Source organism: Anastrepha ludens, chromosome 5, assembly GCF_028408465.1.
Source record: "Anastrepha ludens isolate Willacy chromosome 5, idAnaLude1.1, whole genome shotgun sequence".
NCBI classification, from domain to species: domain Eukaryota; kingdom Metazoa; phylum Arthropoda; class Insecta; order Diptera; family Tephritidae; genus Anastrepha; species Anastrepha ludens.
The window spans coordinates 47,215,780-47,287,868 of NC_071501.1; the positions used below are offsets into that span (position 1 = coordinate 47,215,780).

Consider the following 72,089-nt stretch of genomic DNA (forward strand, 5'->3'; position numbering starts at 1 on the left):
CATCAATTGTCGTCGGTAGACATCCCCCGTAATCGTTTCATTCGGTTTCAGTAGCTCATAATACACAACACCCAGCTGGTCCCACCAGATACACAGCATAACCTTCAGGCCATGAATATTCTGCGCCGACGTCGATGTTGAAGCATGGCCAGGGTATCCATACGTTGCCCGACGTTTTGGATTGTCGTAATGGACCCACTTTTCACCGCCAGTCACAATTCGATGCAAAAAACCCTTTCTTTTGTGCCGTTGAAGCAGTTGTTCGCATGCCATAAAACGGCGTTCAACGTCTCTTGGCTTCAATTCATACGGCACCCAATGGCCTACCTTTCGGATCATTCCCATGGCTTTTAAACGTTTGGAAATGGTTGATTGATCAACTCCCAAAGTTTTTGCAACCTCTTCTTGCGTTTGAGCCGGATCTTGATCGAGCAATTCCTCCAATTCGGTATCCATGAACTTTGGCGGCGCCCCCTCGCGTTCTTCGTCTTCCAAGCCAAAATCACCACTTTTAAAGCGTGCAAACCACTTCTGGCACGTTCGCTCAGATAGAGCATGCTCACCATAAACTTCCACCAAGATACGATGACTTTCGGCTGCTTTTTTCTTCATATTAAAATAATGAAGAAGAATTCCCCGCAAAAACACATTATTTGGCACGAAATTCGACATTTTCAAGTGTGGTAAAAATATTGTTGTTTACGCTTCAAATAAAAAACTTATACTGACGTTTGTGCCTTACGACAGTAGCTCTCCAATGAATGTTTGGAAATGTGGATCGATGGAATAATAATCAAGTTACGCCATCTGTTGTAAAACCGCACGAACTTATAAATAGACCTATTAACACAAAGCGATTGTTTATTAACAAATGTTAAATTAATAAATAATTATTAATTTTGAGCCACTCTAAATTATCTTGGGTTACGAATTCAAATTCCATTTCATAGCCTCGAGATGGAAGAATATCCAATGCTTTTTTAAAAGAAAAACACATTCAATGAAAATGCTGAAAAAAAATTACCATGACTCCAACTATACTTTTTGGCGAGGTATATTTCTCTATTCATTTTATATCCGAGGTGGCCTTTTTTAGGTAACTTTCAAGAGTCCTTTGCTGTAGGTCTGTTAATTTTTTGCTTGATAAGCCTACTTTCACAAAATAATACAATAATTAAATAGTTATCCACTGTCATAAATGATAAATCTTCACGTTTGGGAATATAAATTATGCTTGCATAAATTAAATTTCACCCTTCAGTAGGCATAAGTAGAATTAAACCACAACCAATTTTGCGGCTAGAAAACGAGAAAAGAAAAAAAAGAGAACTAAAAAAATAAATATTTATCAAGGAGAAATTGTAATCTAATATGGGTTTCGAGTTAGTTCCTTTCCGTTTGTTGTTGCTGTTGTTGTGTTTGCCGGTGTTGACGTTGCTCGCTCATCAGACAGCTGCTGCTTCTTGCAATTTTCATGCAGTTGCTTGCTCTTCTGGTGCTTTGGTTATCCTTTGCTTTTGACACCAGAGAACTCTTGAGTATTAATTGCTTATCATTTTAAGCTCAACCAGTTTCTGCTGCTGATTCAAGAAAATGCAAACTATAACTTCGATTGGCAGTAAAATGCCCGCAAGGGGTATGACACTGTTTGTATGTATTTGCTATTGGAATAGGCAGTGAAAAGCTGCAAGTTTTTAATGTTCAGCGCTGCGAAAAACGAGGAATTGGAAAAATTATTCAATTTTATCCATATAAATTCCAAAATTATTAAGCTTAAATATTTATATGACGAAATGAAAACTGGTATAAATAAAGATGGATTTTTGACATTCGCTTTAAGACTTTTGCTGGGATTTTTTTTGATCGCTGAACGATAAAAGGAGCTCAAGGCTAAGTATACAAAAGTACTCAAACTTAATTTAGGTCATTATACTTCTTCAAATACACATTTTTTTAACTACAGAAATGTATTTGATTGAAATAAAAAGTAAATAAGTAAAAGATATTATAGATCGTCAACAGTGACGACTCTATTTTTTGCATTGGAGCGCTGGGGGAGGTATTTTCACACATCTTTTTTATTACTTTCTATGTAAATTTACAAGTTTTCGAAAATTTTTCGAAAAAATAATTTCTTCGAAGCAAAACTAGTAGGAAAATTTGCTCCAAAATTCTTCTTTTTTTTAAGCATTTTAATCCGCGAATTTTTTTCCATTTTTTTTAGTTCATATAGAAATTATGACATTAATAAACAAAAAAAATTTTTGGTTTTTTGTATGCAGGTCACTGACGCCGATGGTACAATGCTCGCCGATTGAGAAGCCCCGCTGCGACCTTCCTGGTAGAATTCAGTGTACATCCGCCATTTGAAATAATTAAAATAAAAACAACATTTTTTATATTATTTTAATGTATAAATGATCTGTATGCCAATTTAAAAAAAAATATATTGACTTCTTCATTTTAAACAATTTGAATGAAAATCAGGGAAAATATGGCCCTTTACAGGTAAAGCCCTTAGGAAACTTTTGGCGAAAACTTAGGTCAAGGAAGAAAAACGTTTATATGTACATACGAGATGTGTCCAAAAAATAAGGTGATTTTCATTTTTTTTCAAAACATATTTATTTACTCATCAATTGCTGTTTTATCTCCTTCAAAGTAGTGCCCCTCAGATATAATACACTTGTGCCAGCGTTTTCTCCGGTCCTCGAAGCAGTTCTGATATACACTTTTTGGAATGCCCTTGAGCTGTCTTAACGATCCGGTTTTTATCTACTCAATCGTCGCAAAACGCCGTCCTTTCATGGGTCTCTTCAAATTTGGAAACAGAAAAAAGTCACAAGAGGTCAAATCTGGTGAATACGGTGGCTGAGGCGTGATAACGGTGTTATGTTTGGCCAAATAATCTCTCACAAGCAAAGATGAGTGAGCAGGTGCAATATCATGATGCAAAAGCCATGATGCTTCACGCAAACGGCGCATAACTTCAAGGTAATGATCTTTATTTACCGTACGACTTTGTGGTAAGAACTCCTTATGCACTACGCTGTGGTAATCGATGAAAACAGTGAGCAAAATCTTGACATTTGATCGAGCTTGGCGAGTTTTTTTTGTTCTTGGCTCTCCTCTCATTGAAACGATTGGGCTTTGGTTTCGATGTCATAACTATATACCCATGATTCGTCACCAGATATGACCCTTTAAAGAAAATCAGGATATCGTTGATGACATTCAACAACTCCTGCAATTAAGGAACGTTCAAGTTTCAGCAATTTCGGAACGAACTTCTCTGCCACACGTTTCATGCCCAAAAATTGCGAAAAGATTGCATTGCATGAGTCAACCAATATGTCGATATGCCGATATCCTCACAACCTCTCTAATTGGGATTCGACGATTCTCCATAACAATTTTCTTCACTTTCTCAACATGGCTCGATAACCAACACAGCGGGTGATCCTTCCTCAAACATTTTTTTTTTTTGGATTTCCAAAAAACGTTTTCACAATTTGGAAGCCTTGTTCTGGCTATAGATGATTCATGAATTCTTTCCACAACGTACTTAAAGCTGTTAGACCATAGTTATCGATATCGATAATTCTCATGCGGCTTAAAAACACCCGATATTATTATACCCATGCACTTGTGCCCATAATTTAATTAATAGCGGTCGCCCTTCGGCAGAAACTGGCCAACCTCCGAGTGTATTTCTGCCATGAAAAGCATCCTCATAAAAAGATCCATTTTCCTTTCGGAAACAGCCTAATACTGTAGGTTTGTGGGATAATGTCAAAACGCACGCCAAGAAAAGAAGAGGAGCTCGGCCAAACACATAAAGTGTTAGAGGTAGTCAGAGGCCCGAAAAAGTTATGATTTTCAATAATTTTTTTTTACTAGTCAAGTGCTAGTCAAAATTAAAAAAAAAAAATTAAAATATAGCATTAATACATCATGTTTCCACTTGACTTTAGCAAAATTTCAAAAAAAAAAAATGTATAAACTGTAAAAGTTAGCGCTGTTTGTGTGGGCTCCAGTATTTGTGTGGGTTGTGTTTTTTCCCAGGAGTCCCTTGCGGTGATCATCACAAGTCCTTGGAGACTCATTTAAAATCAATCGGACAAAAGAAATTAGTTTTATCAATAGATAATCTTGTGCCTGATCGAAGCTGTTTTTGTTTAAAAATTAATAGGCAGAAACATAATTATTGTTTTTACAGATCACTTAGATCTAATATGAGCTTAAATTACTACTATATTACTATAATTATTAAATAAATTAGAAAAAAGAGTTTACACATTTATAAAATTCATTCTTTGCAACCGAAAAGTCAAGCGGAATAGAACTCGAGATCTCATTGAATTCTCTTAAAGCGCGGGCAATGGGAGCATTACGCGCATAATTCGTGTTCAGAAATTTAAGATGAAATGGATAAGTATTGCGTAACGATCTAGTAGGAATATGAAAGTAAATGCAAAGTAATAGGGATGAACAGTCCACTTCTCCTTTAATTACACTGAAAACAAAAGACAATGAGAGTATAGACCTTCTACTCTCTAGAGACTTTAAGTTAATTAAAATCAAACGCGAATGATACGAAGGGATAGGATTTGAGAATTCAACGACCTGAGAACATATTAAAGGAACACTTTCTGTACACGTTCAATTCTCTCAATAGCGAATTGGTGGCAAGGCCTCCAGATAAAGGTTGCATATTCTCATCTAGAGCGAACAAAGGAAGTAAAAAGTAATTTGTGAGTGTAAGGGTCCGAGAACATCGGGCTATTACGCCGTATAAAACCTAAGATTAAGTAAGAAGTGGACGCAATAAAGTTAATGTGACTGTTGAAAGAAAAATGTGAGTCAAGGACCACCCCTAGATCTTTAAATTCATGAACAGACTGAAGTAATGTACTATCAGTGCTGTAAGATGCCTGGAAAACCTTTTGAGTTTTAGCGAAGGTCATATGAAAACATTTCTTAATATTTAGAGAGTTTCCAGAGTTACTGCACCAGCGAACGAGCGCATTAATTTCCGTTTGCAACATAGGCACATCCTCATTTTTTTCGAATGTCCGAATATAATTTCAAATCATCAGCATACAAAAGAAAGTTGACAAATGAAAAACAGGTACAAATATCATTAATAAATAGAATGAAGAGAAGAGGCCCTAAAATACCTACTTGTGGCACCCCTGAAGATGCAATGAAAGGTTCCGAACATTCACCCTCAATCGTTACCACACATCGTCTATCGGATAGATAAGATTTCAACCAATGAAAGAAAACAGAATGGAAACCAAGCGAGGCTAATTTACGTAATACAAACTCTATCAAATGCTTTAGAAAAGTCCGTGTAAACACAATCGAGTTGAAAACCTTCAGCAAAAGTTCCAAAGCAGTAATCACCAAAAGCAGCCAGGTTGGAAACTATAGAGCTACCCGAGATAAATCCATGGTGATTGGGCGAGATTAGGCTCTAAGTTGCAAAGTATATTTTTTCTTTTACAATTCCTTCGAAAAGTTTAGAAATAATAGAAAGCTTCGAGATCAGCCTATAGTTGCACACATCATTCTTTTTGCCACTCTTGAAAGTAAGGGTGATAGTTGTAGGGGTGATAGTTGTAATTTTCCAATCGTTGATAAAAACTCCCGAAGATAGAGATTTATTAAAAACTAATTTGAGAGCAATGACAGTAGCCGCGCAGTTTTTAAGAAAAATTACGGACAGCCCATCCCTATCAGTCTGCGAAGAAAGGGTGTCCATTTAATCTGATAGCTACTAAAACACCCTATACATAACAAGTACTTGTCGCACACATTTTTGTGAGATATGCGTCTTGAAGTTGCCTTACTGGAAGACGCTACATTTACGTGACTTTTACAACAGCTTTTAACAGTAAAAATACTCGCGAAAGTTTGAGCTCGGGAGTCAATCACGTTTAGGTTAGGTTCGGTTGAAGCGGTTGGCCTGTGGGACACACTCAGGCTCATAGCCCATTGTGATGCCGCGTGGGGAGCTTGTCACTATCTCTCCTAAAACAAGTGTGTGCTTGTCAAAAATATTAATTAAAATATCTCTGATTTCTGTAGAACTGAGATCTTCCAACTCATCAAAAAATTGTTCACCCAGAATAGTAAACCTGCGTCTGGATAGAGCAGGACAGTGGCACAGTAGGTGCGAGATTGTCTCTTCCTCGTCCTCGTCTAGAAAACTTCTACAGAAGTCGTGTGTTTGCACACCCATCCTTTGGGCGTGTCTACCTATTAGGCAGTGCCCCGTTATGACTGAGATCAATGTGCTAAGACTATGTTTATTTTGGCTTAGCAGAGATTCTGTGCGTTAAGCACTTAAAGTCGGCAGTCACGTTTAGCAAACACTTTCTCCTCATTTGCATACTTCATAACTGCTCTAAGTCTTCAGAAATCGATTTTCGTATATGCAAATGATGAAGTGTGCAAGTGTAATGTAAATGGCAAAATCAATTTAAGGAATAATCAGAAAATGTCAAGCGTTCGTCAAAAGCAGGGAAACGGTGAACTCGTTTCGATACGCTAATCCAATGCACTCGGCCGTTCTCAATCATAATCGCCTTTCACACAGCAAATTACTAAACAACTTCATTACCGGCGAAGCGCACTCCTACTCCAAAAAAAAAAAACAGAAAACAAGAACGAAAGAGAAATAAACACCTGAATAATTTCGAGCGGAGCGCTTTAAATGTGGCTCGTTTTTTATTTCTTAATTTGAACCGACAAAGAAGTTTGTCAGTTTTTAATTTAATTTGACACAAAGTAGTGGCAAGCGAGCGAACATATTCGTGCAACACATACAAATAATAATAAGATAAATGAATACTTACCTGCCTTTCGAAAGAGAAAAGGTTAGTTGCTTGGATTGGTGAAAAAAAATATGGCAAGAATTAAAATTAAGCGCAGCAAATGCGCTGAGTCGAGTAGCGCAACGAATTGAAGATGTTGAATTCCAGTCGATTTGGGGTGACTAAGCTGCAGGAAAGGTATGTACATATGTATGTACATATAAATATGGTTATGGCTATGAGTTGCCGCACTCGCCCATTGCCTTTCAGCTCCATTCTCATCGGTCAAGATGATGTTGCGGTTGTCATCGTCAGGCCGCGGCCAAATGCAGGCAATTCCCCTTTCCAAAGTCGGTATGCAGTTGGAGAAACAGCACAAACATCGCAACATTCTACCGACCAATCACCAGCGGATGTCGTCTTATAATGAGAAATGAGTTATAATAATCGCACTTAAATTGGATTGTCATGCGGCTTGACAGTAATGGTTGAAAAATGAAAAACTCATTACGACTGACAATCGGACATTTGCTGGCTGGCTTATTGCTACGGCTGTAGGTCTAAAGCCCCTTCTCATTCAATACGTCAGAAGCACACATTTTGTTGTGTCAGTCAAGCCTGCATATTTATACATACATATACATATTCTCATTTTGTAGTTGATAATTTTTACGGGCCGTATAACTGACAGTCACTATGTGAGTCATTGACATAATAAAAAATATTTTTTTTTGCTTTTTTAAGTATTTTCATAATCAATTTTAATTAAACAGTAATAATACGTCAGTAAGCTGTAGCGGAAGAGTGGCAGCAGCGTGTCGGAAGTTTGAATGCATTAAGTCAGTAACTTAGCCAGGTCACACAGTGAGCCAATTATTTATTCTATGTAGTCCGCCACGGCAGTCGGCCACTCAGCTGTTTTATTATGGTGAGTTAGCAACCGAAAATTGCTTCGCGTTCGTTTGACTGTCAGTTATTAATTTTACTTTTCTCAAAAAAACAAAAAAGGAATTCGTTAGTTACATACACACATATGCATATAGATATGTACATATGCATGCATGATACAAAATAAGTACGAGATGAGTGCGCAAAGTGGCCGCCGTAGCCTTATGCATGCGCTTCTGCGTGATTACTATTCGCCTAAGCCGGGGTTCGATACCCACTGGGCATCAAATAATAGAAGAATAAAAGCAGTTGCCCACAGGCAGTGTTCATCTGCCATGACACTAAAACTTTGCATGGAAATCGTCTGCCGCTCGAAGGTGGGCTGTTGTTGGGTGCCAGAAGCCTAATAAAGTATTTAAGAGTCAAGCATATATAATATATATTAGGATTTATATCAGATCAAGGTGTAGCTTATATTTAAGTAGAGATTTAGAGGTATTTAAAGTGATATTCAAATGGATTCAAATTTTGCCATGCGGCAGCTAAAAGGAGTATCCGCGCGTTTCCAACATCGCCAACAAAACTTCTTGCAGAAGCCGGCGTACCGGATATATCCACAGAGTCAAGCGCAACACACTAATGCTCTTACCGAAACTTCTTCGCTACAGAAATAAAATATTACTTGGACTGGTAAAGTCAGCGAAGCAACAATATAAAAATAATATTAAATGCAATCCCGAAAGTATACGTCAAGTGTTGCGAAAGAATAATTACAATGGAAGAGTTGCACGAAAAAAATCTTTCATCAACGAGATTAACCTACATAAGAGAGCAAAATTAGCAAATCGTCAAGTTTAACATATTTAGGTCAGATGGAGAATCATATGTGCGGAGAAGGCCTAATGAGGAGTTGCTGGGAAAAAAACTTGCGTCCGACAGTTAAACATGGGCGAGGGTCGGTAGTGGTGTTGGGTTGTATATCCGCTGCTAGTTCTAACAATTGGGGCTTCATTAAAGGCAGTATGAACCACAAACAATACCTAACAATTATGAAAGACAATTTTTGGACCAAATTTGCTGAATTCAGCTGAAAAGTTGGGAATTAATTTCCAATACTATCGAGACAACGATCCCAAGCATAATACACTTGATGTCCGTATGTGGCTTACGCGCAACTGCCCTCAAGTGATTTAAACACCTCCACAATCTCCAGACATCAATGTAATTGAACATCTGTGGCCTCATTTGGAAAACCAACTGAAAAACCTTGTTATTAGAAACAAGAAAGACCTAGAAAATGCTATTAAAGAAGAGTGGGGGAAAATAGATCATTTAACATGCAAGAAACTGGTCGAATCCATACCAAGAAAATTGAATGCTGTGAAAAAAAGGCTTGCCGACTAAATATTAATTATATTGTTTTTTCTCAAATATTATTCGCCTAACTTTACTTTATATAAATGTCCGAGTTCGTTTTTGTGTGCTAGGTTTTTATGAATTTTGTTTATGTTTTTTGTAGTTTTGAAAAATATATTTGCATTTTAAAATATATTTTTTTATTTAAAACCATATCACTTGGATGTCCGAGTTCTTTATTGAGCCACTGTATATACAAGTACTAGCAGAGCCGGCCACGTCTTGCGGTGGCTAATGTTTTTGTTATATTACATAGTAGTAAACTATTCAAGGCAAACGGTAGGAGAGCACCAGTCATGGGGACCACCATACTTTTTTAAACAGATGCCATTTGTAAAAAAACTTGATTGATTTTCTACCACGGTTGATATTGAGCAAAAATCAATACAAAAGAAATAATTAAAAAATTTTATTTTTTGTATTCAAGTTAGTAACAAATAAGTATATTACAAAGTTGTTAGTAAGTAACACGTAATACTTAAACTTATAAATAAGGTAGGTAGGGCAGATAGTTTTAAATCTTTATCAATAATTGTTATTATTTTGAAAATTCCTGATGCGCAGCACATGCCAGGTGATTCATTCTTAAATTTCATTGCCTGACAATATTGACATACTTTATCTATTGCACCGATAGCAATTTTTGAATGCGCAGAGTAGTTAATTTCTGGTGCATATTCGAAAGCAATACGAACAAATGATGCACGTGTTAATGAGCGGCTGGTCCGCTGTCTCTGTCGTTCTTGTACTCGTGCTGCAGCTATGTTTCGTTCTCGTGCCGCTCTGGTTCTTGTAATAGTCTGTCGCAGACGTTCGTCATGCTGTTCTTGAGATTCCTGTGCACGACCCTGTGCTGTCCTGATACTTTGAGCTGCATTTCTTGTTGCGATTTGTTCTGCCGATTGATGAGCTCTTTCAGCACATTTGCGTCGTACTTCTCTGCTCAGCGCGTTGTTGAGGTTAAATTTTTTCGGTGGCATTAGACTGCAAATGATAATTAAAATATTAAAATATCAAAAAAGAAAAAACTAAAAAGCGTGCTATTGTAGCACATTGAATAATTTTCAATAGAGGTTCAATAAAAATAATATAATACAAAAAAAAATTATTCAAAAAGTTTGAGGAGCTTTGTACGAATTTTTCATATATATGTATATCAATTAACTTTTCGAGATGGCACTGTTATTAATATATAAATCTCCGTTAAATTATCTGCGGAATGGTGAATAAATTTTTGTCAATCGATTTACCATTAACAATATAATAAATCAATAATATGAGAAGCAAGCCGATAATACAGGGTGGCTGATGAAAGCCGCTACCAAAAAAAAATTGAATAACTTTTTTTCTTTTTAAGTTATCTGTTCCATTTTTGTTTTAATTTGCAGATTGATCTTTAAAATTTATTAAAATGGATAACTGGGACACGCAAACAAGAATTTGGATAGTCCGCCGCTATCACGCACTGGAGTCTGTAGTTTTGGTACAGAGAGAGTACAGGCGGATGTTTGGCGGCGATCCCCCGAGCAGATGGACCATAATGAGACTGGTGAATAATTTTGCTGAGCAAGGAACAGTCGCAAGAAGGCCTTATCATCGAAACCCACCAGTTCGGACGGAGGAAACGATCGCTGCTGTAGCTGCAGCTATACAAAGCAATCCAAGGGTTTCAACAAGAAGCTTATCTGCTCAACTTGGTGTCAGCCGACAGTCTTTGCAAACAATAATGCACAAAGATTTAGACTTATTTCCCTACAAAATTCAAATGGTTAACAAACTGAATGCAGCAGACTTGTCGATTCGCTTGGAATTTTGCCAGAAGATCCTGCAAATGGTGGAAGAAGACCAAAACATGTTAAACTGCCTTTTCATGTCTGATGAGGCCCATTTCGATTTAAACGGCAATGTGAACAAACAAAATTGTCGAATATGGAGTACTTCTAACCCACAGATACTCCACGAGACGGAATTGCATCCTCTTCGCGTGACAGTGTGGTGTGCGGTTTCTTCGCGCTGTATTGTCGGGCCTTATTTTTTTGAAGAAAATGGTCACACCGTTACGGTTACTGGAGACCGTTATTTGAAAATGCTGAAAGAATTTTTCTATCCAGAACTACGCCGAAAGAGAATTCCTTTCAACTCTGTGTGGTTTCAACAAGATGGGGCAACGTCTCACATAGCCCAGACTGTTATGACAGAGTTGCGACGAAAATTTCCCAATAAACTGATTTCAAGCAACTCCGAATTGCGTTGGCCCCCCAGGTCGCCTGACCTTACTGCACCTGAATTTTTCTTGTGGGGTTTATGTAAACAAGAAGTTTATAAAACAAAGCCAACAAATTTGGATGAACTAAAACAATACATTCGGGCAACAATTGCGGCTATTCCTGTCGCAACTCTCAAAGCAGCAATGAACAACTTTTTACTAAGATGCCGCACTTGAGTCAACGAGCATGGGGGGCATTTAAATTCAATTATTTTTAAAACTAGTTAAGCTACATTTAATAAAATTTAATGACCTTCAACTTGAAAAAAAAAAATGAATTCCATACACTAAAAAAAAAGTTATTTGAGTTTCTTAATGTAGCAAAATTCATCAGCCACCCTGTAGATAGATAGATAACCAGATTCATTCAGATCCTCGAGCCTTTGTACCTCAGGACATACATACAATGTGATTTGATTCACAGCAAATATAACAATATAACTATGTGATAATACTTACATGTACAATATATAATTTAAGTAAAGACTTTTGAACATTGAAGCACTAACCATAGAAAAGCAATAATAATTCCACTGTATTATTTTTACTATTATATGAATTTAATTTATACTCAGTCTAAACAACACGTGGCCGGCTATGCTAACACCAAAAATTGAAAAAGTTATAACGGAATTTCACTGATTGCGTTCACTACGAAATAGATTTGATTTATACTTTAGCCTCAGCAACACGTGGTGGCAATGCCATTGAATTGTAGTTTATGTGAAACGTTTGTATTTTTAATTCAGCGCCATCTATTAAATACTTACTCAATCCAGTCAACAGATGCCGCCATCTGTTAGAATCGTTTAGAGCTAACAGATAAATGTGACTATTAAATAATAAAAATGTATTTTGCAATAAAATAATATTGCGACTATAAATTAAGGTAAACGCTATCCTATCTTTCAAGTTGGATCAAACTGCACACAGTGTGCAAATTTGATTAAAATCGGTTAAATAGTTTAGGAGTCCATCGCGGACAAACAACGTGACACGTAATTTTCAATTTGTGGCAAACAGTTCGCTTTCAGTTGCCGAATTGGATCGCGGCTAGACTACAAGCAGGATATCACCAGGGCTGGAGACACTCAACCCTTTCTATAGGAAAGTATCACTGTGGATTCTATGAAAAAAGTATCACTGAGTTTGAATAACTAAGTCTCAAATTTGGAATTCGTAGAGTAGCAGCACTGAATGCACTCGTAGTGCCATTTCGCAGAATTTTCAAGAATTTGTTGCGATGTGTTTTGGTCTTCGGAAAATATGTTAAAATAAAATTCAGAAGGTATATTTTATTTTACCAAATTTCATATAAAAATATGGCAAATAAATAAAAGCTGAGTCTTGAATTTAATAAAAATGTTTATATTTTTTTTATAAAATTTGCTTGAATCTGACCGCAGAAAATCTTGGCACCGAAGACTGTTTGTTAATTTCCTTCACTGACGATGACCTCGTAACACTTCAGATATTCACTCTTAGCACCTCAAGCATAAGAAAAAATGCTGATATGTTCAAAATTTTAACAAATCTGTTCCGGGCAAAGAGTCAGCCATTTCCAAAGTATTAAATGCATCTCTCAATGCTTTCATTAGAGACCGACCGAACTTTTATTTTAAAATGGAAATGAACCGAACTTCCGTCGAAACCAAACATTTTGAAGGGCCGAAGTAAAAATCAAGCAATAGCTTTTAAAAAATCCCTCAGTTTTATTAATAAAGATACAAAAATGGTACATTAATTTTTAAACAGATTAATTTCAACTCGTAACATATTCTTATAATATATATATATATTAGGGCGGGTCGATTTAAAAATCGCTCATTGCTCTGTGAAAATTGTATTCTAGGTATCAAAATAAGAAACTTTGCCGAAGGAACCATACCTCTAAAACGAATTCTGATGTCCCCGATTTGGGTCGAACGAAAAATTCCACTTTGACCCATTTAGAATGCTCCAATCGAGTCCAAATGTATGACCGACCCCCACTAACTTTGGACGGCCGATCCACCCATGCCAGTGGCACACCCCCTGGAACTCCCCTGGGGGGTTCCCCATACAATCATTTCAAAATATCACCATTTTTGGCTTTTACATGAGAAAAGAAACTAAAAAGTTTGACCCAAATTGGGGGACATCAGAATTCGTTTTAGAGCTATGGTTCCTTCGGCAAAGTTTCTTATTTTGAGCCCTAGAATATGATTTTCACAGAGCAATGGGCGATTTTTTTGCCTCCCCACAAATCGACCCGGCCTAATATATATGAATATACATATATGTGCATATATAATTGGCACTTCCACACTGTGCAGGGTGTTTGGCCCAGCTCCTCAGCAAAACAAGGGCTCTAGAATTTCATGCCGAGAAGCTTTTTCTTGGAAGAAATACACTCTGAGGTTTGCCATTGCCTGCCGAGGAGCGTGCGATATTAGAAAAAATATTTTATATTTTTATAATTTTGGTATTTCATGCCCAATTTCTCGATATTGGGCACTACGATAGTCACGCACCGTATTTTATTAATGTATAATAGTCATCGTTGTAAAATTTTATATTGTAAAGTAAAAACAGTTGCTTATCGGCGTTTTCACCTTGTTGGTCGGTGTTTTCACCGTCTCTCGGTGCTGACTTGAAGCATTCAAGAAATGCTCACTACCAGCATTCGATGGAGAAGCAGATAAAAATTGCTCAAAATGAAGCTCAATACCCAGTTTAATATCATAAAAATTGGCACATTAATAAGTTACATATATATGCAAAAACATACACTTCATTCGATTCATTCATTCCTCCAGTGGAAAATTTTCAGCTGCTGAATCGTCCTTTGTATTTCTCTCCAATAAGAGCAGTTACACGCCTCTGGAATTCCGTGAGACGCCTCCTATTGATAGTCCTCTTTCCAGTGAAAGCCTGCTGTCTTCGCCGGTCCCGTGCTTTGATGCTGTTGCGGCTTTTTAAGTCCCTTTTTTGATTAAGACCTTTTAAGTATGGATTAGTTTTCTTACTGTCTGGCATTTATCCGAGGTCTTCACTACGCCACTCAGACTATTTAGTATTGTTGCTAGCTCATTCCACTTTATGGCGCATTCGAACTCAAAGCGAAGCTTTTGGAACCTAGGTTCTGTTGGACCCAGGGTTTCCCTTAAGAAGTTTACCATGTGATTAATTTGCTCTTACCACTTTAATAAAAAAAGTTCCCGGAAAAAAGTAAGATGAATTTGGTTGTAAAATGAAAAATCTTTATTTATTCTTGTAAATAAATTTCATCCCCTTCAAAATAATCCCCTCACGATGAAATACACTTATGCCAACGATTTTTCCAATCCCCGAAACATGCCAAATAGTCCATTTCCGGTATAGCCATCAGCACCTTCTTCGATTCAGCTTTTATCTCCTCAATCGACTCGAAACGCGTTCCCCGGAGTGGTCTCTTGAGTTTTGGGAATAGCCAGAAGTCACACGGAGCCAAATCAGGCGAATACGGTGGTTGCGGAACGATATGGAACTTTTGGAAATGGTCACGAAGAACGAGTGTAGTGTGAGACGGTGCATTATCGTGATGCAAAAACCAAGAGTTGTTGGCCCATAATTCTGGTCTTTTTAGACGAATTGCTTCACGTAAACGACACATAACGCTCAAATAATATTCCTTATTAACAGTTTGGCCAGGTGGAAGGAACTCATAGTTCACCACACCACGAAAATCGAAAAAAATGTCATCATGACCTTTATTTTTGAACGACTTTGACATGCTCTTTTCGGTCTGGACTCGCCTTTAGCACGATATTCGCTTGATTGGTCGGTTGTTTCAGGGTCGTAAGCATAAATCCAAGTCTCATCTCCCGTAATGATGCATTTGAGCTTATCCTGATAGTCTGAAAGCATTGTTTCACACACATCCACGCGACGACTTTTTTCCAAGAAATTGAGAGTTTTCGGTACCAAACGAGATTTGACTTTTCGTAGGCCCAAATGGTCTTTCAAAATGGTTTTCACAGATCCTTCTGATATTCCGATCAGATCAGTAAGGTCTTTAACAGTCAACCGACGATTTCTGAGCACTAACTCCTTCACTTTATTGACGTGTTGGTCATCTGTTGACGTCGATGGTCGTCCGGAGCGCTCCAAGTCATCAACACGTTCTCGACCCTCTTTGAAGTCTTTGTACCACTTATAAACATTTTTCTACGACATGGTCGAATCACCAAATGCCTTCTGCAACATGCTAAATGTTTCCGCAGCCGAAATTTCATTCCGCAAACAAAATTTGATGGCACTTCTCTGCTCAATCAAATCAGACATTGTAAAAATCGAAAAATGCACTCTTGGTCGTTTGGTAAACACAAGCGTAAATATATTACTGATAATGACATTCACATGAAAGTTGGCCCAGATGTTACGAACAGTGCTGCCAACTCATGAAAAAAATAACTAGAGCGAAATTTTAATCCCGCGAAGTTTGACAAATAAATTCACCTTACTTTTTGCCCACAGTAGTAGACTTACTCAAGACAGCGTAACCTTTACAAATGCCAAGCAATGGCCATGCAATTTTGAGAAGAATCTTAATCACAGATGTGGCAACCTAACAAAAACAAAAAAAACAGAACTCAATTCAGTTGACTTAGAGCATCACCTGACAGTTGTTCCAAAAACTTTTTGATTAAGATGGTGTATACTGCGTTAATCTCACTCTACATCCACAGTAAATCCATTTTCGAATTACTCCTTCAAACACAATCCGGTTTTTAGGTGTTTAATTTAAAACAAGCCTCATTTTGTAATAATAATTAAGCAAAACTTAAGCGCAAACTCCACCCAAAGGCAAGCTTTACCCAAAATATTGGTAATTCCAAAATGTTCGTAAGTTTTCTTTAAAAAACACTTCCATCAGCCTGCAAATGGTAAATGATTTTCCAATTGGCCATATGAAAGCCACAAGCGAAATTACGACACGCTTTCACACGCTTCACAAAAGCGATCACAACAGGCAGATGAACACAAACAGTAGCTTGGCGTTGAAAAGAGGCGCCGAAAACAACAACACAAGAAGCTATCAATCAAATGTCAGACACAGACGTGTTGTGACGAAAAGTGCATAACGGGCGTATAAAAGTTGGCATAAATATGTACGTAGCCATACGTGCGTACATATGTATGCAAACATTTATATGTAATAGTATGCCCCGTTTTTTTTTTAACTTCATACTTATATATCTGCTACGTCTGCAATCAGCGCCTTGATGTTTGGATCCCCTTTTTGACAGCTTGTTGCGCCAAAACGAACGAAGAGACCACTGGCGACGCCAAATGGGACGCGTCAATCGGAACGCTTTCGCAGACGCCGCCCAACACGTCGCCTTCACATTAAAAGCTACAAACAATTTTTTCACCATTTTGATGGATTTGCCTTAATGACTCCAAAAACTACAAACAGACAAAAGCATTTTTATGCCGAAAAATGTCAGTAAATAATTATTGATTGAACTGATTGACCAGTCTGAAGATTGAGTGGATTGATTATTACTGCCGCTGCCCAAAATGCGCAAACATTGCCTAGCGCGAAGTGATTGCAACTCCTCAGCGGACAACTGGCATATGTGAATGTCTGCCTATTAAGATAAATAGTGAGGAATCGCAAAAAGCGAAAGAAAGCGAGAAAAAATGTTGTTGAAAAACGACAGTAATTTTAAGAGTTGTACTCACTGCCGCCGCAATAGCCTGCACCTACCTTAAGCAAAACCGATTGATGAGCTAAATGGGTGCCGCGCTATCGCCTCCTCGCTGACCACCGGAGTTGCTCCACTCCCCTCCGAGCCATCAATATGCTTTGCATTTGCTGGTTTTTTGTTTTGTGTGGTTTCTTTTTGCCTCGGAGTTGGTGGCGGCAATGGCGGCAGCGGTGGCGACTCCAACCGCTTCGCTGTCGAAACAATTTGAACAATGTGACGTCTTCGTTCAACTTGAGGCTATAAATAACGAAATGATTGACAGCGCTGACAGTTTTGATCGATGGTCATCAGTGTGACTTTTGCGCTCTTGAATTAAAACCTTTTGTTTTTATGTGTGCACACTGTATGTACGTATATACGTATGTACATATATGATTTTTGTTTTCATTTTCAGTAACCGCTTACTTCAGCTGTTCTATCTTTACCGCCAGTGCCACCGACAATCTTTGCGCGCAATGAGTGAAGGGTGAAATGAAGGATGGTGTGCTTGATTTGTTGTTCAGCCGCTCAGCTGGATGTTGCTAAAGTTGGTTGATCGTGCCAGTTTGTTTGTTGTTGTTTGTGATGACTAACGTCACCGTTAAACCGGCCACTCACATCCATTGGTGGTTAGCGCAACGGACCGGCCACAAACAAACAACCGACTCGCCATCAAGCAAATAAGCAGGCAACAATGAAAGCATAAACACTTAAATGGTTAAAACATACGCTTGTTAGCGTTCATGCGCCGTGCTTGCTATCGCTACCGCTATTGCCGCCACCGCTGCCACTTTGATTGACGCGTTAAATTGCATATACATTTTTGGTGAAAAGTCAACAAAATCGGAAATGATTAATTGTTTGCGCCGTTTTTGGTGATGAGACATTAGCGCACAAAGCACTTGCATAATTCGGTTATGGCAGTTTGTTATGGTCAAATTGCAATTTTAATGGAATTCAATCTAATACACACAACCTACCTCTGACTAATGTTAGTGGGTTTTCTAGTTGCTTATCATATCAATCAAATAATGTGAGACATTTGATGATTAATCCAGCGAAATACTTAGCTAACAACAACACCGCATAAACAAACTGGGGCCGACTAAAGGCTCCTTCAAAAGTGGCATCTAGAAGTCTTCTTCTTTCTTTATTTGCTATTCGTAATCGAACGCCGGCCGCCGTAGCTATTCGGAATTCACAGAGAGAACGTTGGTTCGAAACTCAGTGAAACACCAAAATTAAGAAAAACATTTTTCTAATAGCCGTCGACCCTCGGCAGGCAATGGCAAACCTCCGAGTGTATTTCTGCCATGAAAACGCCCCTCATAGAAATATCTGCCGTTCGGAGTCGGCTTGAAACTGTAGGTCCCTCCATTTGTGGAACAACAGCAAGACGCACGCCACAAATAGGGGGAGGAGCTCAGCCAAACACACAAAAAGAGTGTACGCGCCAATTATATCGAATATAAACGATTATACAATTTAAAAGTAATAAACACTTTTTTTTAATTTTTTTTTTGTTTCTTTTTTTAATTTAAATTTTTAACTATATTTGAAAATAATTCGCGGTCTCTAGCTGCTTCCAAGGGGGGACCCACACGCTGTATACCGGTCCACTGCCTTATGTTCCTCAATCAAGAAAGCTGCTTACGCGCGTTAACTCTTCTTCCTTCGATCTTGCACTGGAATATGAGTTGCAACAGTTCCTATTTCGGGTTTCGCAGAATCTGGGGCATCCAAATAAGGAGTTTTTCGTCGTTTGATGCATTTGATTAGTTGCCTGTCGCCGTGAACTCTCCCAGCACTCCTTCATTAGAAATTTCGTCGGTTCATGCTATCTTAAGCAATCTCCGGAGAAGCTACATTTCAAATGCTTCCAGTCTATTCATGTCGGAGAGTTTTACGGTCCATATTTCCATGCCATATAGCAAAACTGACCATACATAGCATTTTATGAAGCGCATTTTTAGTTGAAGATTGACCTCGCAACATTTTAGGACTTTGGCATATTTAAAAAATGCGAATCTTGCCATTTCGATGCGACATCTTATTTCTGTTGAGGCAACCCAGTGTTCGTTGAGAAGGCAACCAAGGTATATAAGTTTATTTACGCCTTCTACAGGAGCAATTTTGGTGGTTAAATAAGTGTTGTTGTATGTAAAGGGTGGTTAAGTTTTAAGGGCCGGTGTTGATTTTGAATAAAATACAATTTTTTAGGAAATTATTGTCACTTCTCTTCATTCTGATAATATTGGTATGGCTCAATTGCGTATGGAACAAAATATCGGCCAAATGACCGCCGCGGCCTCGACGGACACCTCCATCCGATGGTCCCAATTTTCGATGACGCTGTATCATAATTGAGGTTCTATGCCGTTAATGTGCCGAATTATCTCATCCTTTAGCTCTTGAATTGTTGCTGACTTATCGGCGCACACTTTTTCTTTCAAATAACCCCAAAGAATGAAGTCCAACTGTGTCAAATAACATGATCTTGGTGGCCAATTGACATCGCCGCGACGTGAGATTATTTGGCCATCAGATTTTTCGCGCAAAAGAGCCATTGTTTCGTTAGCTGTGTGACAAGTGGCACCGCCCTGTTGAAATCACATATCGTCCACATCCATATCTTCCAATTCGGGCCATAAAAAGTTCGTTATCGTCTCACGATAGCGAACACTATTCACAGTAACTGCCTGACCGGCCCATAAACCGCACCAAATAGTCACTCTTTGTGGGTGCATTGGTTTTTCGGCAATCACTCTTGGATTATCATTCGCTCAAATGCGGCAATTCTGCTTATTGATGAATCCACTTAGGTGAAAATGTGCCTCATCACTGAAGAGGATTTTCTTCGAAAATTGGTCATTCACTGTTGCCATTTCCTGCTTGTTGCTCGATTATGTATCTTCCCATGGTTCAAATTGAGTTCGTCTGAAATTGAAAAATATTAAATAAAATGCAGAAAAAACTTGACATTTAGGTGTGGTTCATTAGTTTCGCTGATGTTGATTTTGAGGCCGCATAGTTGACTGTGCATTGCAACTTTATCGACCAGTTTTTGAAGGCCAGCCAAACTGTCACATAGTGGAATTGTATCGTCGGCGTACCTGATGTTATTTATAATGATGTCATTTACTTTGATACCATCCTCAACATTTTCTAATGCTTCCTGAAATATTCTTTCGGAAAAAATATTACAGAGCACTGGAGGGAGTATGCAGCCTTGTCGAAATCGATATGTCTTCAGTGCGGTCACCATCAACTTTTCATCGATATTCAGAGATCTTAAAATATTGAACAATTTGTCATGTTGCGCCGTGTCAAATGCTTTTACGTAGTCTACAAAACCATGAAAGACATCTTTTTGTATATCTCTACAATTTTCAACAAGCACCTGAACACAAAATAAAGCTTCTCTTGTACCCATTCCTCCACCGAAACCAAATTGCATTTCACCCATTGCTTCTTCGCATTTTTTGTAATTTCTGTTGTGTAGAACTTTAAGAACTATTTTTAGGGCGTGACTCATTAGACTTATCAGTCTATATTCACTGCAATACTTAGCATTGGATTTTTTCGGAAGGGTAATATATAAAAGTTGATTTCAGGCAAAATATACACGAGAATAGAAGTCAGTAGTGAATAATTCCAAGACTATACCATTTTTAAGTCATCTTTGGCATTTGTCATGCAGAGTATATACCTATGTAATGAGCACTGTGCTCTACTTAGAGCATGTCCACCATAAGCTTCTATAAGCATTTGATGAACTTGAGAAACGTTTTTCTTCAATTGATAACAGAAAATCAACGATGTTTGCAAACCGTAGTTTGAAGGCACGAAATTCAACATTTTTAAGAGCGACAAAAATGCATTGTTGTATGAAACGTAACAAACAATGAACTGAATATTGTTGGCAGATGACAGATGAAAAAAACAAGACATTAAGGAAGGTTTAAAAGTACTCCTAGCGAAAGCATCATTTCATAGGTACCTAATAGGTGGCGCTAAAGTAATCCTCCTATCAGAAAATGCTATAAATTTTGCGATTGGCCCCTAATGTCAGTTCTGTTTTGACATTTGTGTAGTGAACACATGCGAAATACACGTTAACAAACAATGTTACGCTACACTGCTCCAGAACGCGGAATATTGCTGACTATTTATTTGACCAATAACCGGTCTGTGACTTTGGTACAACGTGAATTTTGTCGAAGATTTCCTCGCCGTCCAACGCCTACTGGTGAAACACTGCGACGTTTAGCCGCTCGCCTCGAAGAGACTGGCACAACACGAGATGCTGCCAGGCGTGCCAGGCGTGGCAGACCCCGGAGTAGCCGTTCTGCAGAGAATATTGCTGCTGTAGCCGAGGATGTCATGGAAGCGCCGTCGACATCGACCAGGCGACGTGCCACGCAAATGGGTATCAGTCGACGGTCTTTACAGCGAATTTTGGTACAAGATTTGAAGATGTTTCCGTACAAAGTCCAGACGGTGCATCAGCTGTTAGCTGCTGACCGCCAATCGCGTCTAGCATACGCTCAAGCCATCCTTAATCACCACCAAGAGGAAGATGATTTTTCATCAAAAATAATCATGAGTGATGAGGCCCATTTCCATCTTAGCGGGTACGTAAATAAGCAAAATTTACGCTTCTGGGCACTGAAAATCCGCGTGTAACCCACGAAGAGTCATTACACCCGCTCAAAGTTACTGTATGGTGTGCTGTTTTCGCTGGAAGAGTCATCGGACCTTTTTTTTTCGAAGACGTCGCGGGGCAAACGGTTACTGTGAATGGTGAGCGCTACAAAGCAATGATTAACGAGTTCTTTTTGCCGCAACTTGATGAATTGGGATTGGAAAACATGTGGTTCCAACAGGAGGGTGCAACGGCACACACTGCACGTGCCACAACCGATATGCTGAAGGATGCATTTCCCGGGTGCCTAATTTCCCGTTTTGGCGATTTGCACTAGCCAGCAAGATCGCCTGATTTGACTGCTCCAGACTTCTTTTTGTGGGGCTTTTTGAAGTCGCGGGTTTATGTCAACAAGCCTCAGACTCTTGCAGCTCTTAAAGACAATATCCGTCAAGAATGTGAGGACCTATCGCCGGAAGATTTGGCCAAAGGGATGGAAAATGCCATAAAAAGGGCAATCAACTGTGGCGGCGGCCATTTACGTGACATCATATTCTCAACTTGATGTGAAAAAAATGAAAAGACCAAATAAAAATAATCCACAAGAAGAATCAAAGTTTTTCATTTTTTTTAAAGCCAAAAAACGTGGCAAGTTTACTTTTGCGCCACCTTGTATAAAAATCGGTAGGTAATATCGCTAAGTTTTAGTAATTAGTACAAAGTGGTGATGGCCACATATATATATGAAAGCTTTAAGTATTTTCCAATTGCAACTAATTAAGCGAACGGCTGTTGTTCACCTAATCCTTGTAAAAACATTGTTGGTATGAAACGATTTAACTTTTGTCCAAACGATTTCGCGCGGCATTTTCCTGTGTGATCTGCTAGGCTAATTCACTTCATTTTCGTATAACTTTTCGTATTTTTTCCATTTGTCAATGTTGTTGTTTTTGGTGTAGTATTTTTCGATTTCATTGCTTTGCTCATTCTACCTTTTGCCTTTCGGCGTACAAGTATGTTGACATTTTGGCCGCTTGATTACTCATGTCAATCAACATTTCGACCAACAACGACATGTTGTCAATCTCCATGTCAAACAATGCAGCCTGCTGCTAGCCGGCAGGATTGGCAGCCCGAAGCAAAAACGGAGAGAGCTTCGGAGAGCCCGCCAGGCTAGTAGGCTAACAGGCCGTCAGGTTGATGTACGACTTTTTGAGCTGGCAAAACAGGAAGGCAGACCGGCAGGCTAACGTTCAAAATGTCATGCAATCAATTACAGTTCGCATTTTATGCGTACACCAAGTAGCTAGCCAGCCAACCCACCAACCAGCCAGCCAGCCATCCCACAATAAAGCAGCCATTCAACCAGCCAGTAAGCCAGCAATCCAATCAAACAACCAACTCCATGCGAATATATCCGTACATGCAATCGTTCATGAATTCACTTGAGTTCGGTTGTTTATTCAGCCATTTTGAACCTGAAAGGCAGTCGGACAGTATGCTGCTCAGCTCAGTCGCACTGTCAGCCCATTGAGTTGATAGTAGTTGGCTTTGCTTTGGCGTTGCCACAATAATGCGTTGGAAAGCATTGCGTATTGTATGTAAATTTTTGTTCAGTTTCTTGATGGATTTTGCATTGCATATTACTGCTGCTACCAATGTCGCCGCGTCCGATGAGCTTCAGCCCGAGAATGACATTGTCGCCGTTCTCGTCACACTGATGGAGCCCTGTCAAGGGCCATCAAAAGGTTGCAGACCGACAGACAGCCAGATAGAGAGCCACCGGGGGAAAACGCTTTGGTTGCTTCATCCATCAGCAACAGCAACAACAGCAGCAACAACAACAACAACAACAACAACAACATTGTCTCATTATGCAACAAACGTTCAGTTGCCGCCAGGCAAACGCTGCCGGCTGGCTGACTATGACTGGCGGCTTCCATTTGATTGGTGTTGTTGTTATTGTGTGTCCTTGCAAACAAAGGCAGTTGTCGTTCGCGAATCGTTAATATTGTTACGTGAAGATTTCGGTCGTAGTTGTCGCTGATTGCAGTAAGTTTGTGAGTGCATGCAAGCATTTCTGAATGTCGAGGCTGTCATTTGCCTGAGCCTTGCGGAAAAGGATGTCACACATTCACACATGTGTATACCCTACAATCGCTACTCTTCTGACAGTTTGACGCTTGAATAATGATGATGATATGCGCTTGACAAGCGTCTGTCAATTCGTGCTGCCGTCGTCGTCGTCGTTGTCGTTGTTGTCGTCAGCTCCGATCGTTGCTGTCAGCACTGCCACAGTCTGCGCGAATTCACAAAAATTGCAGCTTGTTTAAATTCCTTTACGGATTATCTCACAATTTCACACACACTCGCATTGCAAACATATTACACATGCATTTGTTCATTTCGCCAAAAGGACTCCAATTGGCTTGTCAGCAATCGGCGTATAATAAATAATATTATAGTACATTCGAGCACTTTCAACAGCCGAGTATCGTACATATCATACATCAAGTGGTGGATACGCGCAATTTTGTGTGTGGTTTGCAAGTACTTAACTTTGACATTGAGTTGGACTTTTGATTGTCAAGTGACAGTTCCCGGGAATTCTTTTCGCAATCAGATTGCTTGTCAGTCAGAATTGATGGGAGATTTTTTTCAAACTTCAAGATCAAAGCCAACTTTTGAAGATTCGCAAATTTATGCAGGTGTAGTACATTCAGAAGCGAGCTTTCAAGATAGTCTATAAATAATGTATAAATATTTGGATTTATTTATGTTTTCGATTGTGCCTTGAAAATGGCACAACAGCAGTTTAATTATGGAAAAATGTAAAAAATTGTCAATGTTTCTTCGATAAAAATGCATTTTGTTCATTTTATACAAATAAATGCTTTATAAAAGAGCGAAAGTAGCTCCACAGTCATTTTGCCGAGGCTATATTAACAGTCCGATTTTTAAGCAGATTATGGCATTTCATGTAAGGTCCTCGAAAAATCACTCTCAATCTACTATAATTGGTTTTTATTCAGAAAAAATGGAAAGAACAAACAAGGAAAGCAAAGTGAGTGTTATGAGTACAATTTTAGGAGCTGCTCGTAATGCCCTCTTGGGCTTGCTTGTTATGAATCTAAATATCAAGAGAAAGTAACGAGGTTTATATAGCGACTGCTTTCCTATGCGCTGAAGAATGACGATTAGACTTTTGGAGATAGACACCCCTAAAGAAAATTACCCAAATAAGTTAGATATGTAAATTACGTCGCAACGATATATACACCTGAACTTATGTGAGTCCCACGAAACTATGGCGTAAACGATAACGAACTAGTTAATTAGTGCTGTCTCCATTGCTCTGATGCATGGTGATCGATCCTCTATTCACCACTTAAACGATTCGGGAGTCTACGCACAAGCATATGCGGACGACGTCACTTGTTTGCTAACAAGCCCTTCGCTTATGAACACCTGTAGCTTAGGTTAGGTTAGCCTGGTTGGCAATAAGCCACTCATAGACCTTTTGGTCCCTAGCGAAACCAGATGGAGACCGACCCCTATGAAATGAACACCTTTAGAAAAGTGCAGAAAACTCTGGATATGATTGCCACTTGGTGCTGTGCGAATGGGCTATCGGCAAAATCTACCAAAACTGGTATTGTCCTCCCTACCAGAAGTAGGAAGCTTGATGGACTCACCATCCAGCTATCAGAAGAAATCAAATATCTCAGAGTAATCCTCGATAGTAAACTGCTTTGGACGTCACACATTGAAACAAAGACATCCAAAGCACTGACAGCCTTCTGGCAGTGCAAGAGAGTCTTTGGGAAAACGTGGAGTCTTTCTCCTACACGACTATGATAAGACCTAGTATCGCGTATACATCAGTGGTCTGAGTGAGTAGACTCTCTCTTGTCTGAGCCAGGAGAAGTTTATCGAGACTGCAACGCACTGTGGCCATCTGTTGCACCGGAGCTTTTCCGACTACACGCGTCTAGATGCTCTGATCAGACTACCACCACTTGATGTTTTCATCCAAGGAAAGGCCTGGGAATTGGTATGGCCCCTTTCCGGCATTGGACAACATAGTAGGTATGGGCTTCGATCCAACGATCCTCGCCATGCCCATTGACTTCATGCCATCAAGAGTCGTAATTGAAAAGAGATACAGTATGGTGCTGCTTGAGGCTCAATTGTGGTTAATTTCTGAAAAGCGCCCGGCAAACACTATTCTCGCATTTTCACCGGTGGCTTCAGGACGGAGGACGGTTCCGATTTTGGGGTCTTCACAGAATCAAGCGGGACAAAACTAAACTTTTCCCTTGGAATACACGCATCTGTGTTTCAAGAGGAGGTGTATGCTGTTTAAAAAGCGATGAACTTCTTTAGCCCGGAGCCGGTTCTGCAACTCCCTTCTGCAGCCATCAAAGCCACGATAAGCAAACGGGTTATTTTAACCTACAAGCGAGCCTGGCAGGTTGATAGAGGCTGCAGATGGACGAAATTGATGTTACCTGTCATGTCCACTTAAGAAGCGACCACCTTGGTTCCTTGGCACCACAATATCTGCTAAGATTTCTTCGGTGGCCGGGTAGATTTAAAGAAAATTAAAAGGGAACCCGAGTGCAATATAATGGCTTTAATGTTGTCTGAGTACATGCTATTCACGCCAACCGTTTAATATGAAAAAAATTCCGAAGAAAATGTGAAAACTGTGGTACTAACTCCTCAACCCGTCGTCCATCGCACGGGGCGAAAAGAAAGTTTTTAATTTAAAAAAAGTTAATATTGCATTTTATTCTACGAATTAACTTACGGACCAGCCTATAACTTCACGCGATGCTATGCTTGACATATTTTATGCGGTTTTGCTCAGTTAATGCGCTATCGCCATTAAAAAGACAGTCGTTTCAAATTCCATCTGACATTTTTCCGCCCCACGCGACGGTTTATGCTGTATCGTTCCTTCCTCCCGCATTTTGCGGTGGTTAGAAAGGAAAACGACCACGAAATAATTGACGGCTGCGATGGTGACAATGAAATAAAGAAGCTACGTACACTGTTAATCCAAGGCTTCACTACTGTCTTAAGAAGCTCGATATTTGCAGCTATGCAGCAGACAACAGAAACCTCTGTCGGATTGTATCATAGCCATCTATCATTCTGGTCATTTCTGCGATTGATCTGTTAATTTTGATCATAAAAAACCATAACATTTCAGGAGATTCAATGTATTTAATTTTGTTTAGAAGGAGTTTTGATTGGATAACTCGCTGTTCTTGTGTTTGCTCCAACATAAACTGCGCTTAACGTAGGCCTTAACCGGAGATCTTCATGGACAAATCGACGGATAAGACCCTCAAAAACATTACGTTGCCTCTCAAGAGCTCTCATTGATTTTGAAGGGTCCTCCTCAACGATCACTTGCACTTGTTGAATGGATTCTGCAGATCAGACCATGTCAGCACATTCCTCGTGTTTTTTGCGTTTTGCAACAGATTCTGGATCGCTGCCTAATACTTCACAGCGAATCTTATGAACGAATGAACACGTGTTGTTGAGTTGAGTTGAGTTGAGTTGAGTTAAGTTGTAGTCCTGCATAGTTTCGGCATGATATAGCCAAAGTGAATAATAAAATCTACGATAATTTAAATGCTATTAATTTTGAACTGAGTCTATGCGTTGGATTTGTTTTTCTCCTGATTACTCCTTTCAGGAGCATAGGGCCTCTACAAGGCTTCTAGAACGTACGTGGCTAGATTTTCCAGGTGTTCTTAGGCCGACCGCTTCTTCTGCTTTCCTAAGGATTCCAATGTAGGTTCATTCTTGTGATACTGTGGTTTAGCGGTTTTCTAAGAGCGTGGCCTGTTCAACTCCATTTCCCTCGTGTTAGATTGCATAAGATGGGCTCTTCGTTCATTTATTTCCAGAGTTGTTTAATACTTATTATGTTGAGCCAGAATATTCTGCATATTACCCTCAAGCATTTGTTGGTGAAGCATTGAAGTTTCTGCGTCATTGTTTTTGAAATAAGTCACGTTGCACTTCCATATAGCAGCTTTAAATATCCTGCGTTCAGTGTTTCTGGAAATTTGCCAGTTGGCTCAAATTCTCCATAAGCGCCCGAATGCAGGTCTTGCCTTGCTCAATCTGTTGTTAATGTCTTCGTCTGCTCCGCCAACCGCTGCTCTAGTGCAGCCCAAGTAGCAGAAGCTATCAACGAACTGCGCTTTTTTGCCATCTATCACGCGTCGGATAATGGTAATAAAAAAAATGGACGCCAGTTAATGGCTATTTTTATAATACAATAATATTTGAATATTCCTGCGTAGAAAGCTTAAATTAAATTATTCAGAAAAAAGTTAACAGTTTAGTACTAACTCCTTAAAAATATAGATCAAAGCTTATTATGACTTACAGGGTCCGGCACACGAAGTGATGCACGGGCATCAGTTGTTTGTAAGTTGACTAAATGACAGTCCAGAGTATTGTGTACAAGCGCCGAAGCATTTTGCCGAGAGTAAACGCGGAGTAAAGTGGAGAAGCCACTTGAGCAAAATCCCCGACGAAGTGCCAATCAAATGGCGAAAGAATTGAAAGTATCTGACCATGCAAAATGTTCTCAAAATCAAGCCCTACAAGATCCAAACGGCGCATGATCTCACAGCAAACTAGCAATAAGCCTGACTAGAGAGAGCGAAAGAGTTGCTTCGCTTGGCCAAAAGCGGAAAAGTTCCGAACATTATATTTTCTGATGAGAAAATTTTTCAAATTGAGCTATTTGTAAACTCCCAAAAAAGATAGAGTTTATTTGACCAACCATTCATACGAGAATTTGAGTCATCGATTGGCCATCAGGAGGCAGCACCCGCCACAGGTAATGCGCACAGGCGCTCTCCAATCGTTGTCATCGAGCCTGGCGTCAAGGTAAATGTGAAATATTATCGGAAAAGTATTCTGAAGGTTGCTTTGAAGCCATGTGCAGACAAACATGGACTCGGCATCGCCTCATAAAGCTCGAGTGAACTAAGAATGGCTAAAAAACAACGTTCTGAACTTCACAACGCCCACACAATGGCTCTCAAGTTAACCAAACGCGTATCCGATGGATTATTTCCTTTGAACCATTCTGGAGAGCGAGGTTTGAACTAAAATATTCACCATAGTCTCGAGGCGCTGTGAGCCATTGTCAGCGAGTGAGCCAAAATACCTGCAAGTCAAATTCGGTCACCTTGCGATTCGTTTCGAGACCGTCTTAAGGCCATAGGTGGCAGGCAAGGCAAAAGGTGGTCATATTGAGCAAAAGTAAATTGATTCTTAATTTTGTGTTATTTTCACACATTCTTTACTTTGAATTGAACAAAAGTAGTTTTCCAAACTAAGCACTTCGAGTGCCGAACCTTGTAGTAACGGTTGTGAGTTAAAATAATTTTAAGTGCGTCAGCTTTCCTATTTCATATTCCAATTTAGTGCATGCGACAGATGAGTTACGAAAATTTATTTCATGCTTATACCGATGCGATGGCTGATTTTTTAGCTGATTTTCTGCGAGGATGATTCAGCTCAATTCATTTGTTTGTGCGCTTTTTCGTGCACTTGACCGATAAAAACAAGATCTGAACAAGTGAAATTGGAGTTTCCATTTGCCATTTTAATTGATGAAACGCATTTGTTGCGTTCTCCGAATGTTTGAAATAAATGTATTCCAAATTAAAATGTCGAAATTTCATTTTACTTAAGTAAAGCCACATCTAACAAGAAAACAATGCCTGAAACGTACTAATTTATGTATTTATTTCGAAGACAATGTAAACTACCTGCCGCATACTCCATGTCATAAGATGTGCAACATGTAATGTGCGTAGCAACGTGTGAATACTAAACGATCACAATTTGTTCGGCAATGCGAAGGTATGGAGCAACAGAAATTTTCGCTTAATTACCACTGCAAATATCGCGACAACGCTTAAACAGCAATGCCAGCAAAAACAGCAACAACAATGACATAGTTGCTGAAAGGAGCGACAAAAAATGGCAATGGCCAAGTGCATAGAAAAACGTCCAACAATGTCTATAGAATGTCAGGGAGAAACGATTGCGAATGCCTGGCAAACAACAAAAACAACAATTAAAGTTGCACAAATAGCAGTCCCAATTGCACTGGCTGGCCGACAATGCAACAACAATATAATTGACGACAATTGTCAACACTTTACGCGACTGTTGTCAAGCGGCTAGGCGCTAAGCCAATAATTCGGAACGATGGCAACGGAGCAATGCATAGTTACCACATAACTATTCACCACCGCCGTCAGTATGTTGCTACATGGCTTCTCTTAGCCATAAACAAAATGGAGCACTGTGCCCACTTATTCCCGGAATAGAAATGCTGGAACCGATATTTTTATTCATATACAGACAATTACCCTCTTGTTCGTTATTTCGTACCCTTTTCTAAGCTATTATTGTCACCCCTACACTCTGCGCACTTAATTACCTCTCTCTATTTTGTTCACCTTGCCGGCTTGCAAGCAAAAAGCAGAAACTTTTAGCAAAAGTAATTTAACGCGTTCAGAATGCGCGGCGAAATGCCATAGAAGCCCAACTCGGCTATGCCGTATGTGGCGTGCGGAGCAACGACAAAAGATGTCGCCGTGTCACGTTATGCCGCATTGCATTTTTTTTGCGTTCCGCAGTCGCATAGCTGACGGTTGTCGTAGTCGCTGCCTTTGCGATTATTGTTATTGTTGTTGCTCAATGTTCGCAGCAATCAAATATTTGCTTTTACGTCATATTTTCACTCACCACCATTGCCAGCCACTATTCACTCTCCCGGTAGCACCGCAATCACCTCACATTGTTGCAAGGACGCACAATTGACGGTCAACAAGTCGCTACGTTCGTCAAATGAATGTACCTATGTATGTGTTACATGCTTAAGTAGTAGTTGTGTTTGTGTGTTTGTCCCTGCTCCTGTTGAATATTTGTGCTGCAAATAGCTGGTTGCCTCTTTTGCTGGCAGCGAATAGTTTTTGCTGTTGCTTATTATACCCCCCGGCCGTTTAGTTTTGTGGCTTCCGTGGCCCCACAATCCTGCCGCTATGTACGTACACAAGTAAGGTGTGTACTTGTATTTGTGGCTTCAACTGTCGCCCCCTTTGGCTTGTTTGGTTTATTGCTCCGGGTATCATTAACATTCCATTGTTGGCCAAACTAATTGGACGGAAATATTTCGGTTGGCGCGTTGATGGAGCGGTCGTACGTAGCCATAATCGCCAACCAAATGCCGCGCAACTCACACATACCAACTTGCACAATCGTGTCCTGTAGGATAATACATATTAAAAATTTCAGATATTTTTATACATTTTTCAAAACTTTTTCACGTCAGATATTTCTATAATTTTGTGAAAGAATTTTAAAACAGGCAGCAAGTTGTTGATGGATTTAGGGGATTTTTCAATAAACGTGATGCAATTTAAGCCTTTTATTTAAAACAATTTTTATGATTGTAAATTTTTAATTTTTCATATTAATTCGGAGCAATTAAAATTCTCCATTTTTCATGTATTTTTACTCGAAATTTTGGCGGACGCAAAATAAAGTGAAGCCAGTGACGGAAGATCGTTAAGAAAGTAAATATGTGTAAAAAGAATCGATTATTTTACAACAATAATGATTTGAAATGAATAAATGGAAAAATTGTAATACTTGCTATTATATTAGCTTGGATTATTATTATTATTATTTGGCTACAGTGCACTGCGACCAAAAGCGATCTATTGTGCAAAGCCTACTGAAGTACCCCATATTTTAAGGCTTTCTAAAAATTTTAGCATATTCTGGGGTTTATTGTTCCATAATTTATATGGATGCACGACAATACCACCAAGGTGGTGTAGCCTTTTTGTGCTCAGTGCAGGACATTCACGAAGAATGTGTCCTGAACCTCCACTATACATTTCACAGAATCGACAGATGTCGGTGTAAGAGAGGCCAGTTTTGTTTAAAGGATATCTCAGGCCTGGTCTCAGTGATATCCTCAGGAGTCTGCAAGGTAGCCAAGTAACCAGCTGCGCAAAAATAGCTTATCAGGAAATCCTCTGCCCGACGTTAGGAATTGTTTCGCTTGCCTCTCACCGATAGAATTTCGCCAGTGTTCAACGAATTTCTTCTCCTCCCACTTTTGTTTTTGGTGGGTAAGGTTCAAAATGCCTTTACCCTTATAGCGACCGTCCTTAGATGCGTTGAATGGTGTAACCGCTAAAACAATCGCTCCTCCTCTTCCGAAGAGACTCCCTTCCCGGAACTACTTTAGGGATTACTTCGGGAGGGCCCAGAACGGAGGCCATTAAATGGACCAATACTATTCACCCACGTCTGGGCCCATCATATTTTTAGCCAGCTTCACGCTGTAGATTCGTATTCTAATGTGTCTGTGCCGTCATGTGCGTATAGAAGTTATACGGTATCGATAGTTTCTTTTGCATCTGCAACAAAACAGAAACATAGGGCGACTTGACTCCAGCGTCTGTGGCTTGTCGTCAGGTCGCAGACAGTCCACCTATTGTCGAGGACTGATTTCTTCTCTGCGATATGCGCTGCCATTCCGTGCGTTGCAGGTACAGCATATTATCCTCTTTTCGAAACTGTTAACTACGTTCCAGCAGTCATTTGATGCACACATCTTTTTAATTAGGCTGTGTGGGCTCAGCTGTTCACCCAAGAATAACTCAAGCGTTCAACTTTCTTCGGTAAAACGATCGCAAAAGAAGAACACTTGCTCCGCGCTTATTATTGCATTGTAGTAGCTTGGACAGAACGGAGCGTCCTCTGTATTAAATCGATGGAGGTACTCCAAGAAACATCCGTGATGGCTCAATATTTGGGTTGAATAGTGGTTTCTAGTCACCCGTCAGCTAATTTTGGGGATAAGTCTATAGGTCCATTGTCCGTTAATAGACGACTCCCATCCCCTTTACCGTTTTTTTAACGAATGCGGACGTTCTGCAGCTTTCTCTTCAGTTGTCGGCTTTACTCTTTGTCTGTCATAAGTTGGCCTATTTCCTGCACAAGTATATCTATTGGGAGCTTCTCCTCCCACTTCCTGACAAATTCGTTAATGTGGCCTTTTGTAAGTCCACAGAAGGGCTCAGGACCAATTAAAGGCATGTGTACCGCTGTTTTAGCTAGACGGTCCGCTTTTTCATTTCTCTCATGCTCTTCGAGTCCAGGAACCCAATCTAATAATATTGTGTTGAAGTTCCTGTTTCTACTCCATGTGGAGGAGGTGCAGGCAGTCATATACCATTTTCAAGGTGATTATAGTAGTTGATAGAAGAGCTTTTAACGCCACCTGACTATCTGAAAGTATGTAAATGTGGGTTACTCCCATTTTCCTGCGGAATACTCCTATATTGGATACATTGTATAATTTATCAACTGAGTTATTTTCCGCTACATACATACATATGTTACGTAAAGTAGCCAATATGGTGAAAAATATTATAACTCTTGGCATTAGGTGCTGTTTTCGGCTTTATAGCCGATTGAAAAGCAAAGTCCTCTCTAGATGTCGCTCTTTTTATATGGCGCAGAAACATTCGAGAGAACTTCTTCATACAGCGTATAAAAATAACTATTACTTTGACGAACTCCTTAGAGGCATCAAGGAATACCGCGGAGCAAGTTTTTTTTTTTTTCTTCAAAAGCGTTTTCATTTACTCGAACTATCCTATGTATTTGATCAGTAGTGGATTTTTTCGTACGGAATCCAAATTGGTTAGTCGGGAGAATTTCTTTTTGTGAGAATCTACACGAGATCCATGATCCATTGCATGACCGGAAAGTAACTGTTTGGGCCGGCATTTGCGCCAAAACCATCATTGGATCATATTTTTACCAAGAAAACGAAACGGTGGAAGGAAACCGATATCGATGGATGTTGGCTCATTATGTCTGCCCGCAAATGCATGAGAAAGGTTTAGAGGGTTACTGGTTTCAACAAAACGGTGCCTCATGCCACACTGCGAATGCAACAATTGAATTTCTCAACGAAAATTCCCGGGACATCTAGTGTGAAAAAGAGGCGACATCGACTGGTCCCCAGATCACCTGACTGAACCCCCCGGACTTCTTTTTGTGGGGTTATCTGAAAATTAAGGTTTACGCCAACAAGCCGCAGACTATTGGCCAGCTTAAGGCAAACATTCGTGCCAAAATGCTGCACCCTGTATTTCTTAATAGTAAATTATGAAGTGGATAAAGAAGCAAAGGAAACGGGATAAAGAAGAATGGGTCTGGTGGTGAACGAGGACAAAACGAGTTCCTCCTGTCTTCAAACCAACAGGCGTATCAGCACCCACATCATTATTGACAGTTATGATTTCGAGGTTGTTTCTCTCTTGCCAACAAGTGCTACTTTGGACTAAGTAGGCAACTTAGTAGTAAAGTCCTCTCTCGACGAACAATAGTAACACTTTATAAGGATCCCATCAAGCCCGTCCTAACGTATACCGATGAGTCGTCCCTTGGAGTGTTTGAGAGAAAGATTCTGTGGAAGATATTTTGACCTTTGCACGTTGGTGACGACGAGTGTCGTAGGTAATGGCGACTTCGTTGGCTAGGTCATGTCGCCCGAATGGATGCAACGCTCTGGCTCTCAAAGTACCCGATGCGGCACTAGCTCGTGGTAGCAGAGAAAGAGAGAAGGCCTCCTCTGTGCTGGAAAAATCAGGTGGATATGGACTTGGCTTCACTTGGTGTGTACAACTGGCGCCGGAGCACGAGAAAGAAATGAGTGGCGCCTTGTTAAACTTGGCCAAAATCGCGTAAGCAGTTTTCGCGCCAATGAGGAAGAAGTGCGGTATTAGTAGAAGCAGTGTTGAGTAGCTAAAAACCAGCAAATATAGGATCTTAAAGGAATAATAAACTGAAGCGCCATCATATATATTTTGTGTGGTTTCGACGCTTCCAAAGTAGCAATTTCGACGTGAGTGATAAAGATCGCGAAGGGGCACCAAAAAATTCGAAGATACTCAACTACAATAATTATTGAATGAAGACGCATGTCAAACTCTTGATGATATGTCTAAAGAGTTGCATGTCGCCAGATCAACCGTAGGTAAACGTTTGGACGCGATGGGAATGGTCTAGAAAGCAGGTAACTGGGAGCCATATCAATTGAAGGAGAGGAAGAGAGATCTCGAGAGACGTTTGGTGACGTGTGAGATGCTTATTGAACGGCAGAAAAGAAAAGGTTTTCTGCATAGCATCGTCACCGGCGATGAAAAATAGATCTATTATGATAACCCTAAGTGTCGAAAATGTTGGAGCCTGAAACAGGTGAAACAAGTCCATAGACAAAACAAATGGCGATCGTTATCCACTGCAACTAATGCGTTTGAAACGAGCTCTCAAAGAAAAGCGGCCGGAATAGGATGGAATGGGGCGGTGACATGACAAACTGATTTTGCTGCTTGACAACGCCAGGTCACACGTGACTAAATTGGTCCAGAAATATTTAGAGGGACTGAATTGGGAAATCTTACACCACCCGCCATACTCCCACGACATTGCACCTTCGGATTACCATCTGTTCCGATGAATGCAGTCAGGCCTTATTGGAGAGCGGTTCACTTCTGACGAGAACATCGCAAACTGGCTCAGTGAATGGATTAAGTCAAAAGAACGCGAATTTTTCGTCAGAGGAATCCGTATGCTGCCTGAAAGATGACGCAAAGTTGTAGCTTTCAATGGCACATAATATCATGTATTACTTAATTGTTGTAACTTTGTCTAAGAAAGGACGGAAACTTGTTCCCATAACCAATATTTGTCGGGTATCAAGCGCTCTGCAGTGTTTTATTCAGCCTACATAAAGTTAACGATTCTTCCAAAAAAACTTAGGTATCTCCAAAACTCTATTAAACTGGGTACTATACATATAAAGTTGGTAAATATATATTTACTTGCAACCATCTGATTCTTCTTGTCGTTCTGAACTCTTTGCCATATCATGAAAAAAAATTATTAATAACATTAGAAAAGCTATAGCTCTCAATGCAACACTGAAAATATCTCCGGTAATATCGAAATTTTCTCATATGGTACGAGGCTGAATGAACTGGTTCATTTTCCAATAGTTTTGCTTTTTTCTTTTGCTGCTTCTTTTAGCATTTAAAATAATGCATTCATAAGCATGCGATCGCTTGAAGCCACTTATTAATTTCACGCTGTGCAATACCTTCGAATAATTTGATTGCATTTCGGAAAATGCATTTTAGCAAAGAGCTAAGAGAAAGTAATTAAAGCGCTGGCAACACGTAAATTCCAGTAGAGCAAGGCAAGACTACCGCTGTGTAAATTAGCCATGGATAAATCGACCAATAGAAGGTCAGTGGAGCAAATAAAGCTGCAACAACAAAAATTACCAATTGAACTCTTAGAGAGTTCCACATTTTCAATATTTTCGATTGGAAAGGCATTTTACGCGATCAACCGAAATTGCGCAATAACGGTCCCACTGCCGGTAATTAACTCTGCTTTAATTTGCTAATGAGTCCCGCATTTGAAGAAGTGAATGCCCGGTAGCAAGCGGTAACGCCCGGCTGGTAATGCAGGTATATGAGCCAGTATATACAGCTCAACAGGCTTCGACATGCATGTGATTACTGATTAACGACACACATACCCACGTACATATCTGTTATGGGAAAGTGATACAGAAAAATCAAATATGAAATATGAATTAAGAGAAAATGCGCAGCGTTTAGATTTTATTTTGGGGTATAAAAGCGCCCGTTAGTATTGACAGAAGCACAGTTCACTTAGGTCTATCGATCGCAAACACTTAAGACAGCTACATCACAAATAGTTCAAGCAACAACTCATAAATAAGCTGCGGTACAATGGCTTTCAAGGTAAGTCTCGTCCATTAGGTGGACATTGAAAAGGCGATGAAGGGATTTGCGGCAAATAAATCCGTTTTTCTTTCACTACAGTTTATCGCTGCTCTCGTATTTTGTTCCACGCTGGCCGTAGCTAGCGCTGCTCCGTACATACACCACGAAGAAAGTGGAGGGCATGGACATGAGGAGCATAGCGGCGGATCCAGTCATGCTTCTTTTCATTTAGTCTCACATGACGATCACCATGACGAGCATGGACATGAGCATGGTGATGGCAGCGACTCGCATGCTGAGTACCATTTCAAGTATGGTGTTGAGGATAAGAAGACGGGTGACTTCAAAGAACACAGCGAAAAGCGAGATGGTCATAAGGTAACCGGACATTATGAGTTGATTGATGCTGATGGTCATAAGCGAACTGTCCATTATGTCGCCGACAAACACAGCGGTTTCCATGCTGTGGTGCACCGCGAACCCACTCATCATCACATAGCCGACCATGGACACACAAGCTACTATGGTGGACACGCTCATGTCGAGTCCCACCATGAGGAACACGGTCATGAACATGGTCATGGTCATGGTCATGGCCATAGTGACGGTTACTCGCTCAAGCAGGAACATGGTATAGCCTTCCATCATGGCGGACATGAACATGGTGGCCACGAAGGTGGTGCTGAAGGTGGTAGTGAAGGCGGACATCATTATGGACACTAAGGCTGCATTTGGGTGGGTCGTAGCATTTATGCGCATCGTTAAACGTTTTGGTCAAAATTTATTCTATTATAAATAACTTCTCCTTTACATGTATAGATAAGGTTAATTTAGCGTTTTAGCAAAGAATTGAGTGTTTCTATAAAAACCAAAAAATATCCTACTATTTGTTAGTAAAATTTTTCCTAATGTTAATAAAGCAATTTTAAAAATCAATTTGCCTTCGTTTTTATAAATTTTCTAATTTAGCGATGCCATGTTGAGTGATCCAAGTGTCGCAAATTCTTCTAAAAAATGGCTTATTTGTAGGCTTCAATTTTTGTCTTTCTTTATCTTATAATTTTAAGATTCATTTAATTCTGAAAATAGTTGGAATAGCTATTTTTATATTTATATTTATATTTATATTTATATTTATATTTATATTTATATTTATATTTATATTTATATTTATATTTATATTTATATTTATATTTATATTTATATTTATATTTATATTTATATTTATATTTATATTTATATTTATATTTATATTTATATTTATATTTATATTTATATTTATATTTATATTCATATTTATATTTATACTTATATTTATATTTATATTTATATTTACATGTATATCTATATTTATTTTTGTATTTTGTTCTTCAGTAAGTTTTGCCGTTCGATAAGCGAGAGCGTTGCTACTAGCCTACATTTCTTTTTGTTATGTTGGTACACTCTTCATATGAACGCATAGGGAGTTTGATTTCAATCTGTCAATTTTTTCTTTGTTTACGAGCCCCTTAGGTTTAGCAAAGGGCAGTAAAGTGGAACTTGAATACAGAGACATGATGAATCTTGAGTCATGATGCAAGACTATATCACCTTTTATTGTCAATCTTCCAATTTGAATCCTTCTAGCGGTACTCACTTGGTGAGAAATCTCAGTGGAAGGAAAAGGACCAAAATAGTGGGTGATCTGGCCTCCTAGAGGGGACTGATCCTAAGGCTGACAACCTTATATCAGTATTTATTGTCGCGAATCCACTACAACAGCCTCACTTCTAGCAGCAGTGGTCTACACAAGCCGGTAATTCTATCGATGATGCCATTTAGTATCGACAGTATTCTCTACAATGGAAAAAATCAAGTATCGTGCAGGAATTGAATTCTTATTTTTGGAAGCTTTAAAAGCAAAGGAAATTTACGAACGAATGTTGAAAGTGCATAAGGACTTTTCGCCATCAATTAGTACAGTAGAAAGGTGGGTTGCTAAATTTCAACGTGATCGTACCATCCTTGAAGATGGTCCACGTGACTGAAAGAGATTTAAAAACAGCCGTAGCTCTCTCATTGGGCAGCGTAAGTAATACTTTGACAGAAGTATTAGGCAGCAGGGTGGAGTCTTTCGCCACTACTTTGGCTAGTTGCTATTGATAATACTAAATAAGGGTGGGGTTAAGGTAGTAGAATATCGGGACCGTTTCCCACAGTCATAGCTGAGATTTTGGAAAGTTCACTGGCTGTACTCAGGCGCTGGGCTGCCACGTGCGGCCTCCGAGTCAACTTTGACAAAACGCCGCTGGTGCTATTTACCAGAAAATATAAACCTCCACCCTTTCGACTTCCCAAATTAAACAACCACGTTCTCCCGCACTCATCAGAAGTTTGGTATCTTGGAGTGATACTTGACTCCAAACTCCATTGGAAGCTACACATTGAAAATCGGGTAAAGAAGGCCAGTATAGCCTTTCTACTCCTGCAAATCTATGTTCCGTAAAAAATGGTTGCTCAAGCCACAGGTCGTGCTGTGGATGTACAACGCAGTGGTTTTGCCAATTTTAACGTGTGGATGCCTGGTTTGGTGGGAAGCTCTTCGGAAGGGCTATAATATCACTAAACTGGGTAGGGTGCAAAGGACTTCATGCATTGGCATCACCATCAGCATGTAAAACTTGCCCCAGTGCTGCCCTGAATGTCCTTTTGCACTTACTTCCCATCGACTTTTACGTTATTTCTATCGCAGCTCAAAGTGCAATCAGGTTAAAGGAGGTTGGACTCTGGAGGCGATCTCTCAAGCGACATGGTAGCATTTTCGGGCAGTTAACACCGAATTTCTCCGGACTTCGAACAGATCTCTCTATCCGCAAACTAGAGTTTGAGGGTCGTGCTAGAGTAGTCTTTCCAAATAGACAGAATTGGATCGAGGGGAAAATCTGCCCCGAAGCTTACACCTCTGTCTTCACTGACGGTTCCAAGATGAAATCAGGAGTCGGAGCGGGGGTTTTCTCTAAATCAGCCAATTTATCTATCTCCTTTAAACTGCCGAATACTGCCAGGGTTTTTCAAGCAGAAGTCTTTGCGATCTTCCAGGCATGCAAAATGCTTAGGGAACGCTGGAGCGAGGGAGATATTAACATTTTCTCCGATAGTCAAGCCGCGATTTAATCTCTGACGATGCCATGGTGCAGAACGAAATTAGTAAATTCCTGTAAAGAAGAGATCAAATCTTTTGGGTGTGCAGGTAACATTTCTCTGATCTGGGTTCCAGGACATAGGAGCATAGAGGGAAATGAAATTGCTGATGGATTTGCCAGGAAGGAGACTGAATTGGCCTCAGAGACCTCCTACCCGGTCATCGGCATCCCCTTAACAGTTGTTAAAGGGGAACTGCACAAATTATTTCTCAGGAAAGCGCAGAATAGATGGAGTTCTATTTCTTCATGTGCTATTTCGAAAATACTTTGGCCTCAATATGATATACGAAGGACTCAGAAAGTTCTTTGGACTCCTCGCCAATCAATTTCCAAACTCTTAGCCTAAATCCAATCACTCATCTCCATTACATTAACAGATGGCTGGCTGTAGATATCTGCCTCCAAATGGTATCACAACGCTTTAGTGCCACTTGAGGAGTGTCAGACTGGTACTTCATCCATTTTACCTGCGTATCTACCTGAGTTAAAAAAGAAATTTATTTGTGGACAACCAAAAGTGCAAATTAAACGAGTATACCCCTACAACGGGGATTTAATTCGCTGTGTTATAGGAGGAATTACTGTATTCGTAAAGCTATATGGAAACATTTTTACGTCATAAAAGATTCATACTTTCTTCTAATATTGAATAACTATGTATGTTGGCTAAAATTTGTATATTTTTAGATTCACTGAAGCTAATTGGTTGGTGTTAGAAGATTAGTCACTCTTTTGACTTCTATACAAGTAAAAGATATAAGCAAATTTGCCATTGAAAATTTGTGTCTACCAGCAAAAGAATGTTGAAGGTTCTTGAGCACTGGGCCTCTGTTTAGTTTTATATTATAAGTCTTAATTTTTAATAAAAATTGTTTGAAGATTCTAAATATTCTCCTGTTTTGGCTTAATAACCAAGCTGAATAGATATGGACAAAGAAGTAGCGCACTTGTAGACAATAACTTATGACTCATTTTCTTTGTGTAAGAGTAAGTCTATTTTCACAAAAAATGAGTTAATAATAAAAATAAATACAATTTACTATGAATTTTTTCTTTATAAACTTTTTCAAGAAAAATCTGTTTAAATTTGAATTGTTTTCATCATTACCAATTTTCGTAGTTAATGAAGTTTCAAATGTATTAACTTCAAAAAGCTGTAAGTGCCCTCTACTACATATTATTTAGTTCAAAATTGTACTACAAAAATTAATTTTGGTCGAATGGTAAATGTTGAAATAAAACCTTTTTATTTTATTTTTTTATTGTTGAAGTATTTAGGGTATTTTATTTATTTATTTATTCACCTAAAATGCAGTATTTCATACAGACTATGGAAAAAAGTTAATGTTAAACAATTCAATCAAAAATAAATTAAATTTAAAATTTACTTTTTTCATTTTAATTATGAAAATATAACATTTCTTATTGTTCAGAGAGAAAGAATATTAGAGAATATTTGAAATCTACTTAAACCATTTAATTAACAACATTTTAAAGTTTGGGGAAGAAAACTTTATGCTAATAGAATCGCATGTAGAATTGCTATTGGGAGCTAAAAAGGACGGGAGGCGTATTATCAGAAGGAAAAACGAGAGGCCGAAATACGTGAATGCGATGAGCTTGAGACGCTGGCCAATAGGAAAAACGCCTGAAAATTCTACCCGAAAGTTCGGCGGTTTACAAAAGGTTTCAAGACCGGGGCTTTTCCACAATGAAAATAGTGCAAATATATGTACATATTAGTACTAAGAATATAAATAATTGTGGTGGAATGGGAAATGTTTAAATAAAGCCTTTTTGTTATGTTATTTTTATATATTTTTTTATTGTTCAAGTTTTTATTAAACATCTCATAAAAATAAGTTGGTTCGCTTCAATTGAGATACCGTAGTTAATATTTTGTAAATGTAAGATTTTTACTTTTTGCTGAGTTTGTAAGTGGCTTAAGTCCTTTTGAACTTATTAAAGGTTTTATGCTTTTGTTAATCACATTTAAAAAATTAATACATTATAAGCCTAAAATAATTTAATTTTGAAGAAATAAAAAAGTAATGTAATAACATATAATATTATCCATATTTTTCAAATTATTCAATATATCAACTTACACCAGTTTCAAAGAAAACGGCTCATATAATGATGATTATACTGGAATACTAGTCAGTTATTTTTGCATAAATCTATCTTTTATTTCAGTATTATCAAAAACACAAAAAAATTACGCAAAATAAATAACAATTCAATTATAAGGAGTTCGAAAAATCGGAATTTATTTTTTTTTTTTTGAACGGCGCACTGAAATATCGCACTGAAATATCGCACTTTTATCGATCGGCAACAAAAACAAAAATTAATTACTTCAAATTGGTTAAACTTGTTATTAATTTCGTACCTGATTAGTGTTTTGTTGAACATCCATTATTTTTAGAAACTGCGTCATACGTACGAGGTAAACTTTCTATTAACTTTTGCATCTTTCCAGAGGAATAGAATTCTATACTCCCTCTAATCCTTGCCATAATTCATTGGCATTTTCAAATTTAATCTTAATATCGTTTCGCAGATTTTAAACAGGTCTGAGGTCGGGGATTTGTGCTGGCCAATTCAGAACTGCATTTTTTATTTGGAAAGCCAATTTTTCACCACTTTTGCTGTATGCTTCGTCTTCCAAAATATTCTATAATATCCCTGTCTGCAAATAAGAAGAAGATACCAAGGGCAAAAACTTGCATGCAACGGCACACCTCCGAGTGTATTTATGCTTTCAAAAGGTTATGCATTTTCACTGTATTTCATTTGTGGGAGAATATGAAGACACACATAAAAAAAGAAGGAGCCCGGCCAAACACACCAATTATAAGCAAAAACAATCTTAGAATTGGTAAATAATTTTCATTTAAATATAAAAGTTTTAATATTGCAAATTTAAAATGAATTTGAATTATGCAAAAAGATGGGCAAATTGCTCAGCAATGCCCCATTAATGGAAGTGTTCTGAACAGCAAATTTACACAAATCCGAAGCTAAGCTACCACAAGTTACTTAACCATGAAATTTTGGAAATGACGTCGCTGGAGCCCATCGTTCGATCTCGGCGTGATCACAAGAGCGCATCGCTTCGGGAGATGAAGAGAGCGTTCTGTGCATGCCACGCAGCAACTGTGCGTTGTGACCCGCTGTCACAGCAACAGAAGACCAAGAGCGACGTATACTCCGCGCCCGCCAGCAAATTACTGGAAGGGAGATATTGACTGAAGAGTGTGACCGTCAGCCACTGAGCAGATCTGCTAATTAACTGCTAACTAGCGATTCAATGTTCAATGTGCCAATGTTCACAAACAGAAGACACACACTTCCGAAAGTATGCTGAAGCAAACTCGTATTTGTAGCGAATGTTTACCGAAAAAGCATCTAAGAATTACAAGCAATGTTGGTAGTCAATAAAATGTTAAAGTGAAATGGAATACAAAATATAAACACTCAACCAAACCGTCGTGCGCATACGAAGTTAAAGGCAAGCGGCTTAGCAAATAACAAAAATAAGGGAGCGATTTGTGTACGCCAGATTGTTTGTAACATTTTTATAAGCACAGCGCAACGGCACAGCAACGATAGCGTACACGTGAACATGTACGTATTTTTGTATGTATGCATGCAGTTAGGAAGAAAGCGTGAAAAACGTTATTTACTTTTCGCCAGTTTTGTAATACGAATATTTTTAATGGGAGAGATTTTTTCACTTACCCAAATTTTTTCATTTGTAAATTTATTATACTTTTAATCAAACACAACTTCCAGATTATCTTCTCAACTATGATAAATAGAGCGCAAGATTCGATTCAAATCGTGATATGCTTATGTTTTTAAAGCAGGCTCAGGTGAAATTGTAACAACGGAAAAGTAGGTATCTATAGCCAACTAGAGCTGTTGATATAAAGGAGAAGATTGATTGGATTTAGGCTGCCCCAGGCTGTCGAAGAAAGGAGCACCCTGTGACCTTAATCATCTAGTTGCCAGGCTCTAACATTTACAGAGAAAATGTTCAACAGTCTCCTTCTCTGAAAGGTCCTCCCAAAGCTTCTGCAATGGGGGTTAAATGGTGAATCTAGCTTTTCCGCGTGTGTGCCGATCGCCCAGTGACCAATAAAAGTAGCTACGAGCTTAGAGACTTTCTGCATTTTCCATCTATTATACTGAGCCACAGGGTTTTCGAGATGGCAAAGGAAGAAGTGCAGCTCCATCTTTTCTGCGTTTTCCTGAGAACTAAGTTGTGCACTTCCCCTTTAACAACTGTTAGAGAGTTGCCGATGACCGGGTAGGAGGGCCCTGAGACCAATTCAGTCCCCTTCCTACCAAGCTCATCAGCAATTTCATTACCCTCTTTGTTCCTATGCCCAGGAACTTAGGTCTTATTTCCTTTACACTTGTCATGGCTGATAAATAAATATTTTATTTGAAATAAATATTGTATTGTACTTATTAAAAGTTTTCTTTACCTTTCCGTATGAAAAAAGACATAAACAAAAAATTTGATTACGAACTTTACAAATAATTCACAGTACCGAAATAGGGGGGAAATACCGCGTTGTTTGAGGGGCATAAAATCGCGTAATATTAAATCGCTTTATAAAAGTACCGCAATGTAGGGGGATTACTGTATATTCAGAAAAAGTGAAAGAAGAGAATTTCAAAGACAGCCAAAAATGAACAGTCGATAATCACTAATTACTAGTAAAACATAAGTACGAGTATATTCGTATGCCCATTTGCTGAACTTAGTTTTACAGTTCATAGTTTGGTAGGCGTGGCCGTTTTTGCAATAACCGAATAGTTTCACCTTCAGCCATTTGAGGTGCATTGGATAGTGAAGCAAAATAGTGTAAAATACATAAAAAAATAAAAAAATGCGTACATTCGGACATGGGACTTGCGGTATAAAAGCACAGGTCAATGTTACCATAAGCACAGTTCGTCAAGATCTATCACAGCTCGTAACTTAGTTTGAGACAATGGCCATTAAGGTGAGTTCAAACCCAACATTGTATTACTCCTGTATAAAAATAATACTGCACACTCCTTTATGTACCTGTTTTCTTTTCTTTCTCTTTCAATCAGATTTTCGCTGCGCTCACCTGTTGCCTCGCATTGACAGCGATAAGCGCCACGCCATATGGGCATCATGGACATGATGGTGGTCACGGAGGACATGATGGCGGTCATGGAGGACATGGTGGTGGTCATGGCTTTGAAGGTCATAGTGGTGGATCCAGCCACGCTTCTGTACATTTAGTTTCACATGACGATCATCATGGTGATCATGGTCATCATGGACATGAGCATGGTGATGGCAGCGACTCGCATGCTGAGTATCATTTCACCTATGGTGTTAAGGATAAGAAGACAGGTGATGTGAAAGGGCACAGCGAAAAGCGTGATGGTCATAAGGTATCCGGTCATTACGAGTTGATCGATGCGGATGGTCATAAGCGAACTGTCCACTATACTGCTGATAAGCACAGCGGCTTCCATGCCGTGGTGCACCGTGAACCTACACACGAGCATGTAGCCGACCATGGACACACCAGCTACTACGGTGGACACGCTGAGGTAGAATCCCACGACGGCGGCCATGGAGGAGATGATGGCGGTCATGGCTACGGAGATGAACATGGACATGGTCATGATCATGGTCAGGGATATGGTCATGGTGGCGGTCACAGCAGCCACTCTAGTGGTTTCTCAATTAAGCAAGAACATGGCGTTGGCATTCATCATCATGGTGGTCACGACGGCCATGGAGGTCATTAACTAGTGCAATTATTTAAAGTTCAAGACTGCGGCAATTCAACCTGATGGGCTAAAATGTGTAATATCTAAAATGTTTCTTTTAAAACTTACTTAAATCTTTTTAAAAAATCTTCTTTGCAACAATAAAGCAAATACGAAAAAATTATTTTTTTTTTTAATATTTACAAATATCCGGCAGGGCGTTTTTGTGGATAATTTGCGTGATTATTATTTGTTTTTTAATACAAAGTTAGTATCTTTGGCAATATTTGTTACAGCAGCAGTCAGTAACCAAATATCTATGGGTCGATGTGTGACTATCATGCGGAAGTGCGTGGGTCGAATCTCCACGCACGAAACTTCAAATGCTAGAAAAAGTGATTTCTAACCCCTCAGCAATCAATGGTAAGCCTTCGAGTGTATTTCTGCCATGGAAAAGCTGCTCAAGAAACCATCTGCCGTTCGGAGTCGTCTTAAAATTCCAACAACAATAAAAGAATAAACGAAAGAATGAAAAAGTGTTAAATCTGCTTCAGATAAAATTTGACTTTTTCTAAAGAGCTTTTTTATATATTTTCGTTAGCAGTTAGAGACGTAAGAGCGCACAACACTCAGTAATTAATACTTTATCATAAATTCTAGTTTTTTGAAAATTTTCTAGTAACCCATTTAAGAAAAAAAAAAATAGAAAACTCCGTATAGATGAAATAAAATTCGAATCCTGCTGGAAACTCGTATATTAGTCGCAATCCTAGTATGAGTATAAACGGGCTCCTAAACTGGTGGTTGCCTTAGCCGAATGGGTCGATGCGTGACTTTCATGCGGAAGTGCGCGAGTCGAATCTGCGCGCATGAAGCTTTAAATGATAGAAAAAGTGTTTCTTAACTCCTCGGCAAGCAATGGCAAACCTCCGTGTGTATTTCGGCAATAAAAAAGCTCCTCATAAAAAATATTTCGGCTTGAAACTGTACGTCTCTCCATTTGAGGAACAACATCAAGACGCCATGCCACAAATACGAGGAGGAGATATTAGGCCTGGTCGATTTGTGGGGAGGCAAAAAATCGCCCATTGCTCTGTGAAAATCATATTCTAGGGATCAAAATAAGAAACTTTGCCGAAGGAACCATACCTCTAAAACGAATTCTGATGTCCCCCAATTTGGGTCGAACTTTTAGTTTCTTTTCTCATGTAAAGGCCAAAAATGGTGATATTTTGAAATGATTGTATGGGGAACCCCCCAGGGGAGGGCATGGGTGGATCGGTCGTCCAAAGTTAGTGCCGGTCGGTCATACATTTGGACTCGATTGGAGCACTCTAAATGGGTTAAAGTGGGACTTTTCGTTCGACCCAAATTGGGGGACATCAGAATTCGTTTTAGTGGTATGGTTCCTGCGGCAAAGTTTCTTATTTTGATCAATGGGCGATTTTTTTGCCTCCCCACAAATCTTTCTTTTATGATTTCTTCAATGGACAATCTTTCAGATGCATATCTCGGGCAGGAGAAGAAGACATGTTCGACATTCTCACTACCGTTGCCGCAGAACGAGCAGTCTGCTGCGTCCTCGTGGCCGAGTCTTTACAGATAGTCTCTATAGCATACATGTCCCGTCAGGAACTGTGTCAGGTAGTAATCTGTGTCTCCATCTCCCCTCTCAACCCAAGCCTGCACGCATCTGATAAGTTTATGCGTCCACCTCCCTTTTGTCGCTAGGTCCCAGCGATTTTGCCACTCAATCATGCTCCTCCGTCTTTCTTCCTTACGCTCTTCCGCCGTTAGTCGCCTGTTTAGACTTTTGGCTTTGTCGTAGACTCTACCCAGTTCAGTGGCCATTATATCTAGTGGCATGATACCCGATATAGTCGACCCGGCCGCCTGTCAACTGCTGCCCAACCCTACCCTACACACACACTGAGCCTAATGCACGGGGAGGCGAAAAATTATTGAAGCGTCTATGAAAATTATTTTTAATGGCGATTTCTCATTCGACTTATAAGCTTTGATTAGGGACTACATTTTCTAAAAACAGATTCAAATATGCAAATCTGCATATAGTCACTAAATCTCACTTATAATCGCAAATTAATATACTTTATTACTTATATGGTTTACTGCGTGCATTAATTATTTGCTGTTGGATAAGAAAATTAATGAAACCCACACGGAATTAACTTAATTTATGAGTTTTTAAATCAGCACAGGGCTGACAACACACATATTAAACAGCCACGACAACAAAAAACAAAAACAACCAACAACATGAAAGACGAAGTGGTCGGTGAAATCTTGTATGAGGATGAGTATTGGGTTGCTTGGGCAGCGACAGGTACGCGTACAAATGAACTAACAAATTAATGCAAATTTAATTTGAGCAAATAAATTACGGAGCAAAAGGCAACTGAAAAGAATAAAGAAAATAAGTAAATGATTATAGGTATACTTGTGTGTGTATGTATGCATACAAAAAAGGCAGGGAAACTTACGACAATACAAAAAAAGCAAACGCGCATTCCCGTAGCAAATATTTCATTGTTGATGTGAGCGTTGTCAGACAATAAAAAAATCACAAATTAGACTGTCAAGTGGCGGTAAAATATTACGTTATTAATTCAACTGGCTGAACTTGATTATACCTGACATAAAAGGGAGGAGAAGAAAAATGAGAATGCGGCTTGGCGTGGCGCTTTGTACGAAAATGTGCGCATGCGTGGCTACTGAATGAAATCAATTCAAAAACTGTATTAATCGTTTAAATATTGTGAACCCAAAAATGGTCACAAAGATAAGACTGATAGACAAGACGTCACAATATTTTAGCAAAGCCATGAATCGTTCAGTTAACGCTTCGGCGCATAATGAAGAAATTCTTGCCATTTTTGTACTTGTAGATAAAAAAAAAGAAGAAAAAAAAACAGTTTTGAAGTACAAGGTGGTGCTAAATTAATCCTAAATTTTGTTTTTAAATACCTTTTCTTACTAAATGAAAAAAAAAAAATGATTTTGAGTTATGGAAATCTTGCTTGTCTGTTTCTATATTACAGCTGTCTAACACACAAGTGTCAACTGTGATTGACGTGTGACGCCATTTGAAAAAATTATAAATCTTCTGACAGGGTTATTAATTTTGCGCCCCCTCTTTGGAAAAATGAAATCCTTTATATTCTCTGTAGATGGCTGTAGTAATCGATATCTCGTAAAGTATCGATCAAACTATTTGAAATTTATGCTCGTTGTCAAGGTGACATTTCACTCTAAAAAAATTCGTTTACTGTTTTTTGTTTGTTCCCTTTAGTTGTGAGTTACAGGGTGTTAACAATGGAAGTCAACTAAGAGAAAATCCATACATTTTACATTTTTTTGATGAAGGCGAGAATGCAAGTCGGGCCGCTAAAATTTTGTGTCGGTACTGTAACAGCTAATTAGGTGCAATTATGGTTTGGTCGATTCCGTTAAGGCATGTTTGATGTTAAAGAAAATACCGAAAATGTCTATTAAAACACTAAAATAGTCGAATACTTAGTCCTGCCATAAGTTCTGTTACAAGTTAAGTCCGTTATAGATACGAGATTATTATACTTTTTTTATGAAGTTGGTTTCATTTAATCATGTAAACAATAAAAAAAGTTAAATGTTCATTCGAAATAGCCAACATTTGCTTTTACAAAAGTCTTCAAACGATTAGACCTTTCAGCTATTACAGCACGTACGCTTTCCATGGAAATAGACTTCGCTGCTCGAACAAAAGCTTGTTTGAAGCTCTCTAAATTTCTGCGAGGCCTTCGACAGGCCATGTTCTCCAATTCTGGTCACAAACTGTAGTCCCATGGATTCAGATCTGGACTTCCAGACGGCCAATCTTCTGCGGCTATGAACCCAGGAATATCGTTTTTTAGTCACTGCTGGGTGGTTTTTGCTTTATGGGCTAAAGCGGAATCTTGCTGGAAGATCCAACGCTCTCGAAGAGAATTTAGCCCAACGGCTTCACCACGCCTTCTAAGACATCCTGGTACACTTTCGCCCCGGTCTTAACCTCTTTTCCGTATGAATTAAGAGATGTAACTCCTTTACAAGACACTCCCATCCAAATCATTGCGGAGGGTGGATGGTGGCCACGCTGAACCCTTGGAACAACAATTTTTGCGTTTTTAATAGATTTAGCACAGATTTTGTCGTTTTGCTTGTTCAAAACTTCTTCAACAGTGAACATTTTCTCATTGCGTGCCACCGAAGAAGCTGCTTGCATCTGTCGAGTCTAATTTTCTTTCCGCGAATTCTTTCTCGAACGGTATTTATGGTTGCACTGGTTCGAAACACGCGAGGACGACGACTTGCTTTTCTGTCTGTCACTTCAGACGTTTGGGGGAAACAATTGATGGAGCGGTAAGCAAACATTCTCGAAATATTAAGTTTTTCAGCAGTTCGTAAGTCTCTTTTCCACACTTAAGTAATGCAATTATTGCAATGCGATTTTCCTTACCTCCCACTCCTTTTCTCACAAGAGAAATTTGCCACGAAACTGAGTATAATTTATGAATAGACAATGCACACGAGCAAAAACAAAAATAACGGAACTTTTTTTCTGCGATTTTTTTCTCGTCACATGCATTGTAAAATTTGTAACAGAATTTATGGCAAGACTAAGTATAATATATGAGTGCGCCCCTTCCCCTTTCGCTTTGGAACAGCCAGGGTTTTTTGTGAGCATATTTTCTTCATGACACCAATACTCTCAAAGGCTGGCAGGGATAACCAATTTTCTGAATTCAAGTCCGTGAAGTCGGAAATGAATCTACAACCAATACCCAAAATTTATTTTACTATTATTATATTCCCATAGGTACAAAGTCCTTCATGAGTATGGTGTTTTACCCGTTAACAGAATGTATGTATAGTGGAACTTCGATATAACGAAGTTGAAGAAGTTCGTCAAATGCTTCGCTATATCTATAGATTCATTATATTTCTAGAATATTAAATCTCCTTGTAATGAAAAATGTAAAATTCTTGAAAATATTTAAAAATATTACATTTTAAAAGGATAGTTTTTTTGTTTGATTTTAGTTTTTCTTTCCAGATCAACAATATGCAGTTTTGATTTTTTGTTATCAATTATAGAAAATTTTCTAGTAAGCAAAGCGGCTTGCGCATCACTGGCTTACTCATTTGACGACAATTAAAACAAGACTGACAATGTGCACTCAACGCTCTACACTTCCTTATATAGAGGCTTTTGCAAATAGGACTCCAACCGTCAGCATATTCTGAACGTTTTCATGATCAACATTTCTTCGTTATATACATAGAGCATTTCTGTATGGCCAATTTTCTCAACAAGGGATTTTTTTCAGTGACTCACTAACTTTTTTTACATTGAATTTTGCGTTTTATCACGATAATGAATCGTAGGGCTTACGTTAATCGAGGGTTCACTTTAACACATGGGTTGAAAAATCCCGGGCCTGACACATAGATGACACTAGTTTTATTGCATTCACCTCTTTTTCAGTTAGTACCAACCTTAAGAAGACATCTGTTTAAAAGTCATGCTATTCTATTCATTAGTTCGTGAGTTATTGTGCTAAGAGTGACGCCACTCTTGTTATTTTCAGAACAATGGATCAAAACGAGTTTCGTGTTTTAATTTTACACTGATTCTTGCTGGGAAAAAATACCGTTCAAGCGGAGAAATGGCTTGAAAAGTGTTATGAAGACTCCGCTTCATCGGAAACGATAATAAAAAGATAGTTTGATGACTTGAAACGTGGTCGTGAGACTCCGATCACCGATGATGCACAAGGCAGTGGACGTCCGAATGAGGTGGTAACACCAGAAGCATAAAAAAAAACTAGGGTCTGTCAGACTCACGCACGGTAGAAGTGAAACTTCTAAGTTGGTTGTTCCATGCATGGGAGCCCCGGTTTAGATCTCTCCCCCCTCTCTCGTGTTAAATTCAGGTTTTCATATTTTTTTTTTCTATATCACTCCACATAAATTTGTACTATTTATTTTTGTCCTTATTAGCTTCAAATTTGACACTTGGGTGCAGTGTTGCACTTGACGCTGACATTTCTTTGCACTTCCAATGGTATTTTTTGCCTACTTTTGGCGCGTTAATCAATTTGCTTTGATCACCGAAACGGTTGAAATGTCATTTTACAACCTTCTACTTCAACTATCGTCACTCGTTTGGCAAACGCACTCATTGTATCGCTTCGTCTCCTCCATACCTACCATCTATTTACTTCACCGCAGTTTCTTATTGCTTTCCCGCTTACACACATTCAATCGGCGCTTTATCTGATACTCACACACAGCTCTCATTTGCACGGCCTATGGCTATCTATAATACCCGTTGTCGGTTGTCGATTGTCGGTTGCCTGCATGTCGCCAGTCTACTTCAATGCTTACTTGTGTGCTATATACATTTCAGTTCATATTATTTCGAAATTATTCGCTACAGGGTGTGCTAGAGATCGTTCAGCGCTTGCGATGCGAGAGAGCGACAGAGAGAGCGAATAGGCGAGAGTGGGAAGGAGCAGCTGCTCCTTGGCCCCGCCCATTTGACGGATTTCGGTAACGCTCCGAACTTACCGTTTCACTCGCCTATTTTCAACCTGCCTTGGGGCCCCCGACGCGCCTAAAGAAGTTTCACTTCAAAAATCGACAAAATCGTTTAAATCAAAAAAATTTAAATCGTAAAGATATTAAAAGAACATGTGGGCTTTATATGCCTTGAGCATTTGACTATGAGAGTGGGGGCTGTTCAAAGTGGATGCCGCGTTTGCTCACTGTTTTGTTTCATCAAGACAACGCACCGTGTCACAAGTCAATCAAAACAATGGCAAAACTACGTCAATTGAAGTTCGAATTGCCCCTACTTCGACCGTATTCGCCAGATTTTACTCCCAGCAACTACTGGTTGTTCGGAGACTTTAAAGAAAATACTAAGAAATTTTACTTGAATGGAGAGGCCATCGCTGCAACTGAGACCTCTTTTGAGGCAAAATATAAATCGTTCTACAAAAGCGGTGTTGAAATGTTAGAGCGTCGCTGGAATGATTGCGTTATTTTTGATGGAAATTACGTTGATGAATAAAGCTAATTTAGAACAAAAAAAGAGGTTGTCTCTAAAGTCGGTTTACTGACGATAGTTTAACGTGACAACGCCAAAGAAAATTTTAATTTTATTTGTTTGATAGATATTTTGTAAGGATATAGAAAAGGAGGTAAATGGAATCGCAATTTATATACATATGCGCATATACATACACATTAGGGCGGGTCGATTTAAAAATCGCTGATTTTCACAGAGCAATGGGCGATGTTTTTGCCTCCCCACAAAAGACACTAAAAGTTCGACCCAAATGGGCGGACATCAGAATTCGTTTTAGAGGTATGGTTCCTTCGACAAAGTTTCTTATTTTGATCCCTAGAATATGATTTTCACAGAGCAATGGGCGATTTTTTTGCCTCCCCACAAATCGACCTGGCCTAATACACATATATGCTCACTCAAGTAGGAGAGAGCTAGATGTCGAACGTTGCCGAACACGGGGGCCGATTGTGCCTCTTTGCCGTTCGTTCCGCGCTCTCGCTTGCAGTTCAAGCAAGGTAACGCCGTATGAGCAAGGTAACGCCGCATTCGAATTATAAGACGTAAAAAAACAAGTGTTTTCTTTGTGATCTTTTCAAATACTACTTCGTTATCTATAAATTTTGTAGCATTTATCTTATTACGGTAAGCGCCGGATGTACTGGAATTTAGGCCCATATTCATTATTTTCCTTTTTTATTTGAATCCCCTTTGAGACTAATCGGACGTACCATGCGCCAGAAACGACAGTAAAGTTACGGGCTATGCCATATATTTTTTTCTGTTAACCTGTCAAACAGCTCATTCACATCCTCAGCCATTCACCGTTCATAAGCGCTAATCCATATTTACAAGCGAGTATGTTTGTCTGTTCATTCGCTCGCTCGGATGTCCGTCAATCATCTGTGGCTTGTCAAACGGTTGCTAACAAATGGCGAAATCAAACACTCGGCCTTTTGACACAACGTCCATCAGTCATTTTGTTTGCTAATCACATTTTGTAAAAAATTATGTAAGTATTGGTGTGTGTGTGTGTGTGTACGAGCACATCCATATAAACAAGCGGTGTTGTTTTTGCCTCTCTTTGATTTCACTTGTTATTGTTGTTGCTCTAGCTGTGGAAATATTTTGCCGCTTAATAGACATTAGTTTTGTCCATATTTCAGGCGGCATACTGACATGTTAAGCTACGCTAAGCCGCCACTTAGCACAGTTTGGAAAAAACTAAGCGCACATGCACACACAGATGCTTATGCTTTGGCTTAACTCGCTTCATCTCTATTTGTTCATTCGTCTGCTAATAGGCGCTGCTCGAAAAGTATTATTCGTATGTACATATGTATGTATGCATGTATGTATGTATGTATATATATATATGTACAAAAACTTAAAAATTAGCCACCATTAGGTCGCATATCAATCACAACGTCTTATTTGACAAATGATTGATGCTTTTCTGCTGATTTCGACATCACCACACACACACACATACATACATTTGCGCATATTTTGAAAAGCATACTGCACAGATTACTTGTAAATTGTTTTTTGGTGTTGATCGCGTGTTTTGAGTTTATTTCATTTGTGTTTTTTGTAGTTTGTTGCACTGGTGATTTAGTGGTTAAACATTATTTATGTGTCTATTTATGGATTTGGCTCAAACGTATAAATTTCTAAAGGAAATGCTATTTTATTTAATAGTTTCCGAACTAACTTACTTACACTTAATAAATAATGCAAATAAAATGTAATATAAACGAAAATATTTCATTTTTGAGAGCTGCTATTGGGAGGTTGAATTAGTTTTAAAGGTTTTTTTCGAAGATTTGGGGCTTTATTGTGAAAAAACGGTACAAAATATTTTATTCGAAGTATTGGCCATCGCTAGCTACAACTTTCGCCCATCTTTCGGGCAATTTCCGGATGCCGTTTCTCCAAAATTCTGGCCGCTGCTTGGCTATCCATGACTCAACCCATATTTTGGTAGCCTCGTACGAGGAGAACCGTTGGTCCGCCAAATCGAGACTCATATGCCGGAACAAATGATAATCGGAGGGAGCTATGTCTGGACTATACGGCGGGTGGGGTAACACTTCCCAGCCAAGCGTTCCAAGGTATTTTTTGACAGGTTGAGCAACATGCGGCCGAGCGTTGTCATGTTGCAAAATAACCTTGTCGTGCCTTTTTACCGTTTCCGGCCGTTTTTCTTTCAATGCCCGGCTTAAACGCATCAATTGCAGTCGGTAACGATCCCCCGTGATTGTTTCGCCCGGTTGGAGCAGCTCAAAATATACGACGCCGACCTGATCCCACCAAATGCAGAGCATGATTTTCTTGCCGTGAATATTCTGCTTGGCCGTCGACGTTGATGCGTTACATACGCAAAGCTTTAACCCAAAAATGCAGTTGACGTTGATTAATTGCATAACAGAAGCGGTTAATTTTCGGGCAAATTAATTGAGGATTCCCAAAAGGCCAAATGCGTCCTTATCGATTTCTCACACATTTTTTTTTAATTGGAGTTCATTCTTCATATTAACGGATTAAAGGCCTACATACATACCTATGTTTGTATACCAGTCCCATCTATACAGGGCCGGCGGAAGAAGAAAATTCCGAGTATTGGGCTAGCGAACCAATTCCTAATATTTTTAAATGGCTTACGTTATTTATACATATGTTCTAGTACGGGACATAGCTGCAGTCATACTGATCTGTAATTTTTTTGGTTTTTGTGTTTGAGATAAATAGAAGAGCCAAAATGGACAACACCGTCCAGGTCCAATTTTTCGGGAGGGTCAACTTCACCCCCATTTTTAAAGTTATTAAAAAAAAAAAAAAAAAAATTGTTTTCATTTTTGTAAGTAAAAGAAGTTAAATAAAAAACTTAAAAATTTAAATATCGTTTTCAGATCTTGGAGAGCCCGAACCCCTTTGGATCCGACATTCGCACAGCAATCCTGGTATAAAATTGTTTATCGTAGTTGGTAATTAGGTGATGTATAATTTAAAAAATATTAAAAATCTGATATGCAATAACAGGGTGGCGCGGTGGGTTGGTGGTAAACCGTTGTACCACTCGGGATGTTATGTGATACAAATAAGTACCAGCCGTCCTGTAAAACACACTTTAGATTAGATTAGGTTAGCCTGATTGGCAATAAGCCACGCATAGACCTTTTGGCCCCTAGCGATACCAGATGGAGACCGACCTCTATGAATACCTAAAGTAGACATCAAGTAAGATGTCAGCGCTTTTGGCGAATCTAAGTAGAGCTGGGAGCTCCGCTTTTGAGACGTCCTCCAGACCCTCAAACAGTGCGGCTTCCAGGCATTATGCCAGACAATGCCGGAGAAACGCACTGAAGGTTTTCTAAAGTTTCCTAAACATCCTCTCTGCATTTCCTGCATATGTCCGTGTTAGCTATCCCTATCTTGTACGCATGTGCAGCCAATAGATTATGTAGCCTGTTAGCATACCTATGATAGTTCTGCACTCCTTTCGCGACACACTTTAGAAATAAGAAATAATATACACGAAAATTTATATTTTACTAGCGTACCCTCGCCCGCTTCGCTAGGCGATAAATTCAATGATATGCTGAAAGAGAAGAAAATTAATACAAAACAAAGCAAATTCTTTGATAGAATTTCATGCGAACTTTATTGTAACACTTTTTGGTAGACAACGTTTTTGGTTTTTCCATCTTTCGCGTAAATGAATAATGACGATGGTTTGCCTACTCGTGAGCAAGCTACATACGTTTGTCCATGAGAAAAAATTGGGTATTCTAAATTAATACCGCACATTTGTAGAGACTGTCCTTGCGCCTTATTAATTGTCATAGCGAAGGCAAGGCGAATAGGGAACAGCAAACGTTTGAAATCGAATGGTAAATCCGTCGGAATCAGTGGAATTCTGGGTATCAAAACGTCTTCTCCTTTGTACTTCCCCTTCAAAATTGTTGCTTCGATAACGTTACCCATTAGCTTCTTCACGGCGAATCTGGTACCGTTGCAAAGTCGTGGCACATTAATGTTGCGCAGCATAATAATCGGTGCTCCAATTTTTAATCGTAAATTATGAGGTGGTAGGCCTGGCAAATCGAGTGAGTTTAAGAATTCAGTTGGATAATTTACGACATCATCTTGATCAGTAATAGTGTCCATTGACTTACTTATATGCAACTATGTTACCAGGTATTTGATCCAAAATAGCTGCATTTATATCATTGACGTCCTTATTTTTCCCAGCTAAAATTGCTCTTTCGCTGAGCCAATCACGGTTTTTGTAATGTTGAACTATGTTTGGAAATATACTCTGTATCAATGCCTCTTTAGACTGTGCAAAAGTGCAGAAATTGTTAGGCAATGTAATCATTCCTGTTGGATCGACAGACATTTGGCCATTTCCGATTTTCAGTAATTGGTGTGAAAATTCAGCTGCTGACGGATCGTTCTGTAGTTGAACACGTACGTTTGTAGCAAGTGTAAGCGTGTTTATATGTCTCCATAAATACGCTGATTTTAAGCATGCATTGATTTCATCTGCAGCCGTAGATTTTGGGATCACAGGTAATGTTTGCCTGAAATCTCCAGCCAATAAAATCATGGCACCTCCAAAGACTGTTTGGCTTCCTCGTAGACCTTTCAAAGTTCTATCAAGTGCTTCCAATGGTTTCTTGTGTGCCATAGTACACTCGTCCCATACGATGAGCTTACATACTTTAAGAACTTTTGCCATTCCAGATGTTTTCGAAATATTACATGTTGGTGTTTCATTTACCTGCATATTCAAAGGCAACTTTAATGCAAAATGTGCTGTGCGACCGCCTTCCAGCAATGTAGCCGCAATTCCGGAAGAAGCGAGTGCCAATGCAACGTTATTATCTGATCGAATTGTTGCTAATATCAATGAAATCAAAAAGGTCTTTCCTGTTCCCCCAGGAGCATCCAAGAAAAACCATCCACCAGTTCCATGGCTAACATTATTCATGATTGTATCATAAGCATGTTGTTGCTTATGTTTACGTTCCGTCGAAAAAAATTGCAACTTAGCAACACGACACAAATCGTTTCACAATAACGAAAAATTCGCATATTTATTCAAAAAAAGTTGTACACATAAAATGAATGTTAATTCGAAACTTAATCTAAGAATCGAGCAAGTTCTGCGGCAATTTTCACTAAAAACACAATTTGTAATAGGTCTATTTATAAGTTCGTGCGGTTTTACAACAGATGGCGTAACTTGATTATTATTCCATCGATCCACATTTCCAAACATTCATTGGAGAGCTACTGTCGTAAGGCACAAACGTCAGTATAAGTTTTTTATTTGAAGCGTAAACAACAATATTTTTACCACACTTGAAAATGTCGAATTTCGTGCCAAATAATGTGTTTTTGCGGGGAATTCTTCTTCATTATTTTAATATGAAGAAAAAAGCAGCCGAAAGTCATCGTATCTTGGTGGAAGTTTATGGTGAGCATGCTCTATCTGAGCGAACGTGCCAGAAGTGGTTTGCACGCTTTAAAAGTGGTGATTTTGGCTTGGAAGACGAAGAGCGCGAGGGTGCGCCGCCAAAGTTCATGGATACCGAATTGGAGGAATTGCTCGATCAAGATCCGGCTCAAACGCAAGAAGAGGTTGCAAAAACTTTGGGAGTTGATCAATCAACCATTTCCAAACGTTTAAAAGCCATGGGAATGATCCGAAAGGTAGGCCATTGGGTGCCGTATGAATTGAAGCCAAGAGACGTTGAACGCCGTTTTATGGCATGCGAACAACTGCTTCAACGGCACAAAAGAAAGGGTTTTTTGCATCGAATTGTGACTGGCGATGAAAAGTGGGTCCATTACGACAATCCAAAACGTCGGGCAACGTATGGATACCCTGGCCATGCTTCAACATCGACGTCGGCGCAGAATATTCATGGCCTGAAGGTTATGCTGTGTATCTGGTGGGACCAGCTGGGTGTTGTGTATTATGAGCTACTGAAACCGAATGAAACGATTACGGGGGATGTCTACCGACGACAATTGATGCGTTTGAGCCGAGCACTGCGAGAAAAACGGCCGCAATACGCCGATAGACACGACAAAGTTATTTTGCAACATGACAATGCTCGGCCACATGTTGCACAAGTGGTCAAAACATACTTAGAAACGCTCAAATGGGATGTCCTACCCCACCCGCCGTATAGTCCAGACCTTGCGCCATCCGATTACTATCTCTTCCGATCGATGCAACATGGCCTGGCTGACCAGCACTTCCGTAATTACGATGAAGTCAAAAAATGGATCGATTCGTGGATTGCGGCAAAACCGACCGAATTTTTCACAAAGGGAATCCGTGAATTGCCAGAAAGATGGGAAAAAGTAGTAGTAAGCGATGGACAATATTTTGAATATTAAATTTGTAACCATTTTACGTCAATAAAGTTTCAAATTTCGAAAAAAAACCGCACGAACTTATTCATAGTCCTATTACAATATTTTGATTTTTTCTTTTTTTTTATATGAAGAAAATATTTAAACAAAATTTTTTTTTGCTAAAAACCTTCCCCTAGTGGATCCCTATAATATGAAAAAAAGAACGAATAAAATAGGCCTCGTATCGGCCCAAAAAATGCGTCCAAACGAACATCATTTCATTTTTATATATATAGATTTATATTTTTTTTTTATTATTTATATTTTTTAATTGTTATATTATTCAAGAAAATCTTAGTGAAAAATATCTTTATACATAAAATATGCAACGTATGGCAAAGTGCGAAGCACGTTTTGCAAAGCGGTACTTGGCACTCTTTACATATCGTCTTAGTGCGAATCTGAATTTTTTGAGAACTATAATTGGTATAATTGGTACAACGACGTCGTGTAGTACCTTCAACAGGAAGATGTATTGCCTTGCGTTTGGCAATTTGTGCTGTTCTTCCAGGCTTTGACCGTCGAACGGCTGTAGTTTGTAAGCTGGCCTGCATCAATGCCTCAGCTTAAGTAATTAAAAACGATTTGAATGGTATCTTTTCCCGGTTGAGGTCGTTAAAAATAACTCAAGCGTTCCCTGTTGTCATCATTATCAGACGGTAAAACACTTTCTTCCACCACTTGTCCGATTTCCTATCGTATTCATAAAGCCCAGACATCTGTACAGCCAAGTCGACTCCCCCCATGATCTCCCCTCCCTATAAAATTTTATTTGACTTGAACATTGCACTAGAATTTTTTCTCCTGTTTTCAACGTTTTTGTAACATTAGTCACAGAAGGTTCGTGACAATTACTCAATACCAATACTTCTTTCGTGTCTTGCCATTTTGCGCATAGAAGGTAACAGCGTCGCATCGAAGCCACATTGTTATACCTCGTTTGACAGGCTTGAGAGGCATGTATTGTTTCAATGTGCTGCGACCTCTGAAATTTGTCATTGTCTCATCTATGCTTTGACACACGCTATCCTGTCGACATTTTTGAAATGTTTTTTTTTTCAAACATCCACACAAGTCGTCAAGATAATTTATTTTGTTACTACTCTGTGGCTTATCTGGTGACGCGAAATACATTTTTGAAGTAATGAAAGAGAATCGATCACGCGTGGTAGCATCCTTTAATGACTGATTGCTGAGCGACTTATGGCTCGACCAGTAATCTTTTAGAGATGGAAGTCGGTTGTAGCATATTACGAACATGCATCCCAAAATTGTTTTAATTTCGCCATTACTTGTCGTAGTTATTTTTGTTTTTTTGGCTTTAGTTTGTACCTTTTCGTAAATCTCAATGCGCTCATTTGTACATTGAGCTATATACATGTAAACCGATATATGTGTGTAGGTAAAAGTTTATTGAACACTTCATCTATACTTGAAAGTCTTGGTATATATGTGGTTTGATATTGTACAGTTCCGAAGTCCATAAACAGTTTTTTTGGTACAAAATTTTCATGAGGAGTACTCCAAATAATATTTATTTTCATTGTCGCTTTCAGTATCATCGTTACCGCTGTTAGAGCTCAAGACACCACTAGGTAAGAATCTCTCGCCAGCATCCCCATTCTCCTCGTCTACTGAATCTTCGCTATCACTGGAAGTAGTGCAATAACTTGGAAGAAAGTTGTCGGAACTTCCTCGAGAGAAATCTTCTGAGTCGCTGGTACTGTCAGCTTCTTCTTCCAGAATTTTTCGGATATCTTCAGGGTCCATTTTCTAAGGATAATATAAATTTTGATCAAAACGAGGAGTCACATTATGAAGTATTTATAAGACTACCGGACGAATGGTACATATAAGTACCATATGCTAAAATATGATAAGTGCAAAACTATATTTTTTTTATAAATACTTACATGCACAAATTGTAAACACTTTTAAAAACCTTTATTTTATTGTAATTTCTATATTTTTGGCACCTTAGCACTGAATATCTTAGAAAAACTCCGCGAAAACCAATCGCGATTGTATAATTCACTGCTTGTCAATGCAACATCAAACAGACTCCGTTAGTACAGACAACAAAAATTGTACCGGAACTTGTCAGTATGTATTTAGAAAAGAGTAGAGGTGATCAGGTGAATAGCATAAACCAGCAGAAATTCACTGAGTCATTATTGTGACATTTAATCTTTAAGGCACACCTCAAAAGGCGAAGTTGAATATTGTTTTCAATAAATCAAAGATATAATGAAAAATGGGTAAGGAAATCATTTGATTGATTGACTATAAATTTGGCTTCAGCATTAAGGCTTTGTAAACTACATCAAAACAAGGACGTTTTCTGGACTGTTCCCATTCAAAAACTTAGTAAAGATTCGTATACTTTGACCTATTAAAGTAAGTAAAATAAGTGAGAAGTATCATTCCTTTGTAAATGAAATGAAGATTAATATCCTTCAAAGTGTATATATAAATTTTATCTATGAATTTATATTACAGTCTACATTTGTATGTATCTCAAATAGTTTGGCAGATTTACCTACAGCAGCGGCAATAACTTACTCTCATCTTTATGTGGCCTAATAAATCTACTTGCGCACTATTTTACATATTGCAGTTGTACTATTTAAGTAGACGGCTATAAATAAACTCTTAGATACACAAAATATGTACACACACACACACACACACACACAGAAGCGTACGTATGAATGTACGCCCATGTGTGTACATAAAGGTATAAATTTAACTGGCCATTTATTATATTTTTTATGTGAATTATTGCGTAGCGTAGCAGGCCTAGAATGGCAGGATGACTAAGGAAGGCAAAGGAAGAAGGCTGACCTGGCCTATCGCGTTATAGCAGTAGCAGCAACGTATTTAATCGCTTAAACAAATAAGCAGCAATGGAAAATACAACAACGGCAACAATAATTTCAACTAGGCACAAGTGACAAAGGGGGCTACTACATCAACAACAACAACAATAACAACAATACATTCTAGCAGCTGCAACCACCGCTGTTGGCTATGGGCCTTAAGCCGCATCGAGTCTGCTGCTGGCTGGCTGGTTCGTTGGTTGGCTGTTGCTGACAACGTTTTGCGCTTTTTGTTGTTGGTATCATCGTCTCTCAATGGCACTGTAAATTATGTTTTATTATGCAATAAAGTCACCCATAAAAATGTTGCAATAAATTAAATTAACTACTAAAATTGCAGATTTCATTCATTCATTCGTTTGTTCCTTCATTCGTTCGTTCGTTCGTTCGTTCGTACGTACGTTTGGACGCTCAAACGCAGTTGTAATAGTAGTTACGAGTATTGTTATTGTTTTTATTATTGTATTTTTGCAATATGTACTCACATGCACTCCATTTGGTGGCCATTGCCTATCCATAATGGTGGCTTTGTCGCAGCTGCTATTCTGACTATGCGTGCACATACATACATACATACATACATACAAGTGGTTGTAGTCAACCACCCCTCGATGCCTGCACTACAGCACACGCACAAAAGTTATGCTTATTTATATTGGTATTTATTGCATTTGCATTTGACCCCACCTTTTTTCACTCCTTATACGAATTCATTGGTGCCATGCGTGGGGTCTTGCGATATTATTTTTTGGTTAGCAGTTGGTTGGTCATAAATTTTAAAGGAAAGTGATTCCAATATAACAAAAAACGAATTTTTTATTATCTCCATTGACTATTACTAATGACGCAGTTTTCGTTCACTTTTAGGTGTAAATAAACACAATTAAGTTTTTTTAATATTTCACTTGTGAAAGTGCTTGCGCTTTCTTTGTTCTCTGTCTTTTAACGGTATTATTGGAGTTTACTATTCCCAATGATTAATTAGTCTGATATCTTTACAAGCTTCAAGGTAGTTCAAAATATTCTTCAAATACGAGGATTGCCTTTTTAATTTGCGCCCAATAATGGTATTTGCACCTGTAAAAAAGTAATGAAAATGGCTTTATTGATTTTCAAAATATTCTCATTGGAAGTCCACATACTTCTGCATTCGCTTGAACCAATTTTCAAAACTCCTTTGTCACTCAGAATTGTGTAGCTCCAAAGTGAGCTGTTTAAAGGATTCAACTGCTTCTTCAGGCGTTGATAAACGTTAACCTCGCATTTTATTTCTGACTAGCAAACCCGGCCCCCTTCGCTGGGCACACTAAAATAGAATAGATATGGTTTAGAACAGAAAATATATGGTTTTCATATTATTTATTTCTTTATTCTTTATTCAAGCGCCTTGGCATAAACAATATTTTTTATTTTTCTATTTGTTTTTGAGTAAATATAAAATATAAATTGAAAATCAGGAAAAAATAAGATTGTTTTTAAATTTCAAATCAACGCATATGAATAAACAATCGTCTTTTTTCCTGATCATCCATGAATTTTTCGTTTCAATTTATATGTTTTATTAAGCATTGGAGCTTTTTTAACCATTATCCATTTATATTTTTCAAAAAAAAAAACGAAAAAAAATTTTTTTTCCACGAACACATAATTTTATTCGGATTTCACATAAAATTCTCAAATTTCGTAAGAAATTATTCACTGTTCCAAAATCCACTCCCAAAAAATGCACAAACAATTTTTACATGTAGCACTTTACTTTACACTTACTTTACAAACTTTACGAAACCCATTTTCAATACTTACTTAACAATGTGCGTAAGTTTGGTTTAATTCGGTTCAAAGACACGGCGGGTCCACGTTTTGGCATATATTTCGAGACCCTAGTCATCAATAGGTATGAAAATTACCCCGTATTAAAGCACTTATCAACAGCTTTCATTTGATATCCATATTGTACAAACACATTCTAGGGTCCACGTTTTGGTCTCTATCTCGAGACCCTAGTCACGGAGCGGCATGAAAAATACTCTGGACTAAAGCATTCACCAACAGCTTCCATTTGATGCCCATATTGTACATACACATCCGAAGGTTACCCGGGTCCACGTTTTGACCTATATCTCGAGACCCTATCTACCAATAAGTATCCAAACTATACGGAAACCATCTTCAATACCTCCTTAACAATATGTGTAAGTTTGGTTTAATTCGGTGCAGACACGGCCGGTTAGCGAACACACACAAAAAGTTGACTTTATTTTATATATCAGATTTTTTTCAGTTTGTGTCCGAAAAATCCAAATATCTTACGGAACCCTATTTTTTTCCAAATTAAAATGTAACCTATGTTACTCTTGGATAATGTAGTTTTCGAATGGTGAAAGAAGTTTTAAAATCGGTCCAGTAGTTTTTGAGCCTATTCGTTACAAACAAACAAACAAACAAACAAAGTTTTCCTCTTTATAATATTAGTATAGATGTTCAGGAACAAAATGAAATCAGAAATTATTCGGTACCAAATCAGTGCTGTGAGGCCGATGACCCTTTAATTAAATTTTTTGAGTACTCAAAAACTCTCTTGTGTGAGCCGATGCGTGGGAGCTCGCATTGTCTTGGTGCGGTGGGTTTTCTTTTCGAAAACTTCTGGGAAACAAATGGTTGTGTGTCACTCAGAATTGACGGTTTTAAGTTTTACAAAAAATGGAGGTGTAAAAGGAGGCGACCATTTGCGTGGAGATGCTTTCTTCCGCGCACAACTTTTGTTGGATGAAGCTCGTCTTGGAACAGCCATACTGCGATTGCTCATAGATCTGGCTCATATGCAAAGATCCAAGATTTTTTATCTGTTCCGATGTGATAGACGTATCATACTTTGAATCACCGTGGCTGAATTTCTTTAGCATTCCTTTACACCAATCGATGCGAGTGCGTTTTTAGGCAATTGCCAAATTATGCGATATCCAACGAGAAGAAAGCTTTTTGTCAGAATTGAAAGTATACCGCTAATGTCTAAGTACGCCTCTTCTATCTCGCGCTACTCGTACGTCATATGACGATCTTGTGTTATCAGTTGACGCACAGCATCAATTGTTTTTGGCACAACATCCGTTTTTGGATGGCCATCACGAAACTCATCAACTAAGGATGGACAGCCACTTTAGAACTCATTTAACCAGCGTATTTCTCAGTGATGCCTCAACGCTAAAAGTCAGAGTGAGTTGATCAATGCACTCCTGGCTCGATAATTCACGTAATAAATCATAGCACGGAAATTTTCCCGAGTTAATTCCATCGTTTGGGTGAGATAAATTTTTGAACTCATTAAAAAAAGGGCAAATAGAGCTCGTAAACAAAAAGGTTATATGTAAATGTATGCTAAAAGCCGACAAAGTACCAATCAAATGGCGAAATAACTGAAGATATCTGACCGTAGCATCCCCCGCATACTGAAAAATGATCTCAAAGTCAAGCCTTACAAGATCCAAAAGGCGCATTATCTCACAGCAAAGCAGTAACAAGTCGGACTTGAGAGATCGAAGGAGTTGCTTCGCTTGGTCGAAAGCGGTTTGTGTGTTTTCTGACGAGAAAATCCATTGGCCACCAGAAGGCAGCACCTGCCACAGGTAATGGTTTGGGCCGCTGTAACCGCAGATGGGCGCTCTTCAATCGTTTTGAACCCGTGGACAGACAAACATTTCGTTGGCAAACCATGGACGTTTCAACGGGACTCGGCACCGGACGCTTTGACACTATCCTGAGGTTTTCCATAGAGGAAGAAAGTTAAAATCAGCGTAAGAGTTTTTGAGAGAGTGGAACCTAATGCCCAGGCGAAAAACAGGGAAGCTTGCTTTCCCTGCATTCTTACCGTTTTGCTACTAGATGAAATCTTATTCGGCACAGGTCGCCATACGGTGACGCTGTTTGATAGAACGGGTCACATTGTGCAGTATGGTACAAGGTGGCGCAAAATTAATCACCCTATCGGAGAATTTATAAAGGGCGTCGTACGTATTTTTGAATCTTCAGAACTAGAAAGCTGAAGTATACAAACGAACAAGCAATGGAGCGCATAAAGGTTTAAATAAACATTCCCATTGGTTGGTTGGTTAAAGTGGTGATTCTTCGAGAATCCAACTAGCGCTTCCGCACCATTTTGTTGCCACATCCTCGTTACCAACTTGTTTAACGGTTATTTACAGCATAATTATATCCAGTCTGTGCGGTTAAAGAACCTTATTAGGTTGTTGACGCCTAAGCCAGATAGTTGTTCGAGATTCTCGAACAGCGGTTGGCCCAGGGTTAAAATTATGTCCTTCCATAGGGCAGGGCATTCACAGAGGAAAAGAAAGATTGTCTCCTTTTTCTCCGGTTGTTTGCAATTGTGACAGTATGTATTGTGAGGGATACCCATTTTGCCTGCTTGTTCTCCGATAGACCAAAAGCCAGTTATGACTGCCGTTAGTCTCCAGGCGTCCCGTCGTTTCATTCTTATAACATTCCCATTACTCAAAATTATTTTTGTTGTTGATAAAAAAGTTATTTAAACACAAAATTGACATCCACAGATTTCGAAAGAACAGTCTTTATAAGACCAAGGAGAGGAGTTAAATGATTTGCTAGGGTATCTTGAGCTATCTAGAGGATCTGCAGAAGTACTAACTTCTAGAAAAAGAGGAAAAACTTGTTAGATTTAAGTGTGTGATGTTCTATTATAAAAGGAAAAAAGTATTGCTACCGATATTTCTTAAAAAAAAAAATTACATTGTTTTCTATTCGCCTGTGAAAGGCTTTATTCTAAAAATTATGAATTTTGCGCCACCTTCTGTAAGCGGATTTGTGTACAATTTTTCTACAAACGATTCTACAAACGCTTCTTGCTTCTGGGATTAGTCTTCTCTTTTCAGCAGAGATTCCTCTTTAGAGTAATCCCAAGGAATTTAAAGAAGATACATATTTTATACTTCTCGTGAACAGCACTATCTTCGGCCTTGAATTAAAGTTACTTCCGTCTTCTCTAGACAAGAAATTTACTAAACCTTAGATAGGTTTGCGTCTCAATTGTAATAAATACTGATTTGCGAAGCATTCAATAATAGTACAAAGAAAGCTTTAAAAGATTTTGAATCTTCTGTTATCTAAACGTCGCTTAAGTGCTACTTAAGGAGTTCCAGACTGGCACTTGAACCATTTCACCTAATTTTTTGTTTTCCTTTTATATTTCTTTATTAGTTTTTTAATAAATATTTATATTCTTTTTATTTTTAATACCTATTTTTCAGGACACTGACGGACGATATAGCCATTGTCGCCCGTAGTTGACGCTACCTAGATGACATCTTCCCAGCGATAGAAAAAAATGCAGGATTAGTAGGACTGGCAATAAACAAAAGCCAAACCAAATATATGAGGATCTCAAAGGTGAAAACGAAAGCGCTTGACATTAACGTCGGAGACTTCAGTTTTGAGAGCGTGTTAAAATTTAGATACATATCTGGGTGTACTAATAAGCAACGACAACAACAGACAGGACTGCATATCTGACAGAATAATGGCGGCGAATCGTGCATACTACGCTAACATAAATCTGCTGAAATCAAGATCTCTCTCACGTAGGTGCCAGCTTGCTATTTATAATTCGCTCATTCGACCCGTGCTGACCTACCGCGCAGAAATTTTGAGCATGACTCTTGCAGACGAGGAGCGCCTAAGAATATTTGAGCGCAAAATATTGCGTAAAGTCCAATACGCGAAGAAGATGGCGAGTACAGAATCAGGCACAATAAGGACCTGCTAAGTCTCTGCAATGGCGAGAGTCTCTTGCAAGATTTAACAAGTCGAAACGCATCAGATGGGCAGGGCAAACCATCCGCATGGATGACGGTAGGCCACAAAAACTTCTGCTGGACTACAATCCGTTTTGCTCAAGACCCCGTGGTAGACCGAAAACAACTTGGCTGCATAACGTAACCGAAGATATGAAAAAAATTGGGCGTCAAAAACTGGAAATCTCTTGCGCTGGATCGTGTTGAATGGAGGAAGATTGCTGGGGCAGCTAAAGGCCACACCGGACTGTAACGCTAATAGATGATGAGGATGGTAATATCTGAAGTCATCTCGTCAATCTCAATATTAACGCCGCTATAAGTATTTGACCATCCGTGAATCGGAAAAAATACTCCCAGAGTTACCTCGAGTAATACATCCTTTAGCAAATGAATTAGGTTTTCTGTTTTTCATTTTAGTTGATTCTTTTGAAAATTATGATTTACACCGCAAAACCACTTTTTTCGAGCCGCCTCCGGAGATTCACTGTCACTCAATTTGCGAAATCTCGGAAAATATTTCACAAATGTTGGATTATTATAAGGAAAATTGCTATTCGTTTATTCATTGCTGTGAGTATCGTCGTTCAAAAAGCATTCGTGGTGCTCTTTATAATGCTCTTGAGTGTAAGGGGTCCCACGTAAACTGATCCAACTCGTTGAATCACTTTACACGTCAGTTTCTGATTGATGTATCCAGCTGGAGGAAGTGCTATTTTTTTGCTATGTGAGCAGTATCATCTCGACCGAAAACATCAAAAACAGCATTAGGAAAGCTCTAGCAATATGTGTCTCCCTGCATACAATCTGGAAAGCAGCATACATTTCGCAACACATAAAGTTGAGGATCTTTAGTTCTAATGTCAAATCATCTAGTCCTGTGAAACGTGGAGTGCAACACCGATCGATATGAATGCACTGCAAGTTCTCAGTAATCGACGCCTTCGCAAAATTCTGAGAATCTGCTGACCAAACACAAACTCGGATGCTGATTAGTGGAGAAAACCTCAGCAAGCCCCAATACTATTGGAGATTTGCAAACGAAAGTTAGGTCGGATTAGTTGGACACATTCTTCGTAGACAATGTGATGACCTAACAAGAGCCGCTATTAAGTTGAATTCCCAAGGCAGCGGTAGACGAGGAAAGTCATCGAACACTTGTAGATCACTGTTGGATTCGGAAACGCGTGCCTTAAGTTTAAGCTGGAATGCAGCTAAGAGACTGGCGCAGAACAGATCTGAATGGAAAGAATTTGTTGTGGCCTTTTGTTCCCCTCTGAAACAATAGGAAATACTAATAATGAGTATCGTTCAAAAAAATCTTGAAAACATGCTTTTTCACGGAATTGACCTTACCTCCCCTTGCCTTATGCTTAGGCTACCAGGGCTATCCACCTAGCCTTCAAAAGTTTAAAAGTCAATCGGCGTAGTTTTACTGCAAAACCTTTTTTGTCAAAACGGGCCAAAGAAATTTACCCGTCTTGGGCATTTAGAATGCTAGCATTTAGAATGCTACCAATATATAGGCACATAATAACTCATTTCACTCGTAACTCGATTTAAGTTATTCTTCTATAGGGTGGGCCATGTAAAATTTGCTTTTTGAATCGGCTATAAAAAAAACTAGTCAATATTTTTTCAAACTTTTTTTTTTTATTTTGAAGATTGAACATTGTCATTTATGAATAAAAAATAATATCGTTCAAATGACTGTCACGACCGGCTTTACAGTAGGCCATTCGATCAACCCAATTTTTAAACACATTTTCGATTGTTTGGGCTCCAATTTCATGAATGGCAACTTCGATTTCGTGTTTTAAAGCATCAATCGTCTCTGGATGGTTCGCATAGTATTTGTTCTTAACGACTCCCCACAAAATATAGTCCAACGGGCTTAAATCACAGCTCCGAGGCGGCCAATTGATATCGGAATTTCGGCTGATTATTCGGTTTTCAAAAACGGTAGCCAAAAATTCGAGTGTAACTTTGGCAGTGTGACCTGTTGAAACCGAATGTCGTCCATGTCAACCTCTTCAATTTTTGGAAACAAAAACTCGTTGAGCATGTCACGGTAACGCTCGCCATTTACTGTAACCGCGGCTCCTCGCTCATTTTCGAAAAAATATGGCCCGATGATGCCGCCAGACCAAAAACCGCATCAAACAGTGACTCGTTGTGGATGCATTTGCTTCTCTACAGTAACGTGTGGATTTTCTGAGCCCCAAATGCGACAATTTTGCTTATTGACATAGCCACCGATGTGAAAAACAGGAAAGAAGAAGACTCACCACTTTGGAAATAGGTTTTCAATATTTCCCAATTTTGTTCAAGCGTATAGCGTCCCATTTCGTAAATGTCAAACCTTTCATAATTTACGAACACATTCGACATGTCATTTGTGTTACGATTCTCAAAAAATAGGTATATGGCCCACCCTGTACATATATGACTACAGATTTGTAAAACTACATATGGAAATTTTCCTAGAATGCCGAAGTTGCCTATAATTACAGCTGACTTCGCTGAAATTCGCCCTCTAATTAGCAAATCCACTTCAGCGCCCATTAAACTAACAATTATTGCAACTTAAAAATCGTTTATGCGCACACCAATGCACCTACATACACACGCAGATATGTTCATATACGTGCATGGTTAATATAAATACAGAGTAAGATGAAGTAGGAGAAGACAAGAAAGGCGAACTCTCTGGGGATGTGTACCTAGTAAGTATGCAAGGCTATATGCACTTTATGCCTGGAAGATTGGCGCACGTTTAGTGTTTATGTGCAGGCTGTGAACTGTTATTAAGTTGATTATGTTTGCGGATAAGATAGCAGAGCACATGGAATACCTCCAACAAGGCAGATTCAACTTGGGTGCTACACGTTCGGTGCTTTGCTTTAGCAGCCAACATCAACAACATCTTCTGCATTTGTTGGCCCGGTGGCGGTGGGAACTGTCCAGCCCACTCGGCACGAAATCGCGAGTTTGCGGCGGCACCCAATGACTGCTACGTGAGAAGGTGGTTGCGACCGCAAAATTGTGCACACATACATACATATATTTGTGCATGCATGTGAAGGCCTGACTAAGTTTATATGCACAGATGCATACTTATGGATGATATACATACATATATTTATATATTGTATATGTGCATACTTGTACAGCTCGGGTATTTAACTGACATTCTGGCGGGTGTTAATGTTAAAAACACACCGCGCAAAATGATGATGTTCCACATGATGATGGCGGTTGATAGCTGCCACGACTGCCACTAGGCTGATGGGCGATGCCGACGAATTGGTTGTTGCCTTTGTTACCTGTGCTCTACTACTTCTACTCCTGCGGCCCTCTCCACTACGATTGACGATGAGTTACGGGCATCAAAGTCAACCGAATTTGTTCGTTGCCTGCGCTGTTATCCAGCGCACGGATTGAATTAGTGTTTATGTCCGCGCTTACGAGACACATGGCAAATAAGCGCAGCGGAGCACAGCTTGGTCACCTTGGGCGTTGCACATCCACCTTCTGGCGTTATACAGCGAAAACAAATTCAGGCACACACACACACGCTCGCTCCTTCATACACAAGCACTTAAACGTCTAGTGATCGTATGTCACGATAGGATAAGTGCTATACTTTAACTGCCATAGCTCTGGGTCCGCAGCTTATCTGTCTGTTAGACTGACTGTAATGACCGTTGCCGTCGCTGCCACTACTGTCGTTATTACGCTTCCACTATAATCATTGACAGGCAAGTGGTTATTACTTTGGTGTTGCCATATGATTTCGGTTAACTGAATATAAACTTTTAATGATAGCTGGGCGTTGCTGGTGTACATACCCATCGACATCGGCGTCCACTACGTGATCAAATTAAAAATTGTTCGCAATTTAAATGGTAATATAATAAACTTAGAGTTATTTCCTTTCCCATTTGGCTTTTCAGAAATTCTATGAAATTATTTGCTTGATATAATGAGAGATATGTAGATAATAGGTCCGTCCGCTCGTTAAGTGTACACTTTAAGAAGTTGAAAAATATTGGGTAGTGGAAAAAGTCTTTTTGTATTTCTAATCAAACTTCAACTCATTTTTTTTATATTTATAATGAACTTTATTCAACCAAAAATGTACCATTTTGGTCCACCACCTTTTGCCATTTTTCTACTAGAGACATTATTCCATCAGTGTAAAACTTTTGTGGTTTCTCGGCGAAAAACTGCGACAACTA

The 72,089-nt window shown here is 39.0% G+C and overlaps 3 protein-coding genes across 3 annotated transcripts; 2 read left to right on the top strand and 1 right to left on the bottom strand.

The window, feature by feature from the left end:
• Positions 1-9,526: 9,526 nt before the first annotated feature.
• Positions 9,527-12,078, bottom strand: LOC128864158 (uncharacterized). The gene is made up of 2 exons (XM_054103680.1): positions 11,851-12,078; positions 9,527-10,109 (listed from the first exon to the last, which is right to left on the bottom strand). Exons 1-2 carry the CDS (start codon positions 11,901-11,903, stop codon positions 9,572-9,574), a joined length of 591 nt encoding a protein of 196 aa, XP_053959655.1. The 5' UTR covers positions 11,904-12,078; the 3' UTR covers positions 9,527-9,571.
• Positions 12,079-36,656: 24,578 nt separating this feature from the next.
• LOC128864913 (histidine-rich glycoprotein-like) lies at positions 36,657-37,400 on the top strand. Its single transcript, XM_054104679.1, has 2 exons — positions 36,657-36,668; positions 36,750-37,400. The coding sequence occupies exons 1-2, from the start codon at positions 36,657-36,659 to the stop codon at positions 37,371-37,373; spliced, it is 636 nt and encodes a 211-aa protein (XP_053960654.1). The 3' UTR covers positions 37,374-37,400.
• Positions 37,401-44,804: 7,404 nt separating this feature from the next.
• Positions 44,805-45,767, top strand: LOC128864309 (histidine-rich glycoprotein-like). The gene is made up of 2 exons (XM_054103911.1): positions 44,805-44,853; positions 44,948-45,767. Exons 1-2 carry the CDS (start codon positions 44,842-44,844, stop codon positions 45,638-45,640), a joined length of 705 nt encoding a protein of 234 aa, XP_053959886.1. The 5' UTR covers positions 44,805-44,841; the 3' UTR covers positions 45,641-45,767.
• The last annotated feature ends 26,322 nt before the right edge of the window (positions 45,768-72,089 follow it).

Bases quoted from the DNA above. Each gene is read 5' to 3' on its own strand.
- LOC128864158 (XM_054103680.1), bottom strand. From the start codon at position 11,903: ATGGTTAGTGCTTCAATGTTCAAAAGTCTTTACTTAAATTATATATTG. The intron at 10,110-11,850 runs GTAAGTATTATC...TATCATTTGCAG, and splicing joins TTAAATTATATATTGTACAT to TCTAATGCCACCGAAAAAAT.